This window comes from Corvus hawaiiensis, chromosome Z, assembly GCF_020740725.1.
Source record: "Corvus hawaiiensis isolate bCorHaw1 chromosome Z, bCorHaw1.pri.cur, whole genome shotgun sequence".
Taxonomy (NCBI): Eukaryota; Metazoa; Chordata; class Aves; order Passeriformes; family Corvidae; genus Corvus; species Corvus hawaiiensis.
Window position 1 is genome coordinate 62,684,509 of NC_063255.1, and position 72,089 is coordinate 62,756,597.

Here is a 72,089-nt window from a genome sequence, read left to right on the forward strand (position 1 = left end):
GCAAAGTGGGAACTGCTCCAAAAGGGACGCAGAGGCACTAAACAAATTCAGACAAAAAAGGAAGAATACAAGGCGTGAGAGCAAGGTTGGGTGACCTGGGAGGAATGCAGGAACATTTTTCAAGCAACCAGGAATGAAGTCAGGAAAGCTAATGCCTAAATGAAGTTGTATAGGGCCATGTACACTAAAGACAACAAGAATGGCTTCTGCAAGTATGCAGGCAATAAAAGAAAGATGGAAAAATGTGGACACATTGCTCAGTGATAAAGGGCACCTGGATACACAAGACATGGAAAAGTCTGTTACTTAACATCTTGTTTGTGTCAACGTTTTTCCTCAGAGACTGGAGGAAAGGCTGGAACAAGGATGCACCCTTGGTGGATAAGGTTCAGGTCACGTAATATTTAAGCAAAATGGACATACATAAGTGCATGGGCCATGATGGGATGCACCTATGAGTGCTGAGGGAGTTGCTTGGAATTGAGAGGCCACACTTTATAGTCTTTAATCAATCACTGCAATCATGGCACTGAGATAAGTGCCTGAAAACTGAAGGAAAGCAGATGTCTCTGCTATCTTGAAGAGCAAGAAGGAGGACCCAGGGAGTAACATACCAATCAGCTTTACCTCAGTTTCTGGAAAGGTGATGGAACAACTAGACATGATAAAAATTTCTAGGAAGGTGAATAACAAGAAGATGACTAAGAGTACTTAGCATGGATTGAAGGGGAAGTGACGCTGGACCAACCTGATTAACAACTATGATAAAATGCCTGGCCTGGTGGGTGAGGGGAGAGAGCAGGGAATATTTTATACCTGGGTATCAGTAAGGCCTTTGACACTGTCTCCTATAAGATGCTCATAGACAAACTCCTTATATATGGGCTGGATAATCAGATAGTGAAGTGAGATGAAAACTTGTTAATGACTGGGCCTGGAGTGTTCTTATCAGTGTAACAAAGTCTAGTTGGAGGCTAGAAATTAGTGGTATGTATCAGAGGTCAATACTAGGTCTAATATTATTTAAAAACTTCACTAATGATCTACATGATGGGGCAGACTGTACCCTCGATAAGTTTACTGATGATGGGAAACTGGAAGGAGTGGCTGATAGGGTCATGCTGGCATCCAGAGGGACTACAACAAACTGGACATGTATGCTTTCTGGAACCTCATGATGCTCAACAAGGGGAAGGGCAAAGTCCTGCACCTGAGGATGGAGTCTTGCATATCAGAGGGTTCTCTGGGGCCCACTGATCTGGAAAGAAGCTTGGCAGCAAGGGCTGTCAGGGACCTGGTGGACACCAAGTCAAAAAGAAGGCTAATGATGTCTTGAGTTACACATAAGGTAAAGTATTAACAGCAGGTTAAGGGAGAGGATCCCCTTTATTCACACTTTTTAGGCTATACCAAGAATTATGTGATGAGTTCTGCACTGCCCAGCACAAAAGAAATATGGAGCTTCCAGAGACTGACTGATGAAGGGCCACAAAAGTGATGGACTTGAGCACTCTGAAGGAAGGCTGAGTGAGCTAGAACTGCTTAGCCTGGAGAAGAGAAGCCTTAGGTGGGATCTTGTTAATGTATAAAAATGCCTGAAGTGAGAGTGCAAAGCCAGACTGATTTTAAGAGGTGCCCACTGACAGAATGAGAGGCGATTGGCACAAACTGAAACACAGGGAGTTCCCTCTGAAAATGAGAAATTGCTTTCACAGTGAGGTTTGACTGAGCACTGAGCACAGATTGCCCAGAAAGGCTGTAGTCTCTTACCTTGGAGATAACCAAAAACCATGGGCCTGGGCAACTGGTTCTAGGTAGCCCTGCTTGAACAGAGATACTAGACCAGCTGACTTTCAGAGGCTATTTCCAATCTCAACCATTCTGTAATTCCGTGATAATGCCAGTAGTTCCACAGGGTGTCTCATTGTGATAACTGGGAGAGCCTTCAACTCACATTTTAGGAGACTTGTCTCCTAAAGCATGCTTCTTCATACATAGTGATATCATTTGTTTTATTTTGTTGTTGTTTGCTGGCTCCTTGCAGCCAAACACTCTGCATATGTCTTCCTCTTTTCAGTTTATGAGTACTGTGCCCACACATAGGCTGTCAGTGAGCTCATGAGCTTTGCACAAGAACTGGTCTTTACTGGGATGTGTGATGAGAAATCTCTTTTTGAATCATAGACTCGTTGAGGTTGGAAAAGACCTCCAAGATAATGAAGTCCAACCATTAACCCAGCATAAACCATATGCTAAACCATATTCCAAACTGCCACAACTACACATTTTTTTAACAACTCCAGGCATAGTGATTCTACTTTCCTGGGCAGCCTGTGGCAATGCCTGGCCACCCTTTCAGTGAACAGCATTTTTCTGATAACCAATCTAAACCTTCCCTGGTGAAACCTGAGTCCATTTTCTCTTGACCTATTGCTTGTTACCTGAGAGAAGAGCATACAGGACTCTTCTCAAACATAGAATAATAGGGTTGGAAGGTACCTTAAAGATTGTTTTTACCCAAACCCCCTGCCATGGGCAGGTTGGTCCACTAAGCCAGGTTTTTCACAGGCTCGTCCAGCATGGCCTTCAACAGTGCCATGGTTGGGGTGTCCACAACCTCCCTTGGAAACCTGTTTCTGTACTACCCACCTTCACAATAAAGAATTTCTTTTTAATATCTAGCCTAAATTTTTCCTCTTTCAGTTTGTACCCATTACTCCTTGTCACATTACTATAGTTCCTGATGAAGAGTCCCTCTCCAAGTTCCCTGTAGGTCCCTTTCAGATACTAGAAGGTTGCTATGAGGTCTCCATGCACCTTCTCTTCTCCAGGCAGCCCCAGCTTCCTCAGCCTGTCTGCAAAGGGGAGGTGCTCCAGTCCCTTTATCAAATTCATGGTCCTCCTCTAAACTTGCTCTAACAGTTCCATGTCCTCCTTATGTTGGAGTCACCAGAACTGTACAGAGTCAGTGGGATCTCACAAAACATTTCTTGTTGCTTTTAGTCTTCCTCAATTTGCCTAGTCCTTGTAATCTTTTCTCAGCCTTTAAATCTGTAGGATGGCAACCTTTGGCCCCTCTTGGCATAAATTCAATCCTAATTGAATTTAACACACAATGAAGATGGATTGCAAAGTTGTCGTGTTCTCCTAGAGTTTAAAGGACTGAAATTTTCCAGATTCACCCTTTCTAGGAATGGTGAGGAAACATGTTCATTCAAATGACAGGTGGCAGCATTTTGTAACAGTACTTCTTAATTCATAAGGCTAAAGGTCAGCATATTATTCTCAGTCTGTAACCTGATCACATGCTGGAGTAATCTCAACTGATACTCAGCTGATTTAGTTTTCAGAACTTATTGCTTATCTAGAGTGCTAGAATCTAGTTTTCTATTTGATCTAGTCCTCAGAATTTTAAAAATAGGTCGCTCTGGAGGGGTAAGTAGAAACTATAATCAGGTACAAGAGGACTTTTATCATACGTGCATTCTTTCACACAGTGACTAATTATATTTCAGTGTCCTACTAAATTTTCACAGTAAAATCATGACATTTTTTATTGTTTTAAAAAAACCCAGTAATTAAGTCACACTCTTCTCAACAGTGTGACTTACTCATCTCTCAGCAAATCAGCCACCTGAAGTAAAACTTTCCTGGAGAAGCTTACAAGAAAAAAATGAGAGAAAGGAAATAAGAGACCTTATGTATTCCTTATCTCCTAGTTACTGGTGAGCCGTAAGACTTCCACTGGAGTATGCTTATATTGCATGGCTGCACATGGTGGAACATCCTCCACAGCAAAATTACATGTATTTGAAATGGAAAGCTGTAGTCTAGAAGTGTGAGGAGAGTGGTAGCTGATGAGATATTAAAGCTAGTCATATCCTATTCCTCAATAGATCAATAGAACATATGGTAGCTTTGTACATTTTGCATGCTGTGAGTGCCTGAAGCCATAGCAACATCCACCTCATGCTGGAGATCTATTTCTATCTCCCCCTGCTATTTTACCTTCTCTGAAAACTGTCATCTCAGTGTCCAGAATCTACACCTTAGGGAATGGGGATACTAGCTCTTTGGAGAGCATTAACGTCTTTTCATACTTCTCTCATGGTTACATGTAATTTCACCAAAATAATCCGACAAACTGCAGTGGCCCAGGCACCAAACCAATTCTGTTATATTTGGACAACATAAAGTCAAGAATACTTACAGAGTATTTGCAGAACATAACTAATCTATGATTAGGGACCACAATTCACCAAGAGTGAACTCAGAAATTTTTCCAAGAGTGAACTTTCCAATTTTTCCAAAATTTCACCAAGAGTGAAATGTGATTGCCAGCAATTACAGCTGCTAGTGATTTAGTCACTAGCAGTCAACTGACAATATGGGTTTGGTACTTTAAATTGTTGGTGATTAAATGGAAAACACAGGAAGAGGCTGACTTTCCATATGGAATAAATAAGCACTCTTAAAATCAGAAAAGTATTCTCAAAGATAAAATCTTGCATCCTTTTCATTCCACCTCTCTGATTTAAAGCAAGGATACATCAGTTATCTTTGAAAATCATCAGGTATTTTCTTTATTGAAATGTTCATGAAGTTCATTGATAATGCTCTTCTGATGGTCTACAGAGCTCATGACTGCATTTCCATTTATTTAACTGTGTTTTAGTATATTTCTGTGTTAGAAGATTTGCAAAGTGTATAGAGGGACTTAATCTTTGTTGAGATCAGTATGAGGATCAAATACAAGATCTGAAGAGTTGTGAATTTCCATGCTGTTTTTTGCAATCCATTTTTAGAACAAAGAGCTACTTATCAGTGCAATTGAAAATTACATAGTATTTTAGAAAGCTGCCTGTTGTCACTAGACAACTGATAAATATGTTTTCACCATGGATGGAGTCACTAACATCCTAAATTAAATTGACATTAATTTCTGAGCTTTTCAAAGGCAAAACTGAATGAATTTTCTTCGATATTCATTTTTGGCATCAAAGTGGTAGACTTACCATCAGTTGTCAAAACCCCAATATTACCCTTGCCAACCCTTTCTAGGATGAAACTTGATGTTAAACCAAAAATGAATGCATGAAAGTATTTCAGATACATGCTCATATTAAGTTGTATTTTATCAAAACACCACTTTCCCTTTTGAACTGAAATTATTTGAACTACATTGTGTTGATGGTCTGTATTAGTTGTTGTTTCCTCAAATGAGTTGTTTTGAAATCTTTTTCTAATACATTAGAAATGTATACACATTAGAAATCTATGCACAAATAAAATTTTCACACAGAAACTAGAAGTAATTTAAAGTTCATTTCCTTTAAAATATGTTAATCTATCACAATTGAATCTAACTGTTAAACAATGAGATAAAAAGAAGAAAACAGTTCTAGATTGCTTTTGCCTATTTTTTTTCCAGATGCATTAGCCAAGTGTTGTGGATGAAAAAAAAATGCTTACATGATAAAAATTGCAGTTGATGTGTCTTAAGTTTGCTTTAAAAGACTTCTGAATTAACAAGTACACAGGCTTCAACATATTCAAAGTTTTATTTGTATTAACAGTTTTAGTTAAGGTAATAGCATTGTAACAATGCTATGATTGGAAGGGATCTTAGAGATCATCTAGTTCCAACCACCCGGCCACGGGCAATGACAGCTTCTACTAGACCAGGTTGCTTAAAGACCCATCCAGCCTGACGCTGAACACTTCCAGGGATGGAGCATTCATAGCTTCTCTGGGCAACCCAGCCCTGAGAAGCTAAAATCAGATATTGTTATTTTCCATTGCACTGGAGAATATTGTCAAAGTGCAAAATAAGAAAAACTGGAAATTGGAAAATTAATTTCATTGGGGGATATTCTGTAACAGTTTCAGTGCTTTTAAAAAATAATTTAGATAACTAATTGATTTATGCACTCATTATTTTTATTTGTAAATTTATATAATATTATTTATTTACTGTAAAAACAAAAAAATAGTTTGTCTCATGGAAAATTTACAACCACTGTCTTTTTTCACAGGTCTTTTTCCTTTCCCTTCACTTTCTCTTTTATACATTGAAACAGTAATTTTCATAACCTTACTCATTTCCAAAATATTATCTTTCTCAGCATGATAGAAGCAGATTTTTCTCTGCCCTTTTTTCGGGTGACCTTTACATTTTTAAAGTACCTTGTCTGAAGTTTCTAGCCAAAATAATCTTTATTGTGCTGTGACATCTATGAGACTCCTGGAGTGGTATCTGCTATCTACGGGCACCTAAAGTGTCCTAGAGGACAACTTATTAAGACAGGCCATAGACAGCCCTGACAGATGGCGTGCATTACTGGACTTGGTGGTCATCAACACAAGTGAGCTAATTGGTGACATCAAGATTGAAGGCGGCCTTGGCTGCAGTGATCATGTGCTGGTAGTCCTGAGTTGGCAGTCCTGAGGGATATGGGTAAGGTGAAGAGTAAAGTTAGGACCTGGAACTTTAGGAAAGCAAACTTCCAGCTGTTCAAGGAGTTAGTTAATAGGACTCCCTGGGCAACTGCCATCAGGGACAATGGAGCAGAACAAAACTGACAGATGTTTAAGGGCACTTTCCATGGACTGTAAGAGCTCATGACCCCAAGTGCAAGAAATTGTACAAGGAAAACAAGAGACTGGCATGGCAGAGTTAGGATCTGCTGGTCAAGCTGTAGTCAAGAAGCCAATGCACAGGCAACGGAAGCAGGGACAAGTATCCTTTGAAGAGTATAGGGATGTTGGTCTGGTTGTGTAGGGATGAAGTGAGGAAGGCCAAGGTGCAGCTGGAGCTGAACTTGGCAAGGCAAACAAGGAGTAAGAATAAGCTTTACTGATGTGTCAGCCAGGAAAAAAAAGGTAAAAGAAAGGGTACCAGTCCTGATAAGCAAGACTGACAAGCTAGTAGAAGTGGTTGAGAAGAAGGCTGAGGTTCTCAACTACTTTTTTGCCTCAATCTTAAATGGCAACCTCTCTTCCCACAACTCTCAAGTCGATAGACAATAGAATGGGGGCTGGTGGAGCACAGTCATTTCCAGTGTAAGAGAGGAGCAGTCTCGTGATGACTTGAGAAACCTGGACATACAAAAGTCTGTAGGACCAGATGAGATGCATCCCAGATTCCTAAGAGAATTGGCTGATGTACTTGCCAAGCCATTCTCCATGATATTTGAGAAGTCATGGCAGTCTGGTGAAGTCCCAGGTGTCTGAAACAAGGAAAAGGTTGTACCCATCTTTAAAAGGGATAAACCCTCCTTGGGAAGGAACTACTGACCTGTCAGCCTCACCCCGATCCTCCCTTTGTTGAGACACACTGAGGACAGGGAGATGATTCAAGACAGCCAGCATGACTTCACCAAGGGCAAGTCCTACCTAACGAACCCAGTGGCTTTCTGCAATCAGTGGACAAAGGAAGAGCTATGGATGTTATTTATTGGGATTTCTATAAGATCTTTGATATGGTCCCCTACATCATTCTCTTCTCTAAATTGGAGAGAGATGGATTTGATGGGTTGACTGTTCAGCAGATGAGGAATTGGCTGGATGGTTGCATCCAGAGGATAGTGGTCAATAGCTCAACATACACAGAGAGATTAGTAACCAGTGGTGTCCCTTAGGGGTCCATACTGGGGCCAGTACTCTTTAATTATTTCACTAGTGATGTAGACAGAGGGATTACGTGCATCCGCAGCAAGTTTGCAGACTAAACCAAACTGTAGTACTGCTGACACACCTGAAGGATGAGATGTCATCAAGGGGAACTTGGACAAGCTTGAGAATTGAGCCCATGGGAACATCATAAGGTTCAACAAGGCTAAGTGCAAGATCCTGCCCCTGTATTGGGGAAACACCAGGTATATAGACTAGGGATGAAGGGATTGAAAGCAACTCTACCAAGAAGGACTTGGGGATACTAGTCAGTGAAAAGCTGGACATGATAGCGTGCACTTGCATTCTGGGCTTCATGAAAAGAATGTGATCATCAGGTTGAGGGAAGTGATTCTCCCTCTTTACTCTTCTCTGATGAGATTGCACTTGGACTATTATAACCAGCTCTGGGATTCTCAGCAAAAGACATGGATGTGTTGGAGCAGGTCCAGTAGAGGACTGCAAAACTGATTAGAGGGATGGAACTTCCTTCCTGCAAGGAAAAGTGGAGAGTTGGGGTTGTTCAGCTGCAAGAAGAGAAAATACTGGGGAGATCATATTGTGGCCTTTCAATATTTAAAGGGGGCCTCTTAAGAAAGAAGGGAACAAACTTCTTAGCAGGGCATCTTACTACATGACAAAGGGTAATGGTTTTAAACTAAAAGAGGGTTTATTTAGATTAGATATATGGAAGAAGTTTTTTACAATAAGGGTGGTAAAACACTGGCACTGGTTGCCCAGAGAGGTAAATGGCTCATCCCTGGAAATATTCAAAGTCAAGTTGGCCAGGGCTCTGAGCACCCTGATTTATTTGAAGATGTCCTTGCCCATGGCAGGGGTTTGGATGAGATGACCTTTAAAGGTCCCTTCCAACCCAAAATATTCTTTGATCCTATGAAAAACACATTTTTCAGAGATAACATTCATTTTAATATTTATTTACGACTTTTTTAGGTCATTCTTGCCATATTGTTGTCATAGCATTTTTTGTTTCTAACACTTTTGCATACCTGATATCTTTACCATAATTAGGCAAGAAATCCAGGTAAATAGTTGTGAGAACTGGAAGTAAAAGATGTAAAAGACAATAATTTTGTTAACAATATTAGTTATGTCTTCTTCTTGTCTAGAAAATAAGTAACACCAGTAAGATACTATTCAATATCATAGTACTACTACTAGCAACTAGGTCTTCATCAATGCATCATACTGTGATATTTTTGCCATTAAGTACAGTCTAGGAAATTTTGGTTTTAAAGATAGCCTTTTCAGTTATCTCTTGTATTGTATGAATAACTAATGAATTCCTAATATTTAATTACGACTGTAGTTTACAATAATTTAAAAGCTGCTTCTATTAAAGGAAATCTATCTGTTAATATTTTATTTAGAACAAACGATAATATTTCCTTTGTCATACTGAGATTTTATAGGTCAATTAAGTTGTTGAATCATTCAAAGTAGTAGTATTATTGTATGTATAAAATATGAAGTACAGGAAAAATATTTTGATGAAAGTTTGCAATGATCAATTAGCTTCACAAAACTGTAGTGGAAAGTAAAATATAATGAACCTGTTCAATTGTCCTGTGGCAATATGTCCATTTAGTGGTGAGTGAAACGTATAGTGGCTCAGACACCGGTATTGCTGCCAGTAAAGTCTGGAGAGCTTATGTGGAGTGAAGTTCTAAAGGCATTAGTAATTCTGTAGCTTTATTTGAAATAAGAATTTGTCTTGCTAAGTCCTAATTTTTTAACATGAAATTGAACTACTGTCACCTTACAATACAAAGCAAAGCCACCAGAGTAATCTATCTGATTTTCTCACATATTTATCGAGGGAACAATTACAAGTGGTTTTTTATATTAGCGAAAAAATTAAGTATACATGTATCATACCCATATAGTATTATTGCATTTCTCCAGTACAATGCTTCTTATTTCATGTTATTAAAGGGGGTTTTATTTTTATTTTGTGTGAAGGAGAGTGACATGGTGAAAAGTTAAAGGAGCTAGCTTGCTCAGTTTCTCTGAGTCAGTGATACAGCATTGTCTCTCAGAGGAAGGAATTTAGGGACTCTTAAAATTCAGCAGCTGAAGAAAGGCAAGATATGGTCATGATTGACTGAGGCTGTCTAAGGCAATGATAACTGTTCTCTAAAGTACAGGGGAAACAGCTGAAAGTAGGAATGAACTTCAGAGAGGTGGAAGAGTGGTTAGACCTCATAGTCCGTGTGAATACAAACCAGGAGATAAATGGGGTCTGCTAGGGCAGAGTGTGTTACTGCCACCTTGTGAAGAGGAGAAGGAGGAGAAGAAGAAGCAGGAGGAGGTACATTTGGGAGAGAGGAGTGTTTTTACCCAGAGGGTAGAGGTGCATGTGATGAAAACTGTGGGGTTGTACATGTTGACAGAAAATATTTTACTTCTGTGTGAATTACTGAAAACTTACTCTTTAGGACATCAAACCTACAGAAAAATTTCCCACAAATATTATTCATTGTGCTGTCATAAAACATGTTCTGAGGAACCCAATCACTTCAATCTACTGACGCATACAACTGTTCCTATCAAGACTTAGGATAGGATCCTAAGTACAATACAATACAAAGTACAGTACAATACAATCAAAATCTTAATGAATGTTTGGTTTTAGAAGATATAAATTTACCCCCTTGCTTATTTCTTTGTAGCTGCTCTTACATAGAAAATCTATTAGGCACAGGAATAGCTAAGTCCGTTTAACTGGGAAAAAATATAAAAGGAGAGAAACCCAAAATCTTTAGGGAATTTAACTCCAAATTTCAAAAAGGTTTGATCTATTTTGCTTCACAAATGGAAAGCTATTTAAATAATTTCTCAAGTGAAGTGATTATCCTGCTTCTAACTTACAATTCCTATATCTTATGCTAATGTTCTAATGTTAGAGATGAGAAATCAATTTGTCATTTTTAGCCAAAAAAGCCCAGTGATCCCAGAATCTATGAGAATCTGTTGGTTCTTTTTTTTTTTTTTTTTGACTCTTTAAATGTCATTGAGAGATTTAATAGTGTTGACTAAAATTTCATTCATATCAGGTAGAATGCAGTACTTATAGTCTCTATACCTCTCTCCTAAAGCTTTTGACAGAAGATAGTGTAGATCAAATTCTGCAGTGACTGCAGGGATTAAACAAGCATATGTTTCAGTGGTTTGCATTATATCCTAAGTTTATGGTTCCTGTGAGATGGTTGCTCTTCATTAGTGATTTGAATGCTAACTCTTTTTATCTCCACCCTTGCAATATCTCAATACCGAGTACTGCACTGGTTATATTGGAATACTTAAGAGGTATTGAATGTTCACCCCTGGCAATTTGCCCCAGTTTGAGACAAATTAAGGGAAACGCTTTCTATGAACAGGAAACAGTTAAGTCGTAGTTCGTCAAATACTTTCTCAGGTGCATTTTCTGAGCTTTTATTTAAGAAAGTCCCAAATTTTTAACTGTGATTTGTGAAAAATGCAAAAGATGATTCTAAGTTGGGGAATATGGGGTTATATTTGTTAGAATGGTTATGGCTTATGCTCACCAGAAGGCCCTGTGCGAAAGGCACGGCTGCGGGCTGGATGGTTGGAAGTCAGGTGAGGGGTGAGAGGCAGTTGCGGGTGAAGACAGAGTTGGTTGAGTGACACTTGGCAGTGAGCTTGTGATTGGCTGGAGGAGCGCGTGGACAGCGTATGAGCAGGAAGCTGATTGGGTGATGGGACGTGTGGACAGCAGCAGCGCAGCTGTGCCAGCCAATGGGTGCCCTTCTGCTGTTGAGTTCTGCTAGGCTTCCGTTTGGTTTCAGCTGGCATTAAAGGTATTAAGAGAGGGGCTTTGCGGAAATAAGCGGATCTTCTTGGGACATACAAAGGTTTCTGTCGTCTTTGTTCCCCATTGCTACACTAAGTTATGATTTTATTTGGAAAACTATCCCAGAACAAAAATACTAAATTAAATACAAAATAATAAATTAATTGTAATGCTGAAAAAACACTCAAGAGTTGGGTGATAGAGAAAAAATATGAGCTTGCAGTATCAGCAGCAGGAGACATGTCCCAACTGAAATGAATTATAGATATAGGTTTTCTAAGGAGGGCTGCTGTCCAGTAGGAGCTTAACTCTGACCCTTTTACACATGGATACCAACAGAAGCATTTTATAGAAGTACAGTAAGAACAATTATTAACCATTTTAACCGTAAGCAAAAAGTTTGTGATCAGTACCCATGCTAACAGAATCAAGAGCTTGTCACAAGGTGAATAAGCCTTAATTTCATCCCTGGAATGATTCTTAAAAATACGCTCATAAAAATGCAAACCAGAAATGGTTTATGACTATAAAAGTCTGCAATTTTTTTTTGAAAGCCAGGATTTTATTATTTATTGGTGGATATCTTATGAATTAGCAAAGGGAAAGTTTATAAGATCTCTATCACATGAAGCTCCTGACTATATATTCTCCCTTGCTAGGTAGAAGAATAAGTGAATCTTAACATACACTAAAAAAGAGGAGGATGAGAATGTAATTTGAATGACTGGTTCTAAAAACTGGAGTTGCAATCTATTTTGTTACACTAGAAATTTTCAATAGCAGTTGATGAAGTTTCCCAGTGTATTTCAGCATTTTGGAGTCCCCTTGGAGACTACAATGAATGTAGGTCCAGTATTTTAACATACCATAAACACATAACTAAGAATATAACAAGAGTGTTTCTCCTTAAATTTCTGAGTAGGGTAATATCCAAATTCTATTTGCTTCCTTTACTTCTTTGTTTAAACAGGAGAATATAAGGTTGAGTGTTTTACCACTGGTTTTATGTTGAAATACTGCTGTTAATGCAAACTGTTGTAGAAGGAAGTAGAGAAAGTTTAAGCAGGGATATCGAGTCTGTTTCCTTGCATGGGAAAAGCAGAAAATAATTATTTAAGCAAAATACATAACTAATTGAAGAAATAGTCCTGCTATGTTTTACAAGATTGACACGTAACCGGACTAGGACAAGATATCTGCAGACAGCAGGTTGTCTATGTGGCTTAAGTAATGCCTTTGTGACCAAGAAGGCTGCTGGTGTCCTGGGGTGCATTAGGAAGAGCGTTCCCAGCAGGTCAAGGGAGGTGATCCTGCCCCTCCACTCAGCTCTGGTGAGGCACATCTGGAGTGCTGTGTCCAGTTCTGGGCTCCTCAGGACAAGAGAGACATGGAGCTCCTGGAGTGGGTTCAGCAAAGAGCAACAAAGATGAATGGGGGACTGGAGCATCTCTCCGGTAAGGAAAGGCTGACAGAGTTAGGCCTGTTCAGATTTGAGAAGAGTTGACGGAGAGGATACCTCATCAGTGTCTGTGAGTATCTGTAGTGAGGGTGCCAAGAGGATGGAGCCAGGCTCTGCTCAGTGATGTCAAGCAATAGGACAAAAGGCAAGGGGCAGAAACTGATGCACAGGAAGTTCCACCTGAACACAAGGAGGAACTTCTTACCTTGCAATGACCAAGTACTTGAACAGATTGCTTAGAGAGGCTGTGGAGTCTCCCTCACTCTTGGGGATATTCAAGAACTGTCTGGATGCAATCCTGTGCAATATGCTCTGGTGTTGGGGCCCTCCCTCGCCATGTGGTCCTGGGAGAGGGGCCCTGGGGGGGAGACACAGGGTTTCCCTAGGCCCTGGTCAGCCTCATTCCCCATTGGTTGTTTTGTGTTCCCCTGCACGGGCAAGGACCCTTGGGTCCCGTGATTGCCGCAGTTCCTTGGCAGATCTCCAGCCATGTGGCTGGAGAAATAAATATCTCTCTGAAACATCTATCAAGAATCAGTCCATATATATCTCTTTCCACAGGCCTCGTTGTCTGATACGCGTGTTGCAGTATCTGCACTGTAACAAATGGTAGATAATGTGGGCAGAACAATCCCCGATCCCTACAGTGACTGATTTGTGAGTAAACTCTGGATTCCTCTTCTTGTTTTTGTTTTTCTGTTCCATCTCTAAATTATGGAGGAACTGTGGAAAGACTCTTGCCTCTCAGAGCCGCATATGGACATTTATCTTAAACTTGAAAAGATTCTTGAACAATGATTTGTAAATTTTAGCTTAATTCAAGCTCAAAAGGAACTGAAACATTTCCTTTCATGGTTGTTTAAGAACTTTTTCTACGTTTCTTGGGATTTAATTCTTACCAAAGACTTTTGGAAGACCATTTGGACACAATTAATTTCTGAGTCAAAATATATGCCGATGGAAGAATATTTTTGTGAATATTATTTAATTACTGAGACTGTTGAGCAATGTCAGCTGTGTCTTGGCAAAGGGAAGCCTGGCTCAGGGACCGTGCGGCCCAGGCCACGTGGACCAAGCCATCTGCGAGCAGCAGCGAGGCAGTTCCCGCACGCAGGTGGAGCAACGTGAGCTGCAGTGTCGGTAGCGGAGCAAAGCGCAGCGGGAGTGGGGTGACCCGGCGGTGTCTTCCCGGCCCCGCACAGCGTGTGGTGGAGTGGGCCCCGTGAACGCCTGACCGAGAGGGGTGGTGCATGGGCGGCGGCTGGCGGTGGTGGCAGCGGAGTGGAGCTGCGCCCAGCTGAAACACGCGCTGGAGCAGGGCGCGGGAGGGTCACCGCTCGGGGACCCAGCTGAGATGTGGGCGCGGCCCCAGTCAGTGACAGCACAGCTGAGAGCAGAGGTGGCGGCGAGCAGGCAGCTGAGCCGTGCGGCCCAGCCTGGCCTGCGTGGCCCCGAATGCGACCCCAGGAAGAGCGCGCAGGCACGAGCATCCCCAACAGCCCCGGCAGCACCAGCAACCCTGACAGCTCCAACGCGGGAGCAAACGAAAGCGAAAGAGAAAGCAAAAACGCAGTGAGACAGAAAACAGCAACCACTCAAAAAAAGGAAAAAATCACCGTAGCTACGGTTTTAGGAATAGTAAAATGGTATAATGTTAAACAAAATTATGGTTTTATAACAAGATGTGACAACCAAGAAGACATATTTGTTCATAGTACTGCTATTAAAAAGAATAACCCTGAAAAATGCATCCCAAGCTTGGGAGATAGAGAGGTGGTGGAGTTCAAAATTGTGCAAGGTAGAAAAGGGTTACAAGCAGCAGAGGTCACTGGGCCTGATGGTGTTTCTGTAAAAGGCAGTATATATGCAAAAAATCGTAGTCATGTTAGACAATATCTCCATTATAAGCCCCCCTACAGTCTCCCTCCTAATCCCACCTTTCCTTTTTATCCTATATCCTATTACCCCCAGTGTATTCTCAATCCGTTTTTCACCCCATGGCTTCCCTACAATTCCCTTTCCCTACAACTCCTCTCTGATGCCGAGTAGGGGATGAAGAGAGGGAGGGAAGAAATTAACTATTGTTCTTTAGCGTTCCAACAGGTGCAAATAGAAGAAACCCTCTCCTGCCTCAGTTTCCCCACAAAGCATTCCTGGAGAGTCCTGTCTCCCTTCTGTCAGCCTTAAGATGTTCCAGAAAATCTGTTTGGACATTTAAAGACTCAGGAGGGTAGCTAGTTTTGTTTTGAAACTGTTCTTGTTATCTCATGCTTATCCAGCTGTCTTCAATGTTAAGTTTTAAATCTCTTTTTGTTAAAAATAAACGGGTGAAATGTTGGGGCCCTCCCCCTGCCATGTGGTCCTGGGAGAGGGGCCCTGGGGGGAGGCACGGGGTTTCCCTAGTCCCTGGTCAGCCTCGTTCCCCATTGGTTGTTTTGTGTTCCCCTGCGTGGGCAAGGACCCTCGGGTGCCGTGATTGCCTCAGTTCCTTGGCAGATCTCCAGCCATGTCGCTGGAGAAACATCTATCAAGAATCTTTCCATATATATTTCTTTCCACAGGCCTCGTTGTCTGATACGCGTGTTGCAGCATCTGCACTGTAACACTCTGGGATGACCCTGCTTGAGCAGGGAGGTTGGATCAGATGACCCCATGTGGTCCCTTCCAACCTGACCCATTCTGTGACTCTGGGATTCACAAATTCATTTCATACAGGTGAGCACCCTGATCTGCTGAATGTGTAGAAGAGAGTGGGAATATGATGCCGCAGTTGTGTCATTCTTCCCATGCAGTTGTCAGGCCCTGCAAAATCTTTTGCTTCCAGAAGTGTTTAAAACACAGTCTAATGCTATGTAAAGGTTAAAAAAGTGTTCAACATGAACATGGATTTTTAAATGAAAGTATATGCTTAAGTGATTTTGATATTTCTTTAGATATTTATTAGCAGTTTATTGTTGAATACCTTTTTTAGTTAGTAAAAAGCTTCCAAAAAATGGTTTTATAACCCAAATTTTAAACCTACACATTTAAAAGCCTATGACTCTCTCTATATAACACTTTAATAAACCTCACATGGATCATAAACAAACTCTTCTATGTATTGCAATCTTTTACATAGTGAAAAATGTCATTTAGAGAGAAACAATAATTCTATAATTCTCTATTTTTTAAAATCAAATTACCTGTGGAAAATTGGTTCAGCCCACAAGAATAATAATGCTGAACTAGAAAGAAATATTTGCAGAAATGTTTGCATCTTACCCATCCTTGCAACTCGTGTTTATATAAGTATAAGGATGTTTAAACTTACTTCTTACAGGCATAAAATTAGTGACACATTGTCCTGGGTTGCAGTGTATTCTATTACCCTCCTCATGAGCTGTTGAAACCAGGTGGGGCAGTGTTTCCTTGCCTCCTCCCCCCAGACTATCTTTCTGTTAATGACCCATCAATGCCCTGCTGCCCGACTCAGGGATAACTCCTTCCAGACTGTCTTCTGCTTAATGGGCCCATCAACACTTGGCCTCATGACTCATCATCCCATTGTGAGATGCTCCACCCAGAGGGAAGAACCAAGCATTCCATCCTGGATATAATCTGAGATTCTGAACACCACAGACAACCTTTCCACTGGATTTCCAGAGGACAAGAGCTACATAACCACCACTGGGCCTTCTGAGGAAGAGCAGCCCCTTTTCTACAGAATCACCACTTCAACAGAACCACATCCATCACTTCAGGAGGACTGCAGCCACCATTCTATCAGACTGCTACCACCACCCTGACTAACAGGGTGTCAGGTCATATCCTGACTCTGTCAGTTTGAACCAGTGTTTTCTTTTATTTTTTTTCCTTTTCTTTAATTTCCCTATTAAATTGTTATTCCAAGTTGGTGCCTCCCACTGGTTTGTTTTCAAACTAGTACACACATGCTGATGTAAGTGAACTAAATTTTAATAAAATCTTAAAGGAACTAAACTCAGTACATCACAAAAGTGAAATTTAAACCTAATTTCATTTTTAAAATCGAGTTGTTGAAAAATTGTATTAAATGCAACCTGCACGCACTGCAGGTTGGATATGTCAATTTCTCCTACAGGCACTGTTTTAAATATCAACCTTTTAAGTATTTGTTTTTCAAATAAACAAGGATTCTTCATGAACTGAATTCTTCAGTGAATTAAGCATCCAGCAGCCTCAGTAAATGTTCACATTCATAGGTGCCAATTGTTCTCCATGGTAGCTTCTAAACTGACTTTCTTGAGAGTTTTAGGTTTTGTAGAAGAGTTGAACACATAAAGCCCTGTCTGCCTGAGTTCTTCCTCCATATTTTTATTTTACAAGGTCTTTGCTCTAACAAGACGAGTACATACATAAACAAGATCAGCAAGTACTGGTGAGGTATTATTTGAAGAAATTATTTTGGTCTTCAGGGAGTCTAAACCTCAGTTCACAGCTCTGCTCCATTTACTGATTTGGATGTGCCCTCGTAGCATTCTTTATTTATCCACTTTGTTTGCTAACTCACATCTGAGTCTTTCCTATCTAGAAAGACATACAGTAACTATAGTTTATTACTCATTCAAATTATCCAGAGGGCTCAAAAACAGACTACACTGTGGTCTATTCAAGCAGTAAGGTAGCAGAGATCCAGGTGTCCAAGATGATGGTCATTGAGAATGAAAACTGTCATACAGTATACAATATAAGTCAAATATCCAGTTTAAGACATGTTGCTAGCACAGTTATCAATTAGTCATTCCTGACACTGTGGAACTTGCACAGAGGGAGTTAGTCATCTTGTAGTGTCTTACAAAGTCATAAGAGTGTAAGAACATAAGAAAGATGTAAGACCCTCTGTGAAAATCTTAGTGAATTTATTCATAGCAATGCTCAGTTCAGTGTGTTCTAAAAGTAATTTTCTCAGGGAAAAGAGAGACTTAACTGTCTCTCTGTGGTCTGCAATAAGTCTGGACAACAGAGAAATGTCAATTGACATTTACTTTTTAGAACACTTGTGTAATATTTATGACCAGCAGAAAAATTTGGTTCCATCTTCTTGTACCTGATAAGTTGTAAGTGCTGTAAGTCTTACAGAAATTCTGTTCAAGCATATTTGACAGCACTTCCATTTCCACATTCTATCAACAATCCTCCCCTTCTGACCTTCTCCTGTATGGATTCTAAATGCATTTTTTTTCCCGAGCATGCATGCTGTACATATCTCAAGTTACAGTTAGAAAGAGAAAAAAGCTGAAAAAAAAAGTCAACTACAAAGGAGCTTACAACACAAGATCTGTCCATCAAATCTAATTTAGATTTCTTTCCTTGCAGTAACCAAGTTGTAGCTGATAAACTTATAACCCCTGTTGCTACTGCAACAGCTTAACAAAATGATGGCTGTGAACTGAATTCTTTATTCACACTTGCAAGCATAATGTTGAGTAAACTTCCCCCAGTCAGTATCATTGCATTAGTGCAAATAAGGAGTCTCTTATCATGCAGTCATTTGGGGGGGAGGGATGGGGAGGGAACCCATATTTCAGCATTGTGGAATGAACTTGGATTTAATTAGTTTACTCTAGAGCATTTATAATTTAGAACTTCTATACTCTATAACCTTCCTTGTCACTTCCTATTGTCTGAACCATTCCAGTCCAAGCAACATCTTATTTCAGGCTCTGCAATACATGTCCTGATGGTGGTGCTGTATATGGCAGTTGTGTCTGAATCCTAATAATTTATTTGACTGAGTAAAATTTCAGCAAGTATATTGAAAGTGCTTTATCAAAAGGATTTAATGAGGTGTATGAAAGTGTCCTGCAGTTTCCTTTCTGTCATCTATGAAAAAGTAGACCAGCATTCTGTTGCCAGTGTTTTATCTGATCAGACATCTATTGGGATCTTGTTCAATTAGTCATGTGGTTTTGATATTTGATACAGGGTAGGCAATGGAAACATTTGTGTCTTGAATATTTTATTTTCCTGAGATGGCCAGCTTCCAAATGCCTAGGAGAAAGCTGACAAAACATTTGTGTTGAATGCTTGGCTTTGTTTTAAAATGCATCTTGCCTATTCAACAGGTATTGGAAAATATAATGACAGTGTTTTTAATATTTTCCTTCATGTTTGCTAATCTTTGTTGTCTGGTTTGTTGTCTGATACTTTCTGCCAGTAATATGTCTTTTTTTCTTCTCTCTAGACTTTGCTATTTGCTAATCTGCCTATGTTTGGCATGAAAACTATTTTCCTCCTGCTGATCTTGAACATGTCTTTACCTGGTTCTTTTGAAAGCTTCACTTTCCCTCCTCTGAAAATTTGGTAGCTTATTTCACTCTTAGCTGGTGTTTAGGAAGTGAACAGTTCAGTTTACAGATTCCTGCTAAGTTACAGGAATCTCTTTATACATATTTCTGTTCTGAGTTTAAATAAGCCTTCTCTGCACAGTAGTGCTAAAACACTTATAAAAAGATGAATTTTGGCTCAAATCCATCACTTCAACATATATTACTATTAAACCTCTTATTAACTTTCATGGCAGCACTGTTATCAAATGCACCTGAAAGCCCATCCACAATACCTAAAATTCACTTCAATGATGAATATGTAGTTTCTGACGATTTTGCCCAGTATTTATTTATCTATTTTTCTCTATAATTAGTAATACTTCCCTTACAATTATTCACAACAGAAATTTCTCTCACAGCTGCTCATTGCATTCCTCACTGTCATTTTTTATGACAATGAACATGCATGTTCATCTATTGCATTTCCTTACCACCTACTCATATTACTCTGTAACCTGAAGGACTCACACTGTAGTGCTTTTATAATTTCTTTTCTTTTTAATGGATATTGATTGATAGTTGTTCATTCCTTTCTCTCTCTTTTTTTTTTTTTTTCTTTATTTAACAACAGTTCAGTGCAAACAGTTTTAAATTCACAGAGAAATGATTCAAATGTGACTACTTTGGTTTTCTTGGCTCCTAAGAACAAATGTTAAGGAAACTTCCTTGTCTGACCATTCAGGAGCCACTCTGGCAATCAAGTTCCCACTACCAGACTTTCAGTGCTGGGACTAAGGCCTCCTTGCAGCCAGCAGCCTCTGTGATCCGGCGAGTGCCCTGTTGGACTCCCTACATGCCCCACTCTCACACAGTCAGACCAGGTTTCCTTATCAGTTCAACCACAGGTTTCCCGTAGCAGAATCCCAGATGCCGGGTTCCATAAAGACCTTTATTCACAGTGCAGTAACACAGAAACAGCTGGAGCTGGTGCCTCTGAGGAGGGACCCTGAATGAAGGAACCCCGAGGCTTTTTATACCCTCATAGTCTGTGCACAAAGGTCTCGCTCTTCCAGTTGAGTCCTCAGCTCCTGCTGTCTCTTCGTGTCCTGTCTCCTGGCAGGCCCCAGGTCCCCTTTGTTATGCAAAGGGTCAGCAGGTCACAGCCTCTTGCCTCAGCTCGGGCTCCTGCCTCCCCAGAGCTCAACCTCCAGCTTACTCTGCAGTTTGCACATTGAGCTACTTGCACCAAATGTATTCTTCAACACAAAGAAATAAATGTGGCTGTAAATAAATTCTGATGCAGTATGAGCAGCCTGAAGAACTTTTTTTTAAAGTTTTTTACTTGTTTTGGCTTGCTTATTTGTTTAAATGTAAAATTTTCGCAATAGACAGGGAGATTTGTAATCTGCTCTGCGGCACATGATTCTGTCTCCTTATGGGGAGTAGTTCTACATGAGTATCTTAAGGTCAGTGATAGAAATGAAGAGAACAATAATAGATGAGCACAAATGGTGTTATTAACTGTGCAGTACACAGACATGAGATTCATATTCTTTCTTGTTTTGTATGCAGCTTTTCTAGTCTTCATTTCAATAGAGAAATGTGAGAACTATTTGTGTTCTTTCAGAGAGGCTCCAACAATTAACTTACTTTCAATGTTTTTCATGTTCCACTTACTTAATAGAATCTGGTGTTTGTCATCTAGTGATCCTGTAGCTACAAATTCTTATTTTTTGAAAGAAAGGATATCTCACTTTGACTCTCATAATGCCAAAATTAAGGAAACTTCAGGTTTGATCATTGTAAGAATTATATAGGGAATATATGTATGCAAAAAAGTCTGAAAACTTAAGGGAAGAAACTTTCAGCTGTTTAAGGAAATAATGGGTGAGATCACCTGAAAAACTGCCTTACAGGATAAAGGAGGAGAGGAGACCTTGGAGCTGCTTAACAACATTTTTTGTATAGTACAAGAACTTCTGATTCCCATGTACAAAAAATCAGTCATGGATGGCAGGAAATGAGCATGGCTGCCTCCCTGGCCAAACAGAAACACGAGAGGGAAATGCATAAGCAGTGGAACTACAGACATGTGTCCTTGGAAGAATATAGTAATACTGTTTGAGGGTGTAGTTTGAGGGTTTTTGAGGGATCAGGAAAATCAAGGCACAGAGAGAGATATACTTGGCAAGGGATGTGAACTGTAAGAATAGATTCTACAGGTATGTTACTCAGAAAAGGAACACAAACTACATTGTACCTTCTCTGATAAATGGGATGGGGTATGTGGTGACACTGACGTGAAAAAGGCTGAGATATTCAACAATGTCTTTGACTCAGTTTTCACTATCTGCCAAATGCCTAAATCTCAACTCACTTGCTGAGAAATGAAGAGGTAGGAGATCAGATCTGAGACCACTTCAGGAACCTGGATGTATACAAGTCGATACGAGGGGTCACAGTGAGGTGTATTTCTGAATCCTGAGTGACCTGGCAGATATAGTTGCTAAGGTGCTCCCCATCCTATTTGAAAAATTATAGCAGTCTGGCAAAGTCGCCAATGACCGATATGTCCTTTGAACGGTCCTTTCCAACCCAAACCATTCCAAGATGCATTCTTTGATTCTATAGTTCTGTAAGATGTTGATCCCATACAGACATGCAGAAGCTTAAGTGAATGTGAGTGAAAATTATTTTATTCTTTTCTTCTGTCAAGATTTTTCATCCTTTTCTGTGCTCTCAGTATAATTAACAAGTGAGAATCTGCCCACGCTATACCAGCAGAGAACAGAATAACACAGCTTTAAAAAAATTTCAACACCTGACTCTTCTATAATAAAGAAGCCCAAATGACAAAATTTTGCAATCCATTCTCAAACCTCAGCCAATTAATTTGCATAAATTAAATTAACAAGTCTTAAAAAAGCATATTCTTCCACAGCTCTTGGTAGGTGTCAGTCTCGTAATGTAATATAAAAACAGACTTGGGTCATTAATTTCAAGAAGTGATAAATCATTCTCAGGAGCTATGTCACTAACAAACACCATTTACTAAACTTGAAAAAAATAAAACACTTTTTTTTTTCTTTTTTTTTTTTTCCCACTTACAAGGGGTGGAACATAAATTCCTTCAAATAGCTATGAAGTGCTCTGGATAATGATGAGTTGCCTGAGTTCCAGAGGGAATGTGTGATATTGCAATCTCTATGTTTTCTTTTGTGGGGAAAAAAAAACCCTAAAAAACATGTTCTAATGGAAAAAAAGTGTTTGTTTTCACACACTGCTTTCAGTATTCTTAATAAATGAGGGCAGCTAAGCATATAGTTGGTGAACAGAAAAGGAAAAGAAAGTAGGCCTTTGTAACAGTGAAATACATACACAGAAGTTAACTGATAGAGACTACATTTATCAATTACTATACAACCTGCCAGCTATTATCTTTCTTCTGTCTAAGAAGTTTTGTTGTATTCTGTGAAGGACAAAGAATATGTTAAGGCAACTGGAAGGATGGATGAGATGAATGTGTTGCTGTCTATATTCTACAATTTTGGGTGTCATATGCCTACGTAGAATTTTTTTCTGTCCCCAGGTTAGTCCAGCCGGATACTGTTTGCTGTTTCTGCTCTGAAAGTACTGTACTAGTTTTTAACCTTCCCCTTTTTCTTGTAGTTAGAAGGAGTGGAATGATCCAAAAACTTTATACAACTTTAAGGATGGTAAAGGTAAGATTAAAAACCTTACAGTTACTTAATAAAGTATTTGATTTTCATCTACAGCGAAGTTTTTCATTGTCAGAGATGTATAAGGTATCTTCAGTGTGAGATACAGATTCACAAGTCTCTCTTAATTGACTAATGTGAATTTCAGATAAAACTGTAATTTCTGCTCTGCAAATGACAGAGTCCAAAATAATATTGGTTCCAATTCAGAAAGAATGTGACATTTTGACTTCCCAAAGATTTAGACTTGGATTTAAAAAGTGGAAAAGTTTATTGGAAAATTTTATTTGCATATATCTAACAATAAAAAGCTCTGTAGCACTGTTTCCATCCTATTTTTCTTTGCTCATGTATCAGCACTGATGGTAATCAGTACACAGCTGGTGTCTGTAAGCAAATTTGAGAATCTCCTAGCAAACTTGTATATGAATTTGAGTAGTCCATTCTTAAGTTATTTCATTTAAAAAGCAAAGTTTCTACTATAGAGGGAAAAGAAGTTCTGGTAGTCTACAGGATAATAAAAGTGATAGATAAGATTTTGAGACACCCTTCCACTATAAATGCGACACTGCACTCCTAGCAGAATCCACAGAGGACTACCATGTGTCTGTGCTCTACATGTTATTACAAATGAGGGCCTCCAAAACAAAGTGACAAAGTAGAAAATGCCAGGGCAATTTATTTGCTTTTGAAAAATAATATTACTTTTCACGAGCAAATAAATTTTTCAATGCTGTTTGATATGTAAATTCTAAACCTTGTGTAATTATCAGAAACAAGGTATTTGCCCTTCATGAAAATATGTAACTTGTTGGCACTTACTGCATAGATGCAGTGACCCTCTACTTTCTTGTAAGGACAAACTCAGAAAACCGACAGTTTGGGTTTGCCCACAAAAAACACTGAAGAACCCCACACAAACAATCACTAGTCAGGAATAAATTGCAGCCTAAGCTGCTGCAGAATTTCTTTTAGAAGCAGAAGTGGTGGCTACAGCCTGGTGCGTGGGATGCACACATCAAACATATGGATTTGAATCTGCCAAAGCAGAGGCAGGTTGCAGAGAAATTGGTAAACCTTGCCAAGAGTTGTCTTCTGTTGCCTACTGTTGTCACACTTTTGGCTCTGCTCAGGTCTCCTCTGATCATCAGAATGAAGATGGCATTGAGCTTCCCACCAGGGCCTGGGATTCTCTGGAGTTTTTAGTGCTTCTTGCTAGTGAATGTTCTGGCAGAAGATGAAGGCTGTAAGAGGATGGAAGGGAAATCAGAATGCTCTGGCAGCAGACTGGAGAAAAGTTAAGCCTGAGCTTGGTGTGTAAAGTTAAGGATAAAATGAACTGTATAATCTAATAAATTTGATCTTCTGAATGGGGCAGAAAGTAAACATTCTTTACCCTTACCACTTATCTTCACATTATCATTACTAAAATCTGAGATTTACAGTGTCAGATGCCAAAAATTCTCACCAACCTGATTTGGCAGGCAGAGTTTACCAACAACCCTCTGATGTTCCTGCTTTTATTATATAAATGTGGTACTACTGTTCTGTTGAGCAGCAGTCTAGTGGTGGCTTCTGTAATAATTTATTTTTGTACCCCTTGAAACTATGTCTTTTTATAGCTAACTTCATGTTTTACTGGATGGTCCCATCTTTAAAGGTTTTTGTAAAGATGCAATATTAACTACAGTATATTTTTCTTGTTTAGCAAAATCTAGGGATACTTTATTCTGGCCTGCTTTTTTTCTCTCCCTCCTGCTACTTTGTGGTGGAGCTGATGGCAGCTGTGAAAACTGATTTTCTGTTTATCACTTATGTAGAAAATAAAAAGCTGCATTAGGAAAAGGTGCCCAGATTTTGCATTACCCTACTATGCAGTACAATAAACGAACTAGCTAGCTAGCTAGATAATTCATAGTATTGCACACAGTGCTTGGTGAAAAATTAAAAATATTTGCACTTGCTCTTTACCTGATGTCGTATGTAATGCAAAACAATAAACATTTTCTATTTTATATTTCTTTTCCCCCTCCCCACCCCCCCACTCCCTCTTTGGAAAACCTGCATTGACAACAGTAATTTTTCTATTTCGTTTCCCATGAACATTTTGTGGCATGTTTGTAGTTTTATTTATATATTTTATGTCCAGCTTATACTAGTGGAAGACACATAGTTAAACTTGTTTTTAGTTAAATCTATTAAATCTTATCCATTTGCTTGAGAGAGTTGATTAATTAAAAAAAAATACAAACCACCAAAACCGAACAAAAAACCCAAAAAATACATTTTAAATGAATATAGGAATTATAATGCTAGTTACCCAGAAGGAATGATAGATGTGTCTGTGAGATGAAGCAAAAAAAAATGTATTTAATACAAATCATCCATCAGAACTTTTAATGCAAAACCAGGCTTTCAGAAAATAGATATTTTGTATACTGTGTCTTAATTTCCCGAATAGAATTTTTGTGGATGTCGTAATAGTGCATCTTGAATAAGATCCAATGTCAGTGTTATTTACTTTAGTCGTCTCCTTCAACAAAGTTCATGAACAGTTACACAGCAAACAGTCCCAAGTGATACTGAAACTGATCTGGTTCTTTTTGGCCATTTCTGTTCTCTAATGTAGCCATTCAAAACATAGGGAGCAGAATATGCTGATATATGGGCTAGAAAAGACCTATCAAGTAAAAGACAAACACATTTGAAGGTCTCCATGCTTAGGATTATCTGCCTTATGTTGATGAATATCCAAGTCTTAGTAGCCTTTGGTGAAGATACTAGAAAGTGCAACTAGGCAGGAGCAGTCAGTGTTTTTCCTTGCTTGTGCTGTACTGCATAGGCACATGAAATAATTCTGACCCGCAAAGAAGTGAGTGGGAAAGACTTCCTCCCAGACACCTGTCATCAGGGGAATCTACTGAGTGTGCTGTTTTGTATCTGCCATGGGGGTAAGGGGCTGGTGCTATGGTGCTACAAAAAGCAGTCTTTCTAGTAAAACTTAGACTAGTCCTTTTACTTTGTCTTCCTTCTGCAGCCTGACCATATAAACAACTACTGAGAGTACAGTAGCATAGTCACCTCCACATAATTATAGATCCTTCAAGGAGGAAAAGAAAGAAATCCATACTCCCGAATTGTCTTTTCAATAGCGCTGGAGCAAATGGTCTAAAGAGGAACAAGAAATGATAAAGCAAGGATGGCTGTGAAATCACACCCTGATGAGCCTGGAAAACATAAGTACAAAATTAAATAGCCAATATTAAATAATTAACTCAGTTGCCACTTCCATTTTAAAACAGAATATACCATAGTCACAGCCATGGATATGTCTGCTACTGTTTTCTCTGAGAGCATAGAATAATAAGGAAAATGGTAAGCAATCACAGTATCTACTCTTTTCACAATGCATCTCATCTCTGTTAAGCCTCCTAATAAAATGTGGCCTTTAAAACAATTTCAATAGCAACTGGAAATTCTCTCTGTCTTAGTGCAAGATTTCTGTATGGCTTCATTGTGTCTTTAGTACAGATCAGCATCTCAGGCTTTGGTAAATATTGGAACTGATGAATTTTACCTGTCAAAAATGCACTAAGCACCCAGTAGTAAGAAAAACATAAAACCTAAAGTGTTCTTGGCCTGAGCATTCAATGAAGCTGTATCAGTGTGTTTAAAAGACAGCCTTGTATCTTAACATTTGGAATACACATGAAACTGATCCATCTCAAGATCTGGGCCAATAGCTAAATACAGCTTAGCTGAAATTATAAATTATTTTTCTGCTAGGAATACAATGCCAAAGTTTCAAGGTTTGGGTGGGTCAAAGCCTGTCCAGCTAGTGAAACATTCGTTCAAATCTCTCCATGTCTCAATTGTTTTGCTTCCATTTTCCCAAACTGTACCCATCCAGATTCTGCATGTATCTTTTAGTCATAACTGGTGACAACACAGAACCTCTTTTCAGGCATATTCAACCTGGGTATGAGTACATACTTTATAATGAGCCCCCTTCTTTCACATGACACCGGCAATAGCAGCCAAACATCTTTCCTCTTTTTCTCTATGATTCTTTTTTTTTATGATGAAAAAATAAACAAGATAAGGAGAATGTGGAGAATGGAAGCATATGCTGACAAAAATTGATTTTTACCTCCATGAATTTCTCCCCAATGAGAATGTTTATTTTCTTCCCCTCATTATCTAAGGATACCAGCAGTGACCCAGTTATACTTCCTTTTATATCTGAATTTTGAATAGTTTTCCCTCTCAGTCCCCCCTCCATATTTAAGTTTTTGTTTTACTGACCTGGAACCATTACTTAGTTAATCTCTAAGCAGTCCAAACTGAGGTGAAATGTAGGGAAGGAAATGTTCTTCCAGTGTCTTTCCATCCCTAGGCTTGTATTTTGTAGTGAGAAGAGGAAGAGAAAGTAGAGCCCATGGAAAAATGACAGCAGGAAATTTGAACTAAGAAAAATTGGAGTACAACCAAAATTTGAAGAACTGTAAGAGAAAACAAGCCATTATTATGAAAAGAACTTCATAAAACAGAGAAAGGAAAGTGATATTAAGCTTAGGACAGAAAACACATAAATTCTTCTGCTGTTTACACGTACTCCACTATAAATTTTTTTTTGCTGCAATTGTTTCCATCTATGGAAGACTTTCTTAGAACCAGTGAAAATAGGATAGTTAGTTGCAGGTTTTGAATATATTATTGCTGGCTTGGGGTACAAATTAAATTATATCCTTTGAAGTTTTTTAGAAAAAGGACAGATCAAATCTTCTGTTCATGTAGACTATCATGACTCCATTGACTATGCTGATACCTACCTGTGAAAACATCATATAAAATTTTTATTATGTCATGTTTGGAAGTTTTATGAGTAATTACTTTTATTTATCTTTTTCTGTGGGTCATCTTTTGTCTCAGATAAGACTACATGCAGTTATCTACTAAATAACTTTCCAAATTTAAAACTAGATCTTAGACATCTACACACATACAAAGGAAGTATTTTAATTTATCTCCAGACTGGTTAATTTTACAGGGAAAAATAATGTGTTTCATGAGGTAGGAGATTTTACAAATGTATTCTGCAAATACACTCTCTTGTATGTGTAAAATAGGCAAGAAAACCTTTTGTTTATGCAACAGGCTGACTGTTGTTACAGTAAAAACACAACCCACAATTGTTCGTACACTTTTATACAAGTTTTAAAAAAATTCCTATTTATTTGGACCATGATTTTGTGCAGCTACTATCAGTCTAATTGAATCACAGGAGTCTGTTATAATTTGCCTTGAGCATATTTGGCACAGGAGCTCCTGAAAATTAGTCACTTTGCACTTCTTTTGGCACAAAACCAGAAATTATTTTCTGTGCCAGTGGCACAATGTGACTAATTTCTGAAGGACAGGTAAAGGAAAGTTTTCCAAATGTTTCAGATCCTTTGGAAGGTTCAATCTGGGTTTGATTTTCAGAGATGTGCAAAGCCTCAGAGAAAAGCCTTCTGCTTTTCCAATCAATTCACGTTCCGTAGAAAGAATTATCAAATTTTATGAGCATAATCTCAAAATACACCACATCTCTTTGGTAGTTCTAAAGACAAGCACTGATTAATGGTAAAGTCTTGACAGAACAAAAAAATTCACTCTATAATTCCTCATCTAGAGAGTTGTTCACTGTTCCATACAGAAGAGAAACAGATATTTTCCTGGTAAAGAGATCTCTTTATTTTCAAGGAGCAGGAATGACATTGCCAACCACTATTTCTTACTGTTTGTTCAGAAAATGCAAGCAACTAATTTCTGTCTTTTCCTTAATCAGACGGGTAGTCCAATGTTACTTTATTTATGCTACATCTGAAAAACAAATAAAATGTTTTGTAAGTATGTGATGTAAATACAAGATAAAATTTTTAATATTGTGGAACCCACAAAGCTATCACGGTTAGTATTAGGGTTTCAAGTTTCTGTACTATAGAATTCAGATTTGTAGTTTTAGGTATTGGTTTAGGAAAGCTGGAATGTAATGAAGGGCTCTTACAGAGCCAGACACTAACAATGGATTTATTTTTCCTTTAAATGCAATCTAGTGCAGGGCTGTCTTGTGCTTCCAATGTCTGTGCTTACAGAAACCAATTGAAGAGAGAGAGACTACATTGTGTCGTGAGATTGCACTTCACTCTGCTTTGGGCCATTTTAGACTCACTTATAAATGTGGAAAAAAAAAAAAGTGTGATACATATCCTATAAATTATACTAGTAAGCAAAATAGAGGCCAAGCCAGAAATATTAGGTGAGTAGGCTTCTTTCTGAATAATTTTTGTCTCCTAATAATAGATAAATTTATTTGCAGTAATTTATTCCCTGCTAAATAGATTTGTATTATAGTTCCCTGGTCCAGAGAAATTTAAAAAAGCTCTGTTTTAAAATGGTCCAGATTTTAAATTAATCTACATTTTAAAAATAGTATGCTTAAAGGTGGCTTGACTTGAATTCTGTCAAAGCTTTGGATCACTCATCATTCTTAACCATGTTATTTTGGTCATAATATATTCTCATTGCCCAAATTGAGTGAGATGAGAAACATGCTTCAGTGGAAAAAATATGATACTTGCCATATTATCCAGAGTATTACTGCTTACTACACTACACCAGTGTCTTCCTTTAAACATAAGGCAAAATGCATTTCTATGGGAGCTTGGGAGTTGTCCTGAAGAGTTAAGTGTCATACTTTTATGATAAATATCTAAAAAGCATTTAATGTAGAGAGACAATAATTATTGTTCTACCTACAACCACAATCAGAAAAAGACTACTTAAAATGCCTAAAGTACGTTTACCTGTGAGATCAGAGCAATTTAAAATCTCTCATGTAATAATGTCTGCTTTATTGTCTATGGAACATTTTAATAAAATGTGAAATGAAATTAAATAGAATCATCTCCCATAATAGCTTCCTATCATATGGTAACAACCTGCCTGCTTACTACAGTCTAATCAGTTACTGAACCTTGTGCTGCACTTTTATGGTGCTTCCCTGCTGGGTCTATTGCCCACTTAGGAATATAAAATCATGTTATGTTTTTTTATTGCTCTCAGCCAGCCTACCTCCCTTTCCTCCAGTAGACTGTTTTGCACAGTATCACAGCAATAGCACATCAGGTCTCTGTAGAACAAGCTCTTTTTCTCTCTTTTAGCATCTCTTCATTTGATCTAAGATACTTTGTACAATTTCTTGCTCTTCTTTGTAGTGTTTTTCTGTATAGTGCTCAAATGCTTTGGCTACTCAAACAGTTTGAAAGAAGCCATTGAATTTGAAAAGGAACAGGATAAATTCTGTGCTTCAGGGGTAGTACTCTGTATCAATCCTACCAAGGCAAGTCCACGGCCTTGGGGATGACTTTGTCCAAGACTTCTACATTCCTGGCTGCAAAGAAGAAAGAGAAAACAACTTCCAACTAAGCTGAATGTGTACAAAACTACTTCCTAAGTTTCCACAAGAATAGTCTTGCTTTCAGTCACTGTACATATGCTCCCGCATTTAACACAGGGAAGCATTAACAATATTTCATTTTTTAAAAACTACCATTTTTCATTGAATTTTATCAGCATGGAAGAATATTCTGGAACTGTTTGATTTAGTAAAATCTTACAATATTGTGATTCAACAGTTAATTTTTAAGTTAATGAAAACAGTTCAATAGTTTAATTTCTGTTCAGTGTTGTGTGGGTACTGTTTATATATTATTTCGTATTTCTGTGGCTCAGTTGCAATCTGTAAAATATTCCTTTCCTTGTTGATTATAAGTTCTGCAAGAACAAAATTGCCTTACTAGTTTTTTGTAACCAAAAGACAAGGGGATATAAAAAAAGGTGATTTCAGGTGGGAAACTCATGATAGCTGAAGCTGCAGAACACTTTGAATCACTATAGTTATGGCCTCATATTTTCTTTTTTGGTGCCTTTGGGGATTTTCCTTCTAAGTTGGACTTTTTCATAGTTGTAACCTCGCACAATTTTCTTCTATTTGTCAGAAGACAAGTAACTGAATAAGAATAACACAGGAAATACAATTTCTCCTTGTTTTTAGAGAAACTATAGGAGATTGCACATATAGGCTGTATTCCATTACCTAAAAGCTGAGCAAAACTTATCCGTCTGACACTGTGAAATCTAACTTCTCTGAGAGTAGAATTTAAGGTATTCTAAAACTTGAGGTCTTAACTCATGTTTCAGTCTATTACTGTAAGCCTAGAACAGGGAACAAGGTTTTGATCTGTCATTTTTTTTCTATCAGAAGAGTAATCCTGATCAATATCAAAGAAAATGTCTCAGCAAAATTAATAATAAAAATTGAAAATGGATTTTTTGAGGGTTATTTTCATTCTTTATTGAGTAATTCCTATTATTTTGAAAGTATAACTCTTGCAAATGTGAAATATTTGTGTTTAATATCAGCAAAACAAGAAAAAACAAACCCTGTTAGTTGATGTTGCAAGAAAGAATATTTTGTCTTAAACAAAATTTGACAAAGACGCCAGGCAGAAATAATATTTGTTAGCAAACTGATCATGTAAATTTTTTCATCTGTTGACAGCAGAATGTAAGAATGTGAAAAATCATCTGTATATGACAACAGACCACATATAGGCAGAAATTTTGGTTTAAGCAAGAGTAAATTTTCTCCACATAAACCTACTGTACCTACTCCCACTTCAGTGAATGTTAAAACTATTTATTGTCATATTAGCAGGGTGTGGCACTGGATCCTCATGTCTTAGTTGCAGATATACTAGTTAGTTATTTCCTAAGGCATTAGGAGAAATAGTAGGAAGAGTTCTGTTGACAGAAAGATGTTGCTTGACTGATAACTTCCCTTGACACAGAACAGATTTTGTGGAGTAGAAAGCGACTTCCCATTTTCAGCACAGTAAGCTGAAATTCAAGCATTCACAAGAAAGGCAAAAGAGGAAGAAAAGGGGAATCTTCTGTCTGTTTAGCATGAAATGTATGGGCTGGGTTAAAATGTTCAATTTAGGAAAGAACTGCAGAGCGCTGCTCTTGTTGAAGGTAAGAATGATTTGATCAAATTACCTGTGATTTGATTACAGCTGATGGGGGTTTTTTTGCAGGTTCTCGTCTTATCTTTCAGTTTACAAATATACAGTAGAAGAAAATGAAGGTATCCAAAAAAATTTCCATTTAGATTAATATAAAAAGATATCTATACTTTCTCTTGTGCGGCCTTTTATCATTATAAAGCAGTTGTCTCAGTGTTAAAGATAAATGTCCAGAGGGAACAGCCTCAACAAAAGTTGCCTTGATTCTAGAGAAAAGGGGGTTTGAAAAGCAACAATGGGGACTTGCTTAAAGACCTTTTGTTCTTTAATCTGCCTTTCTGAGTTTTTTATTTAAGGAGTTATCCTGAATAAGACCATACATACATTTCCAAGCGCATACATGCTGTACCTATACATGTATATATATGTATACTTACATGTGTTCAGTTGAATCATCATGTCTCTTGATAGTACTGACTCTGAAGAATAGATCCCATAAACATTGACCAATTGAAGTTCCTGTCATAAACAGCTTATATAAGAAATTATCAAAGACTCATAAAACCCCATGCAAAAGATGTCAAAATTATGTGAAATAAAACTATATGAAATAAAATGCTGATTCTACTTAATTCTTCGTTGACAAGCATTTTACTTCATCACTCTCTGCAGCTTCCCGAGGAGGAGAAATAAAGAGGAAATTGCTGATCTCCTCTCCCTCAAATTAAGTGATAAGATACAAGGGAATGGTTCAAAGACACATCAATGCAGGTTTGGTACAGGCACCCAGGATTAATTAGGAAATCTTTAATAGGCATGGAAAAAGATTTTTAAATGTAGGATCTTGCTTGAGTCTGTTGCAACTACTCAATGTGTAAAATCTATCAGGAAAAATCCTTTTCTGGAGCACATCCGCCTATAAATGGAACCGTTTATTGCCTAGACGTACATGTGACACATTATCAGGTGGAGGGAAGATCCCTTTGGGATTGCCAAAGGTCTATTATGACATATGTAGGTACAGGAGCAGAGGTGGAAAAGTGGAGGGATGAGGGTGTTTTTGTGATGAAAAAGCACAGGAAAATAGAGAGCAAGAGAATGCGTGTTTGAAAGTGTGTGAAAAAAAGCTGGGCAGTGTGTTTGTGGGACCATGCTCTGAACTGGTCAGCATGGTCTATCATGCTTTCTCAGACTTGATCTGTCCTTTTTTTGAGTATATATATACATGTCTATACCTGTGTGTGTGTGTGTATAAACATGGTTCCATTCAGCATACAGTTTTAGACATTTGAATATTTCCTGGTTGAAGTGGTTCTGCCTGTGAGTGTGCTTGTGTCAGTACCAGCCATGGGTGTGGAACTGCGGGTCATGGTGGTGTGCTCAAGGGCACCAGAAACTGGGGAGACTGCAGTGTCTGCAGGTCATCTGGGTGCATATGTCCGTGTGGGAAATTGCCCCTAAGGGGCCTATATCTATCCACTGCAGCCCTCCAGTCATGCCAGTTATCCCATTACACCCCTGTGATCCCAGCAACATCCCCACAGGTTGCAGCAAGTAACCCTGTAACTCCACACAGATACCTAATTTCTGCTGTTTATTCCCCATGCTATGCATATTGGCATGTGGGCACTTCAGAGACCAGCATGCAAATACCTGGGGAAGGATCTGGGTGTTTTTCCCATAAAGGTGCCTGGTAGGTTTGTCCTTGCTTACAGGCAAATTCTTGAGGTGACTCTGTTTAAGACCTCTTTCCTTGATTGTATGATACCTTTTGGTCATGTCAGTCCATATCCTCTGCTCACCAGCTCTGCCCATCATTGCCTCACAAGAGTGATGGTAACTCTCTCCCTCCCCTCTCACACATACACTCCATATCCATACATACCCATGTGTACATATATATATATATATGGATATGTACCTATGCACATATATATATAGACACACACTATACATGTGTATAAATGTATACCTACAGATAGATATACACAGCTATGTCCAAATATATATATTTTCTATTAATGAGCTTTCATCCTGATCAGCCAAAGAGAGAATCAGCTTGTTAGTCCTGTTCATGTTTGTGAGCCTTTTTTGTTTCTGTGTTGATTACAATCACTGGGCATATATGTATATAATACATATGTAGATCGATGTAGGTAATACATGTGTAATGTATGATTGTGCTTGTTTGGGCTACCTGTTCATCGTTGCTCCTGGTTGGACTTGCAAACATGCAGACCTGAAGGATATCAGACTACTAAATTTGGCAACACATAATAAACAAAGAGACACTTAAGGAAAATTGTAGATTTTAGACTTCTGTTATCATCTGAGAGTGAATGTAAGTCTGTTTCAGCACACTGGGGCTTGTGCTCTTGAAAACTCATTTGTTCACAGATTAGGACTGTGCCTGGTCAGCAATATTTAGAACTTCCCAGCTCTGGTTGACAATTGTGCTTCCAGGCTCAACAATTTTTCAGTCATGTACTAGTCTGGAATTCACTGAATTTTTCTTTAAAGGATCTGGAACTCTGACTCATTCAAGTCTCAGTGCATAAGATAGTGACATTTTCAATTATTTTACAAACATAATGGTTTGTGTACCCAGGTGTAGGTTACGGGGTTCAGGGGTTCTGTCGGGACGGCCGGACGTAGACGGTGACGGATGGAGACGAGAGATCTCTATAGGCAGGTCTCGGGACACAGTCAGTTTATTGTAAAAGGCTTGGGTATTGGGGCACTGCTCAGAGCTGGTAGACTCAGCTCTGAGCAGGCTCAAGAGAGCAAGAGAGTAAACGGGTGAGAGAGAGAGAGAGAGAGTGTAAGAGCAAGAGTAAGAGCAAGAATAGAAGTGGAAGTGAGGAATGGAATGAATAGAAGTGGAAGTGAGGAAATGTCTGAAGTCCTGGTTACAATACAATAAATCATCTTCTGTACTGAATATTCTAATTGTCACTAACCAATCTAATACAAGATACAAATCCTATAGCATTTACCTACAGCCTATAAGAGTTCTTATATTACCATAGAGTGTTACATCTTAACTTCTAAAAACTACTCTTTGGACCCCTTCTGCTGAGCTAGTAGGGTCTGCTCTGACCCTTGGACCTGCCTGCAAGCAGAGGGTATTGTTCAATCAAGAGGGGATTACCTTCAGTTGGCCATACCATTGTTTTCCAGTTGTTCAGTAACTAAGACTTGGTATTTCAAAAGTGGCTTTCATTTCGATGTTGCCTGTAGTTTTCATATTCCCAAAATCTTTTGTCAGGCAGTCATATTTACAAGGCTTTCCTGTTTCATCTTCCCCAACACCCAGGACAGGAAATAGAAGCATGAGTTTTATTGAATTTCAATTCCAGAATGTGAGCTTTTCTCTCTTCAGTCTGTATAACACTGTGTGAGCTTAATGCTGAAATCTCCTTCCTGACAACGACTTGGCTTCCCTGATCAGCTGTTCCCTAGTGTGTTATTTCAAAGTCACTCAGACTGTTTTCATTGACTTATTGGTATAAGGAGGGATTAAAGAATGGAAAACATCAGACCCTTCACTTAAAGAAACAAAACAATGCAAAACTTGTGGTAAGCAGGAGAGAGAAAACAGCTCAGAAGTCATTATACAAAGTTCCCCAACTGAGGTAGCAATAAGTCCAGAGAGTCTAGATTTAATTTCAAATGTAAAATAACTATATCTTCATAGAAGAGGGCTACCATCATCACAGAGTAAGTAGTGAATTCTAGAATACGTAGCTTGTCTGTAGAGAAATTTCAAAGTTTATTTATTTTATAGGATTTTCTGTCTCACTATTCGAAGAGAGCCATCTTCACCAGAAAGTACATAGTGGCTCAGGAGAGAAGAAAACTATAGAAAAAAGAGTTTTCTAAAATGTTTTTAAAAATTTAAACCAACTAGTTTTTAAATCAATGTAAAATATCTTTACCTCATTTTCCTGCACACTGGGATTTTAAAAATGTTATCCATCTAATATCGGGACATCCCATTACCCAATTAGCAGAGAGAAGGAGGATTTACCATTTCTTCACCACATGAAAAATGGAAACAGTTGACAGCAGAATTAGCTGTTGACAAGCAATGTTAGTCTTGGGATATTTGGGCCTACTGTGAAGCTTCTTCCATTGTATTTACTTGCACCTGCTCAAAGATAAAATGTTAATAGCCTGTGAAAGAAAAAAAAAATTTTTCATCACTGAGATGGGGAGGTCCATTTTTTTTTCTGCATTCATCAGAAGATAATGTCATCACTCTCCTACTATCACATCCATCTACTGCCCAAATGAAGGATATGCTCAATGAGAGAACTTCAAATAACATGCATGATGTATGTTTCTACAGTTTATTCTTTCATAAAGTCTCAAAGTACTTCACATATTTCCAACTTGGATCATTTGCTCATTAAATCACTTTTTTTTTGCTTTTTCATTGAAATCAAAAGTGTCTGAGAAATGGAGAATGACATCAAAATTACAGAAGAATCTTAAGAAGGAAACAGGGAATGCCATATTCATTCCCTTAGTAAGTAAAAATTTCTATTTGTGTCCCCCCAAGCAGTCCAATAGGAAATGTAAGAGACATTATCCATACCTTACTAATATCCTTGGAGTAGATTTTGTATTTTCTGGGTACACTAAGCATTAAACTCAAGCTATTTTTTACATTAAAAACAGCTGCAGACAAAGCAGTAAGTCTCAAATCTTCCAGAACTATATGATCTGGAAGGTAGCATGGAGCCAGAAAAGCTTTTGTGTTTGAAATTCACAGTGTACGCACTGCAAGCGAATCAGATAGTGTGTGAAGAAGTTTTAGAGCATCTCTGTATCCTGGAGAGAAGCAGAAGTAATAGCTCTTATTTTTAAGGCTGCAAGTGTTAGTATGAAGATTTTTTGCGTATGGTCTTATTCTTGTGCGTATCATACCTTTGTAAAAAAGAGAAAAAGAAAAGCAGTAAGGAAGAAAGGCAGGAAGAGAGGGAGGAAGAGAGGCAAAGAGAAGGGAGGAAGGGAGATGAAAGGATAGGAGCAAAAAATCCAGTGTTTCATCACATCACTAATATTCTGTCTCTTAGAATTTTCACATTTAAGCTACTAATCAGTTTTTCTGGTTAACACCAGATTTTAAACAACCAAGCCTGCCTTCTTAAAATTCCATGTCTTCTTTTTTGAGAAAGAGAGGTTTATACACATTGGAAGTGAAGTCTGAAGCACGAGGTGGTCAAGAATCTGAATCTATAGAAAAGCCAAGTTCTTCTTCTGGGGTATTTTCTATCTCCTCACCATGTCTGTTGTAGGGGAGAGGTTTAATCCAATTGTGATTACTCCCAGGCAAACCCAACTCTAAAAAAATGGCCTTACATTTGCAATGAGTGTTGATCCATTCCTTATTTATGGGAAAAATATTTTATCATAATAAAATATTATGATATTCATATTATGATTATCAATAATCTTCAGATTGATTTACCTACATTGCTCATAGATCTGCCATTTCATCTCTCAATATGGAGAAATAATATCTGCACAAAATGCACATTACCCATGGGAAATCAGGTAATCCACCCTGAGCCCCTTACTTGCTCATTTCTGTGGATTATATTGACACCTTGAGTGAAATGAGAATTTTATGCATAATTTCATGGCATTGGTCATGAAATATTCCAGTGACTTGAAAAAACCATATTTTGCTGATGTTCAGTCTATGCAGATGTTCCACGCTGAGTGTTCTGTGAGCCCTCAGACTCTTCTTGATATGGAATCAGAGCATCAAAAAGTCTTTGAAGAATTGTCTTTATAAAAAGTGTTTTCCTAAAAAGTGCCAAAATCATGCCAGCAATCACAATATGGTAAATTAATTAATTAATTAATTAAAAATAAACATACAGGTAAGAAACAAAATACTACCATCACTCTATATCCATTTCTGTGACTCTAAATTTAAGAATTTACTGTGGCTTTTTAGCCTGATAATTGTGGTTCCAACTTCCTTTTCAGTTCAATTAGCTCTGTACACTCAGTCATCAGGCATTTCTATGCAATGAGATATACTTGTCAGACCATACCTGCAGTCACTTTAGTAAAATCTCTCTCTGCTTGTTATCTCAGTCATTGTTTTTCCACATCCAGAACTCAATGAGGGGTCTGCAGCAATAGTTTATCTTTACTATAACTTATGATTCAGCATATAGCATACAGCAAAATAAAAAAAATAAGTGTCTCAAAGTGTCTCAGCACTTTCCATTTCCATCACCCTTACCTTTTATAACCTGACTCATCTAGTAAACTAGACAAAATAAACACTTTTTTTTCCCAGGAAATTATTTAAAGTGATGACAACTCTGTTGCCTATCACTGTTCCACAAATCCTAATAGTTAAAAAATATGTAGCTTTTTACCTGAAGTGTTTGTGCAAAATGATGATTTACATGTGTAACAGAAAATGGTACATAAACATCTTCACAGACATGTGAGGTCTCAGTCAGAACCAAAAAATGTGTGTTTTTCTTGATCTTCAGTCTGGTACTTTTCACCCAAAAAACCCCAGCTGAACAAAAACAAACAAAAAACGAAACCCACCTCAACAGCTTCTCTTGCTCTTCTATCTTCAGAATGACTCATAAGCAGAAAAGAAAACAAGGTCAGCTTGCTAAGGGGACACACATAATAGCCCTGGGTGTAAGAGAAGAATGGAATTGCAAAGACTGAATTTTGTTTCACATCTTGTGTCAGACTGTTTGTTGGCCTGCGCTTGTATAGCAGTTGCTATGTGCACACCACGTGTGATGCTGCCCACCAAGTGAAGTGGATCTCAAGAAAGATGTTTTGTTTAAAAATACCTCACTAAATTCACATGGAATAAGCTCAGGGGAAGAGGATGGGGAAATACAGGGGGCATAGATCAAGCGAGTGTATAGAGCCTGTAGCATCAACAGATACTGGGAGCATGTAGAAAACAGACACAAAAGGGAAATGGAATGGGCAGAATGTGTGAAGTTTTCTGCAAGCCAAGGAAATATCATTATTTTTAGAATTGCTAGAAGCAAGATCAGAGGGAAAATCAAATTGCAAGCATTAATTGACAGAGGGGAGTCTTGTTTTCAGATTTGTTCTTCCAGTCTGTCTCACTCACTAGATCTGAATTTTATCCTGTATGAAATGTTACTGTCCCCTTATTTGCTTTCTATGATGTGTGGCTTTAGAAATCTGAATTTTTCAACTCTGCTTGCTTATGGAAAAAACAAACAACAAAAACAAACAAACAAACAAAACCCCAAAACCCCACAAAAAACCAAAACCCTAAACCCATACAAACAAACAAACAAGAAAACCCTAAACCCATACAAACAAACAAAAAAAAGGAAGTGCTTTATCTGAAATTTCTGGAGAACTTGAGATCCCATTCAACATCAAATAGTTGGAGAGTCATTACTTGTGGTTCACCTGTGAAGTTGAGCCACAAGTCTATTTTTCACTTTTAACAGATATGCTCTAAAAACAGACATGCTATTAGAAAACCTGAATGTAGTGCAGTTTGATTCATCTCTAAGAATGGCAGCATATTTCCTTCACTGCAAATGTTCTTTAATGATCTGTTGGCATTTTCCACGGTAGAATTTGGTTTAAGGTCACAATGACCATGTCAGGCCAGTGCAAAGGTCAATTTCTCCATTGTTGTACCTCCAGCAACATCCAGGAAGAAAGCTGGAGTCAAATCTGCCCTGTGTTTGTTATTTGGTAGGCATGTTCTGCTGGACAAGTTTTACTGTCCACAGAGGCAGAAATTTCTGGAGTTGTTTCTTGAGAAAATGCCATTACCCAATTTTCTCTAGCAGAACTTACATAATTAAGAAATCAGTGCAGCAGCTTATAATATTTTACTATCTTTTATTAATTAATATTGAAATTTAAATGTATAATTATTTATTTTTCCTCCACAAACAAGACATAGTAGGATAATACAATATTCCCCTACAAAAATACATGCCCTAAAGTACAATTTACTTAAACCATATTCTTGGCCTCATACTAGCATAGCAATTGATATTTTATTGTTCTTGTTATGTCATGCATTATTCTTTTTTAATATCTTTTAATATATGAAACAGACTTGTATGCTGTGAAACTGGAGTTTTACCTGAAGTTATTATCTGGGTGTTTTTTTGTTCACAGTCCTAACATCGAAGCTGGCTGATGATACAGTTTAAAAAAATAAGATAGGTGAGGCAAGAAAGCATCATATGGAGGGAAAAAAAAATGAAAATGTAGAAAAAACGATCAGTCAGGACTATGCCCACAATAAAGTTTAATTAAAATATACTACTGTTCTTCATCCATTTCACCCTTTTCCTTTCCTTCATAGTTAGAACCTTAAATATAGAGAAAATAGAAGAATATTAGAAAACACATCAGCAAGAATGCCCATCAATAGTCAGATATTAAGTGCAAGGCAATCATGTTTTGTGTCGGTTACAGAGAAGCTGATGAAAAAAATAGAATATGTAACATGATGTCTCTTTCATCTATAAAAATATCAGCTCAGAGGTTACGCTTCATTAACTTCAAATGTAGCATGAATAATAAAGGGAGAAGGCACAGCATTCCTTTGATACATTGTGTGAAAGCTTATCATTCCCTCTTTCAAGTGACAGTTTATTAAATAAGGTGAATAATAGAAAATATTCAGGCTAGATCCAAATCATAGTCTGACACTCTCTGCCTGATTACAGAGTAAATATAACAGCTCTGCACCTCCATTTTGTGAGATTAGGAAATAAATGGGATAAGATGTATGGAGTTCTCTGCAGTGAGCTCACGCAAACATTTTCTCCTTAAAAGCATTAATTGAATTTAAAAAAAAAGTTTTAAAAAATTACCTTGGCAAAGGAGGCTTCACTTCCTTCTTGTTGGACACAAGGAAACATATGGAGAGTAAAGAGTAAACATCTATAGTAATGCATCAGTTTTTACAAACACTTAGCAATGCCATAACATATATGCCACTCCAGGGAGGTCGTAGCAAGCCATTTTGACAACCTCTATAAATTGCAGTGGGTTTTCCTAAATTTCAGTTGGTTGATTGTGCCAAATACTGTAAAAAAGAACTGCTAATTAAGATCACTTTTGAACCACATCCACTCTTAGACATAGCTGAAGCTTCATTGGGGATTTCTCTATGTAAGTAGAAATAGGAGTGCTTCACCAGTTTTTGTTTAGAATCTGTGCCATGATTCTCTTTAGTAGGAAACAGTCATGAACATATCCAAAATAAATTGTAGACAATTTCAAATATCTGTTTGGATCACTGTTTAATCACTATTTCTTCAAGGTGGGAGGTTAGTATTTCCCAAGTTATTTGAATTGTCAATACTGCCATGAGAACAAAAAGAAAAAAAAAAGAAAATAAACTCTCCCACAACCCTCCTCAAAAACACAAGAAGTTCTCACCCTTTTTTGTATAAAATTTGCCATTCCTATCATTGTGGAAAAATGCAAATTGAGTTTAAAATTGCAGGCAGTTATCAAGGGAAGTGTTGAGAAAAGGAATTGAATAACACAATATTTCGAGTATTTATTGGATAAGAAACACTATACAGAAAGCTGTGTATCCTAGCAAGTCAAGCTTTTTCAATTAATTAAGAAGAATTGGTGCTTAGATCTGTAAAAAGAAATTTAAAAAAAAGATATCTTAGATTTTTTTTCTTAAAATATTAGGAAAATAAATGATCAGAGAAATGAAAAATTGAACTCTACCTTTTTAGAAAATATTTGAAATGTTTAAACACGATACATGAAGTTTAACTGGTAATTTACTTACTTGTTTCAAAATATTTCTGTACATGAACTTGAAATGCAATAAAGAGGAAAAAGGAAGAGAAAAAAACCCATTAAAATAAAAGCTGCGGACAGTGGTGATTTTTATTTATTAAAAAAAACATGAAATGAAATGAAATGACAAATTTTCAAATATGGAGAAAATAGCGTTTTTGGAACAAAGATAAACAAAACATATTCCCTAATATGAAAATATATTGCTTTTTCCAAACCTGTGAATTAAAACAACTTCATATTTCATGTTGCAACCAGCTCATCTATGCAGGTGTTTAAATAATTGCAAGATAAGAGAAATATGGTCCTTGAAAGTCAATATGAACAAAATTTGGCAGCTTTATTAATGAAAACAGATTTTCTGTTTGTTTGTTTTTGGTATGTGTCACAGAGAACACTAAGCCCATTTTGTTTCTGAAGACTGCAACAGGCAAATGATTCATGTGTGAGTTAATGAGTAAACATAGATTATGATGTTAATGCTGCTACAACCACAACAGGAGCAGATCACCTTTAGAGATCTATGTAGGTGCCAGCATCACCATGTGACATCACATGAAGGGCTTATTTCGGAATCAGGACTGAGGAAGATTTTTTTCTTTGGCTGCTAAAGGACAGTAGCAAGTGCTCACTGCAATTGCATGTGATTTGGATGGGTTTTTCCTTTTCCACTGAGGCTAATGCACAAGTTTCATGTAAAATCACATTTAAACTCACCTATATTAAAATACTGATTTAACATTTGAAATGTACTCCTAAAATTGTGAAAGTTGTCCACTAAGGAATAGATAAACTGTAGTAAGACTGACCTGATCAGTCATTATCAATCTGCCTAAATATTACTGGTTGAATAAGAAATGCATATGAGTAATATTACAGATAATGGTACCTATTGCAGAGGTCATTGGTATTAGAACATACAAACAAAAGAGTTAATTTATAAACAAACCAGAGACAAACAGTAATACACCAAGAGGGAAAACTGTATGGATCTCATGAGCAGAATAAAGGCTAAGTGTGTTAATATTCCTTTTAGAAAGCAGACTTGACTCTAATTTGTAGTGCTAAGTACTCAATGCCTTAGACATTTCTAACTGTGAATACAAATGTCTAAAGAAAGGAAAACTACTCAAAACCTGAAAATAATTACTTTTTATTACAGATTTTGTTTCATGTTTCATTATCTGAGAACTATATCACTCTTCCATTTACCAATGAGCAGCAGTTAGGCCCAGTTTTCCTAAATCTTTAGTCTTTAGGATAGGTTTTGATACATGATCATTAGGTTTGGTCTCACTATATGATGTTACGAAAATTCAGCTTTTTAGGCTTGAACCTACATTTGATTTTCTTGTATATGATAAATAGTTTTATAAACCCTAGAAAACTCTGCTACTATTTGTTACAGTGGGGATACTGTAACACGCATATATCAAACCAGGAGTCCTGTGGAAAAGAAATATATATGGACCGATTCTTGGTAGATGTTTCAGAGATGTTTATTTCTCCAGCTGCATGGCCGGGATCTGCCCAGGAACTGTTCCAGTCACAGGACCAAGGGTCCTTCTGCCCGCGCAGGGAACACAAACCAACCAATGGGAACGAGGCTGAGCAGGAGCAGGGAAACCCCGTGTCTGTGCCCTCAGGGCCCCTCTCCCAGGGCTACACGGCGGGGGGGAGGGACCCCAACAACTATTCTTCCATACAACCTCAGAGAAAACAATTTGCTCTAAGCAGTCACTGAAGCATCTGAGCAACCTGAGAACAGTATAATAAAATATATGCGAAGCAATTTTACCGGTTTTCCTCTCATTCTAAGGTTGAATTAACAATAAATATCAAATAAGAGAATACCAGCTACAATTGCAAAATCTCACAACTTGAAAATATACTGCATGTGCCCTGGATTTTATTTTAGGTGAATAATGGATCCTATTGAATATGTAGGCCTCGATTTTCATTTGTGTAAAGTTGAAATAGGATGATAAGAGCTTTCAGAATGATGCAAATGGCCTGCTATCTGAAGACCAATTGAACTTCCTAAGTTATATTAGCATAGCAGGGAGGCATGGCAGAACTCCAGTTTGTGTCTGCACCAAGTTCTGTGTAGTGATTTATATGCATGCTGAGGAAGCACAAAAGTGCCATCACTTGCCTCACTTACATTACAACACATGTAAAATTTTATCTCCTTCTTTTGTTCAGGTTTAAAACATTTCTATTTTTGATATGTCTGCAGCAATTAATGTGATTTGCTAGTGCTCTACCTTGTTTTTGAAAAACACGTTCAAACAGTAGAAGGTAGTAGGTAATTCGGCTCACTGTTTATATTTTTGTGTTTGATGTTGCCGCATATCCATTAACATTGATTCAAATTTACAAAAGAAGTTGTTACATAACAGTTTAAAAATTGATTTTGTGCCCAATAAGAATCCATTGTTTATAGACATGCAAAGTCCTTAACATGAAAATGATAATTTCTTTTTTTGTCATGCTATTGAGAATAAAGGGCACCAGAAAGCAGACACAAACTGATGTTTTGTTTCCCAAATGAGACCTTTCAGGATGTGTTCTGGTTTTCGCTCCTCAGAAATCTCTGGTTATTACTGAAATAAATTAATGGGTTTATTTTTTCCTTTTGAGTTAATATGAAAGAAGCTCGGTTCCTTGAGAGAATATGCATCTTTTCTGGTGACCACCAACAGTCATAAGAATTTGAATTATTGTGTTTTCATATTGCTTTTCACACATCCTATGAAAAACACACCAGAACTTTGAGACTGTGAAATTTAGGTATATGCATAACAATTGTTACTTGTATTATTTGTAATCAGCGGTCAGGACTGGGGAGATGAAAAGTATACCATATGATTTAAATTTCCTAAGGAGGAGAAAGGTTTTGTTGGAGTGCAGCAAGTGAAGTGTAGTCTCTGCACTTCTTGTCCCATCAGGTTTGAAATCTAGTTGGAATTTAAAGCACAACATTCTCCTTCTTCTGGACCCACTTGGCTGATAAACATGTGAATTTTATCCTTCTCTTCCTTCAGATGTGGAGACTAGCTGTGCTCCAATTTCTATAATGCTGCCTTTTGTTTTGATATTCCTGATTACTTGCAGTGGCCAAATAATTTTAAAAATATCTAAATTGTCATCTAGACTCCTTGATATCAACCAGAAGTGCTAAGTCAAGGCTTGGAGAGAAATGCAGTGTTGCATAGCTGAGTTCACTATGCTAAGGAGCTATATCCTGCAGGAGGAAGGAACTTTGTACAAACATACGCATGAGTACACAGTCAGCTGAAGACTCATTTTCCAAAGTCTAGGTCTTCCTTTTTCAGATAGTGAGACTGAATGGTCAATGATCCTCTGTTTATGACCTCATAAAGTTTATGACCAGTTAATTTCTAACAGTTGATGCAAGCCACATTTTAGTTCTATCTTTTCATGTCTTCTTAAGTTAGCTCGGCAACCGTACTCTTTAATGAGTACTAATACAATACTAGCGAGTACTCTTTTATTTAAGGGTCCTCAAATACCTGCCCACTTTTGCAGTTCCCTTAAGCAACAAATTCAGTACATTTTTTTTATATGCTGAAGAACAGTCTCTTGAGCATAAATCAATGTGTTTCATCATGGGTGAAACACATTCTTTATTTTAGTCTGTAGAAGCCTTCCCTTAATTTCAAAGGTTCTAGAATGCCTTTTGATTAACTCATCTCTGTTCATTTGAGGATGATAGCTATTTAACAAGTACACAGAATAGTTTCAATGATATATTTCCTCTAAAGGGTTCTGTTTCAAAATAGGTAACATGATAATTGGCTGCTGAAAAAATGTTCTTTTTATACTGTATGATAACGATTCTATTCTTGGCTGCAAACTTAATTAATGTATGGGACTTGGACTTCAAACAAAAACAGTGCTAACAAATAACTTCTCATTTTTAGCAAAATTATTTTTTAATTTAAGCAAGTAAAGAAAAGTCAGCTTAGCTGACAGCTTGGTGCAGTCTCAGCTGGGGTGTAGTAGTTTTAAAGTGATGGGAGTATCTAAATGGGGATATCATATAGGCTTTCAAATAATAGATGCTAATTAAACATTTTTTAAATGTTGCCTTCTGTCTGGTGTGTTTTGGTGTCTTTTATCTTTAATGTACTCAACACATACTGCAAAGACCCGATTAACATAGGAAGAAATTATAAGTGTGGAAATAGGGTTTCCCTGAGGATTTTCCCCTCATTTCAGGAAAGGCTTTTTAATCAAACAGTAATGCCCAGTCTTCAGGATGGCTAATTAAAGCCAGGAAGATTGAACAGTGAATACATTAATGTTGTAAATGTTTCTGTTACTTAGCTAAGTGATAAATGAGTAAGCCATTGAAGAGGCTGCTAGGATTTTATTCTCAGAGAGTAGGATAGGCTGACAATGATATTTTCACAGAAAAGCGGCATGTTTAATGCATCAGCTGATGAAACAGCTGAATTAGAATGCAGAATGGTCCAGACTGAATCCTGATCAAGGTAATTTCTTTTATGTTTTTCACTTTACACAATGCACACAAACATTGACATATATACACACACTGACACACACACAAATGAGTTAGCAATTGCTTTTGTAAATTGCTGAAAGATTTTCCAGGATGCATTTGGTCTTATTTTCTCCTACACTTTCTTTTTCTAAGCACTATCATACTGTTCTGAATTTTTCCACAAAAAGTAGAAAGGAAAGACCCCTCCCAACCATCTGAACTGAAGGTATATATTTACTGCAAATTCTTCTACCTTTTTTTGTTCATCCATAATTTTGTGTAGTATTAAATTGCCTGTTCAAGGAGTTGTGCTGACTTTGAGTTTCCTTCAATAATAAGGTCTTTTCATAGTTTCTAAATCTGCTGAAAAGAAAAAAAGAAAAAGAACAGTGCATATTTTCATGATCTTTTGTCTGGGGCATTGAGTTTTCTTTGATCCACAGGCGTTTCACAGTGAAGAAGAATACTAGAGAATTTAAAACACTGTGACAATCTCAGGCTACTTCAAATTGTCTATCACAATCTATTAGGAAGATTATTAAAGTGAGTCTCTTTTATTTCTGTGTGATTGCTCACAAATACATTTATACTTAAAGGCAATTACTCAGAATATCTAAGTCCAAAAATGTTTTTACATGGAATGATGGAAATGTTTGAGTGTAAGACTGCTATTAACCCCTTATTTACCTTAAAAATGGTATTGAAATGCCTGATATTTTTGAAGTAACTTTCCTCTTCATGATTTTCTGTCTCTGTGCAAGGAAACAAACACTGAGTAAATGAGTGAAGTCTTCATGAACCTTTCTTTAATACCAACCAGGTTAAAGATTGTGTACACATGGAAATGGTATCATGACAGATGATCCTCAATCTAAATTACAGATGCAAATGTTAGCTCTGTTTTAAATTAGTAGCATTTGGGTTTTTTTCCCTAATGGGGCAAAAAATTTTGTGAAACATATTCGCTGTAATCAATGTTGTCTAAAGTGATTTTTCATTAAAAAAGGATACAAAATAAAACACAAAACTTAAATTAGAAACAAAACCAAAAAGCGTGATTGTCTGCGATATATCACAAGTGATATTTTAATTCCAAAAAAGAGCTGCTGGAGGTTCCTTGGTAACATTTGTGTTTGGAAATTTTCTATGATCTCAGGACTTTAACATGGAAAAACCAAAAGAGAAAAGGGTAAAAAGAAATCTGTCTTCAGATACCCAGCTATCTCCCATTCAAGGTTATCAATAAACTACAGGGCTATTATCAGCCTTACAGGACCCATTTTTCACCATCTTACACTAACATCCTATGTTTGCAGGAAATGAGGTATGTCAGATGCCACCATTTACAATGGAAATTACTGCCCTTGAAAATGTTGGACAAAATGAGAAGTGATATTTTTAACTTGCTGTACCTGTTAGCCTTATGACAACTGTCATCTTCCAGTAAGGTAGCAGAAGGGCATGTTGCAAAGATTTTTAAACATAGTGAAAGTCTTCATCACCTCGGGATTTCAACACCTATTTAATTATTATCATAACCATATAGTATTAATATTAAATGAACAATTTTTAATAATGATGCATCTATATTGTTACTGCCATTTATTATCATCATCATCATCATCACCATCATCACCATCATCATGATTTCCAGTTATTAATCTGTTCTTATCCCAACCCATGAGTTTTTCCTTTTCTCTTTCTCCTCTTTGCCCCACTGGAAGTGGGGAATGACTGACCAGCTTAACTAGTATTGCCCTAGTTTCACTGTTCTCACTCAATATTCCATGCCTCTAATGAAACTTAAATTGATATCACGAAAAAAAACCCCAAAAAACAAAAAACCAAACAAACCAACATGGAGAAAAGACATCAATAACCCAGTTTTGTATTAGTTTAAATACCATCTCCAGCTGTGAGGTCTCACATAGACACCACCAAGGTGTTGAGCTTCCTCTCTGCTAGGACATCTCTCCAGTGGCGCAGAGTGTGATGTACTGGCCGTGCTGGGACCTTGGCCCAGGTCCTCCATGCTTGGCCTCAAGAAGCTGTACTTGAGCACATGCATGGCCTGGGCTGTGCTGTTGACATGCTTGGCCTTTCCAGCCCAAACCTCATCTGTCTGGATGGAATACTGAGCTGGACCTCTCACTTTCCCAGATTCATAGGACTATTGGCTGGCCCTGGCCACTATCAAGGACCTTGACAGTTTGACACATCAGGAGCCATACTTGACCTACCCTGCGACCATACTGGGGTCCTACTCAGCTCTGCTACCCTTGGGAAACAGCTCTGCCAACTCCTTCCTGATGAATCCTTGCTAAGCTGGGCACTTAAATCAGGAACATCAAGCTCTTCATGTTGATGGGATTATAATATATTAAGCTTGGTAACAACCATCAGTCCAGCAAGGTACATAGCTTCGGTGGTCTGGAAACAAGACAGCTCCTAAAAACAAAAGCTGCAGGAATTAGGAAGAACCTCCCTCAAGACATGCTGTATTTCCACATGAAATAACCCATAACAACCCACATGTGAAAACTGGAAATAAAGAAAAATGAATGTGGTCATTAGAGTTCTCAATGGATAAAAATGGGGAAAAAATAACCCACAAAGAGGCTACCAACAAAAAGTACAGACTGGTCAATCAAACATTCTTCAAGTTCGACACCAATTGTTTCATATACATTCTACAACCATAGGAAATCACTATCTTATGCCATCATGTCCTCACCATCATTTCATTCTCTATTTCTTTTCCTTCCACCCGTTTTTTTTTTAAGGTACTAGATGGGCAAGAGACAGCATGTATTACAGTTGATTTGGAACTACATATGTGCTGTTTGGATGGCTAGTAAGTGAGCTAAGTGGCCAGCTGGCAGGCCAGTCTCTTGAATTCATATTGTGGCCTTTTATGTTCTTGAGGATATTCGTATGTATGCCCTGACTTTTTAGCAACCACTACTCTTTTTCATTGGCATAGAGTATTGCTACTTTTTAGATTGTGCATCTCCATTTTTATACAATTGAAATTGGCCAAGATTCAAAATTATTATGGTGAAGAAATAACAGTCTGGTAGAATGACTAAATAAGCCTTATTTTTGTAAGAAATCTGGTTGAAAAATTAAAAGTGAATGTGAGACACTTTTTCATGACTGATTTATGTGAGTACTAAGAGAAGACTATAAAGAAAGGTTTGAATAAAAAAAAAAAAAAATTAAAAAATCCACAGAAAAGTCTCAATAAAGCCCAGGTACTAACACATAATGGGAAGAAAAAAAAGTGACCTGAAGCAGGGGAAAAAAAAAAGAAAAGCATTAAAGCATTTTCCAATGAAGGTTTGGACTTTTCAGGTATTCCAGCTCACCCTGAGAAACGCCAAATCAAAGAATAAGAAAGAAGCCAGCTGATTTATAGGCTAGCTAACAGTCTTTTTGAACTATTGTGGCATTGTAACAGTCAGAGATCTAAGATCAAGCATTTGAAAGAGTGAGAGGAATTGCAAGTACAGCATTGTATCTAAAGTCTCTCAACCTTTGCAGCAGCTCAAGCTGCAGCAGTGCCTCAGGAAAATGGCCAGTACAGGTGAAAGACAGCAACCCATATTTATATTACGAATCAAGGCAGCACAGAGAGAGGGATATTTTCACCCTGAAAAAGAGCTGCTGGCTGTGCTACTTGCAATGATGCAATTCCTTCTGCCGTGCGGAGCAGAGGGGATTGGGAAGCCTGATTCAAGCCATTCAAAGAAACATAAAGAAATCTTTCCTCAGTACATGCTGAAGTACCCAAGCATACCCTGTTGGGAAAAATACACCTCTCCCAAAAAGGATATCAGCCCACTGAGTGACAGGCTTGTAGGGGAGGCAGCCTCTGCTTATGAGACCAAGTGATTGTTACAGTTTTTGCAGCAGGGCACATAAAGATTGAAGAGGAATCTACACAGTGCCAATAATTCGTTGCAACAGGAGAAGTAAAGATGGGTAGAAGTTTCATTCTACTGGCTTCTGCTATGAAATAGGCATACAAAACAAATCTAAAAATCCACCAACTTGAATACTGTGATCAGTGAAGAGAGATAGAAAGTCACACTTGTAGTTGGGACAAAGCAAATACAACCTAATGAGATTAAGTAAACAAATGACATTTGTGGTGTTTAAAGGGTGTAAAAAGTTCTTTTCATATGTCAACATGCCATCCTCTCCTGTCCAGCACTACTCAAACATTTTTGAAAATGTTGGTGCTGTCCTTTTTGTAATAACATAGCTATACAAAATTGCACTAGCTTTCTACATTGTCCAAAATATATAGTGACTTTGGTTCTAATAATGCTGAAACTACTCAAAGAAGTTTCCTTCAAGAACCCCTGGGAAAAAAAAATAAATCGGATTTTCTTTATGTATGTATGCATTTAATTACAAGAAAGATACTGTCCAATTTAACCTCATGATCTAGTTATCTCATATTTTCACTGAAATTGAAGGGTTTCCTTGGTTTCCTTTTTTCCCTTAGTCAAAACTAAAAGGAATAAAAGTACTCATAAGAGTAGGAAAAGACTAAAGGAAGTCAGCAGAGAAGACTGAAGTTTTCCAAATACTTTGAAACCAGAGAGTGTGTTTACATTGCAGTATTAGCTGTGAAGCTGGTGTAACTGAATACATGGAGCAGTGTGTTACATTTGTATGGTGAAAATGATATGGGCAGGATGGAATATTTTGGCCACAAATAAATAAACCCAATTTTGTCACAGTGTCTTTTGTGTGTGCTGATATATCATGCCACTTATTTTTCAGGTCTGTAAATGCAAAATTAATGTGCAGAAATGGTGAATAGGCAGAGCTGCCACGGAGGCCATATTGTTGTCCTGATTTACCCCAGCTGAAGAGGTTTGTCCTCTCATTTTCCTCTGGTGAACTTATGAGACCTTCAGAATATTTAATTTTGTTGGAGTTTCAGGTTTTTTTGCAGCCAATTGGGTTGACACATTTTCATCTCAGTGTTAAATATTCTGCTACCACCATCATGCTTTTCATCTCTTTCGGCCATGGTACAGAAGATTGTTGGGTTTGGTTTTCCTTTTTCTTTCAGAAAGATCTTCCTCAAAAGATCCACTCATGCTCATTGATATGTTCTATTAACTTTGTGTCACTCCACTGATGAGAAACCAACATATGCATGGATGAAAGGAATAGTTACCCTGGGACTACATTGGTTGTATGCAAATGAGCAGCAGAAAACAGGCAAAGTGAATTTAATGTTTAGCTAGTTCTTATCATATACTGTTTCTTTTCGTTGCAATCCACTCTTCAAAAATCTGTAACCATGTTCAATTGCTACCTGCTTTCCCAGTTTTTGAAACTGTGGCTTATACCATACCCAAAGTATTCTTTATTTTGTTTTCAGTTTTCACAGCAGCATCCTTTAATACATCAACTGCTTTTTCTAGTGCTTATTATAGGTTCCTTGTGCTGTCTTTTTTTGGGTCTCATGTATTTTGCAGAAACTTTGTAAGTTTACATTAACAAAATGTTTAGCCTGTCTGTGATTAACATGGTTCTAATTCTCTGCAAAACTGACTCTGTTTCTTTGTGCTAATTTCCTCACTGTATACGTCTTCAAATTATGGATTTATTTAAAATTTACCCATGCTATTTTTATTGATGGTTATTGCTGCTTACTGGCACTTTCACTATGAAGGCAGAGTTTTAGTGGAACATGCTGTTTTATAATGATATCCTAATTTCTGTCTACTAACAAGACTGTGAAAAGTATTATTAGCTGTGCAATTACTCTCCTCCAAGAAGTAACAGTGAAGAATATATTTTTATATGTTTTGGTGATTTAAATATATATTTAATGTATTTAATACATTTAAGTGGTTTTTTTTCATTATTCCCATAATTAAATTATTATGAGGTAAGTAATAAACCATCCAAAGGCTAATAATTTTCTAAACTTGCAAGAAATGTATTTTGGAGAACTCCACAGCAGTATTTATTTTTTTAATTTTATTTTCTTTCTTTTCTTAAAAAAAGAATAACAAAAACTGGAGTAAGGCCACATGTGCATCTGACTGAGAAAGCCATACAGAAGAACTGCAAATTCTTACAATGAAACTTGTCTTAGCTCTTATCCGTGCTCTGGAATAGAAAAAATAGACGCTGTTCCAGGTTTGCAAGTTGAAGACTCATTACCTCGTTCCAAAATGGTCAGTTCCTATCTATGTTCCAGTTGCGCTGTGAGCAATGACTCTAAAGATTTCTAGGAGAATAATGTGCCTCTTAGATGCTGCCAAAGATCCTGACTTGTACTGATTCTTCTCTGATCGGCAAAGAGCCATTGGGTTATTCACTGCTCACCTGGTATTTATAGTTGTATATAAATGTATTATTCCAAAAAGAGATTTCCATTTTGCTATAAATCCTTCTAAGACTATTTTGTCATTGCTGTGAAAAACTTTTTCATGTCTTTATAAGTCTTTGGTCAGATCAGTATGGGGGTTTACATCTTTGCCCTTCTGTTCCTGCTTCTTTACAAAGCAACAGTGCAGTTGAGAAATACTGTTCAGGGTAATATAACTAACTAAATTTCAGTGACCTCTATCTCTTTTCTATTTACTCTTCACATGTTTTAAAATTTTTTCCTTGGTTTTCAGTATACTTTTTCGATGATTTCTACAAAATGATACGTATGTTAGAAGGGGAAAAAAATTCTGGACTTCAGAACATTTTTGACTGTTCATAACACTAAGGCATGAATTTTCTTTTAGTACCTTTTATACTGACCAATCAAATAAATATTTCCACCTTGTGTTATGGAAGTGGAAGAGGAGGAGGAAATCATTGCTTTTGCTATAAATCTTTAGTCAGTTTAGGCAAAATAAATTCTTAGGTCAGTTGCTATTACAAAAATTTGTTTTAAATATTCTTTGGAAGCTCTTGCATTTTGCAGGTTTTATTTTTCAAAGATAAATTGTGTATTATTCCTGTAACAAACTTGCTGTACTTATGACTATACACATAGATGTTTCACTAACACAGAAGCTTGTATTTCAGAATGTTTCTAATTTTTTTTATATATGTTATTTTTTGTTTAGCTTAACCTCAGTTATATTCAGTTAGTTCCCTGCAAAAGATGTAAAATAAAGTGGATCAATTTGTTAGGCAATCTTCCTCTATAAAGAAAACAACCAACATGCAAACATATTAAAAACTTCATTTAGAAAAGGAAAAAAACCATAAGGTTAGTTAAGAATCTGAACTGAGGCCTAAGGATCCCCTTTTCAGTCAGACGAGTCACTTCAAGAGCACATCACACTGAGCCAGCAGGGTATATGCTTCTCATCACAGGGTGTTCATAAAGGCAGAAGTTTACATGAAAATGAGTTCTATGCTCACATGAAAATGAAACGTGCAGTTACAGACTTGCAGCTTCTTTCCTCAAGGGATCCCAAGGACACAGCAAGTGTCCCTTCATGGCAGAGGGGTTCCTAAGGCTTCCCTTGGGGGTGAGACAGTTCCATGATGACACTGACGCAGAAGGTGTTACTTGCTGCCAAAGCAAACACCATCTTCTTGGAGCACAAGGGTGAAAAATATTCTTGTTTGGTGGCGTGATGAAATTGTCTGACAATTAGTCTATTTTGAACCTGTGCTGAATCTAAGTAAAAGGCTTGTACCAAGCCCTGGCAGGATGAGTACTCAAAAGCCATAACTAGAAGGACACCTTGTATGTTTTGTCAATTGTCCACATGCAGTGGTGTGAGTAGGGGAACAAAGAAAATTTTCCTGTAATCTAGGGGGGTTGCTTTTTTTCCTCTTTCTGTTTCTTACTACTGAATGTCGACATCCTGATGTGTTTTTGAGGGACAAATCACATGCAGAATTCCACTGCAACTTGGCAAAACCTGTCAGAATGGACTGATTGAATGATTGGTGTCATCTGCGTGAGCAAGTGGCTCCCCCATCTCACAGGTCACATCAAGTTGAAAGCTTATCAGGAAGGAGGTCAGTGTGAAAGTGAGGTCTTTTCATATCCCTTGCTTTCCATCTCATATCATATTTTTTTCTGGTTCAATTAACCAATTTCAGATACTTACATAAGACTCTGAGTGACCATGAATAGTAATTTCCAGTTCTTTACTGTTATGAATCTAAGTTTGTAAAAGGCCTTATACTGTAAAGTGCATGTATTTTCCATTACAGCTGAAAATCTATGTACTTTAAATACCAAGTTCTGATAACAAGTGTGTGTGATTATGGAACATGTTGGTTTTATAAAGGCAAATGTCTGTTAAATATTTAGAGTTGGTCCGAAATATAGGGTTATTTTACTCTCAGTAGCAATTTTCCCCTTGAAACGTGTCTATGTATACTCATAATAAATTGAGTATTCAGGAAATACTGGACTGTTGGTGCAGCTTTTGTTTTCTCTAGGCAGAATCATATCAAGCAGAACACTATATCTTTCTGAAAAGAAGTCCACAGATAACTCACACAGATTTGGAGTCTACCATGAGGAATAAGAAACAAAAGAGATGAAGGGCATGAAGACTTTTCCAGGTGAACTTTGTTCGTACTACTCACATGTATGGAAATATTAATGTTGTCGAATTGTAAAGCTGCTTTGTTGATGATTTATAGATTACACTAAACTGAAACACAATGTTTTTTCAGGAACTGTTTTATGTTAGGCCTTTATCATATTAGATCACTTTCAGTAAAGGATGAATGTAAATAAAATAGAATGCTGCAATTCCTGTGTGACTCGCAGTCAAAACACAGTAGGAAGGCCACAGAAAGCAATCAGGATCATTTAAACACAATGTACCAACTACAACAACTGTTTGGAACTCTGCTCCTTATTCAGCATTCTCCTCTATCATCTGATGACTCTATGAGCTTCTCATAGATGAGCCTTCATATACGTCACCATTAAACAGCAGGATATAAATGTGAGTGATTATGTGCTGCTGCAGCATTAGAATACTCACTTGTTAGCCAGGATTGGTATCTGCCCCATTCACGGCAGTTTTTAGCATTGCTTCAAATACATCTGTCATGTAGGCAGGCAAATTGAACAAGTGGAGTACTGTGCTTCCACAAGCTGATTAGGTAGGAGTTTCAGAATAGTCTGCATGGAGTGAGTCGGACACTTGAATGACACGTGCACAGCTGGAATACATTGACTAGAGCGTGAGGAGTAAACAGCATTGCCAATTTATATCTGATGAGGCCTATTCTGTTTTCTTTGGCAATTATTGTTTCATTCTTTCTAAGTTTTTACATCCTTGACAGAATAACTAAAGCGGTCACAGATTTGCTGTCACTCTTGCAAATTCTTGGCAAAAGAAGGCAAATCTCCTGCATGAAGCACAATTCTGTATAGCAGAGGATATGAATGTCTCCAGTACTTTTTTCAACACTATTATCGGCATTTTCTTTAATGTGTTTCCTCTTCTAGCATTTTCTTGCTGTATTGAGGAATTTAGTAGATAAAGGGTACTACTTCATTGCATTATTTTAGATGATGGGGCACAGACACTGCAGAGCATAGGCAGTGCTCTCTCCACAATCCCTGCCCAAATCTAACTGCATAGGAACAAACAGAAGTTAATTAAAAGCAGAAGTAATTAAATAACATTTAGTTTAATTTTCAACACTGGAAAAGAAACTGTATTTTAAAAGCCTGACAGAAAGTAATTGTGCAGCCAAGAAGCACTGACTTTAAAATGCCAGGTTAAAAGGCCCAGATCTTTTACTTGTACAAGTCTTGTGCTGAAATTTATGAACTAAAGCAAGAGCCATGAATTTCAGACACCACACAAATTTCTCCTTATAGAAGCTCAATTTTAAATTTACCCAGAAGCCACAGTAAATTAGGGGAAATCATTAGGGTAAGATAATTCAATGAAATAAAATGTTAACCAACCAATTCATTAAAAATGGCATACTGAGACACATTTTGTCTAAACAACATGTCTAACTACCGATTTTGTAGAAGCTGCAGATGATTTGTTTAATTACTGAAAGTTATGGTACATAATTGTATCATCCTACCTGGAGGTCACAACTATTATTAATGTGTGTTTCTATAGAACATATTTGCCTTAATATAATTTTATCTTAGCTAGCCTTTTATACAGCACTTCATTTGAAGAGGACTCTAGAACAAAATGACAGATCTCCAAATAATCGTAATTATGTCAGATTTACCCTAGATATTATTAAATGTTGCTTCAATAATAAATGATTTTTTGTCTAATACTGAATATATTTAGATGTTTTATCATACCACTGCAATTCTTTGGAGCTGAACGAGCAGAAGGCTGACAGTCCATTATATATTTGCAGATGTTTTTATGGTGTAGAAAATACAACAAAGATCAGCATCCTTTTGCACTGGCCATCTGGAAAAAAAATAGAAGCAAAACCAGTCCCACAAAAAGGCTATTATCTGAAAATGAAAAGTGAGACAAAGGATGTTGCTCTGAATTGAATCAAACAAAGCATATTTCATCTTGAAAAATAATCTTGAGGAAATATTACGTATTGTTTAGTATGAACAAAACAATCATTTGGTAGAAACATTAAAAAAAAACAATAAACAAGTCAATATGTAGGCAAGACAATCTGGAAGACATTCTCAGCTGTCATGTCAGGCCATTATAATAGAGTGTCCCAGATCTGACATAATGCTTGTGGTCCATGCTAGAGATAAAGGGCTTAAGAATTAGTAGCCTTCATCTTTCCAACAGAAAGGGCAATTTACTTAAACTCGTGAAGACAGACTAGCAGAGGTCAGCAAATTGTAGCATCAAATGAGTAAGCAGTCGATATTCTGATTTAGGTGACAGAATGCTATATCAAATGAAGAGTTGGGTACAGAACCAACAAATAGCCTTGTGAAGCAGTTGCAAAACAAAACAAAACCAAAATACAAAACAAAACAAACAAAACAACAATACAAAGCAAGCAAAACATTTAGAGGTTCAGTAGTTGTGAATTACACATTAGGACAGTGAAAGAGATGGCTTTATAATAATACCGTCTTTACAATAGGACTGACATTGTAAGATTAAAAATATGAAAGATCATTGGCTACTACCTAATATGACAATGTCAGACTCATAAAATCTTTCATGAAGTATCTAAGTATAGGTATACACTTAGATAAATAGGACAGATAAATATACATAGAGTAATAAGACTCTCGAAAGCAAGGCCTATTAGAAAAAGATTATCCTTTCCTTTTATACTAAATTCCATATTGGATGTAAACTATATTATTGCTGAAACTGGTGTTTGTATTTCTGTGAAAAACCTCATTTTGTGTGAACCACCAACTTAAAATAAATTAATGTGTTGCTGGTTGCCTGTGGCTTAGCTTGTGCCCCAAGTGCCTTTTTGGACAGTCACCTGTCTTGTGTGCTCACTGCAATCCAGCTACTGAACTGTTGCTCTGGTATCCACATAGAGGGTTTTCCCTAAGGTTATAGTTTAAATTTTAAGACATCTCCATTTTCCATATTTAAGTAAGTTGTTTTGTAATCAATAAAATTTATTTTTAAAAAAGGAAACAAACAAACAAAAAAAAAAAAAACAGAAAGAAAAAAATGCTAGACAGCATTAAACATGATTTAAAGCAGGTGGAAGCTTTTATACTGTCACCATGAATAATAGAAATCCAGAGTGCTTGCACATTGCACAAATGTTCTTCCAGTAGATTTTCCAAACTGCAACCATATGCTTGCTATGCAAAAATATCACAGGGAGTACTGTCCTATTTATTACAGCAAAAACAGTGGGGTTTAGCTCTTCTTAGTTAGGCAGCAATGTAAAGTAGTTAAAAAAGCAAAGTATTCCCTAGAATGTAACATCCGTGTAAAATTAAATAGTTGCATTGTTCTCTGACACCTCTGATGTATGTTCTGCCTAGTAACAGGGACCCAGAGAGGTTCCCATGGAGAATAAGGGGTTACAGAGAAAGTATGAAGTAAGAGAAAAATGTGAAAATAAGCTTTCTCTTTGCTGACCTTAGAGTGATGAGAAGAGAAAAATAATAAGTAAGGATTGATTGCATGATTTTAAATACATAAAATTATGAAAGCCTTGTGTGCAGAGCAAGTCAGGAGATTATCAGAGAATGGTACAGTGACAGCTGTTTCAGCTTTATTATACAGCAGAAGTAAACCTGTTGGCTTGTGAAATGCCCCTTTTGTGTTTCTAGCACTAACTATCAGCAATTACAGTATGATACTAGAACATATGGCAGTGTAATTGAAGGTGTGGCAAGAAATCAGAGTTAGGCACTTAGGGCCATATGTTCCCCTCCACTAAGCAGAATGGAGGGAAGCAGATGGGCACAAGCTAAAGTGAGGCACAAAGGGCTGGCATAGTCCACCCAGAAGGCAAAGGCAGCTAAGTCACACTTTGGTGTGAGTCAAAGTGGTGAGCCTTTAGGAATGAGCTGGAATCAATCTAACAAAAGAGAGCTAGCTGAGTGAAAATGGGTAGCTGCTGCACCACAGTGTATTTCTAAAGACTATTCTCATAGACCAGCAATGGGTAAATAAGCCAGGGAAAATGTTGACAAGACAGCAAGCGGTCAGGAAAACTGTGTGACAGTTACAGGCCACGAGTCCCTCTCTCCCTACCCTGACAACAGGCTGCCATGAAGTGTATTTTCAATCAATTGTTCAGATTTGTGGTTTCTGTTCATTTACTTGTCTTCCTTCTTCTTGGTCTCAGGAGATATTACATCATTGTTTAAATCCAGACATTCTCTGGATGGTTTTGGAAGCAATTTCTCAGTTTGGAAATGGAGATAAACCAGTGCTTGTTCCACTTAATGATTATCTTCCTTCTTCACTTGTTTCTAAAATGGATATTAAGCCTACTTTCAAGTCAGAATGGTAAAAACTTGCACCAAACTTGCATTAAACTTTTGACTCCACACATAGGTGAGAGGTGTGGGAAACTTAATTCATAATTATTTTTGTTTTTTATTTCAGAGTATTATTAAAACAGAAATTAAAGAAAGAAAAATAAAAATGAAAGCTGTTAGTGTTTTCTTACTCTAGAACCTCTTTCCTCCAAGAGTAGTCTTTGGGAGTACTCAATATGTGAGCAGTAAGTCAGTTTTTAGTCAGCAATTGATTTTAGATCATTATCTCTATCCAGTATTACTTTTTATCTGTGCCTTCAGAAAATCAATAGCACAATAACTATCTCCAGTATATTACTCACTATCATATACACTATATATAGAATCCTATACTTAGTATTCATTATCATGATTAACAATGGAAAGAGTATGCTGGGGTTTTTTTTTTCTGTAGTAAGAGCTAACTGTTTTCTGTGGTGAAAACAAAAGGGATATTTTACTAGCATCACTGAAGAAAAGACAAAATACAATAAGAACATGATTTCAGTGCTAAAATCTGAATGTCCGTATTACCCTGCATCATGCAGCTACAAAAACTAGGCTATACTTTACCATGAACCAACCTTGCAATTAAGTAGTTAAGTGCTGTAAGACATGTAAGAATGCATAAGCCAAAGAAAAAAAATACAATTTTTAAATTCATACATACCACTTTTGAGTGGTCTGTTTTTGTTTTTTTCACATATCAGCGCTATCTTGTTTCACTTAGTGTTAAAGAACAGTAAGCTCGTTAGCTTCAGCAGGGGGCAGCATGGTATGCAGTTTGCCACTCCATGGTCAGCCTTGAGGTATTAACAACGTGATTTACTAATTAGCATGGAGCTTTGCTGGTTACAGACTGTTGTATAAACTCTATTCCTCTCAAAACAGGCACAGAAGTGCTAGTTCCGTGAACAATCTGCAGGACTTGGCATAGATAGAAGACATCAATAAAGTATCAAAGAGGAAAAAATTAATCATTATTTTAAAAGATTGTGGAATGCAGTGTAGGTTAGGACCTCATTTTTTAATCAGTCCTCAGTCATCAGTACATAAGTGCTTCAGATAATAAACTTCAGATTACTACTAGTCTCCGTGATGTGCTGCAGACATGAGGCTGACACGGTGATAAAATGACACCATTCTCTGCTTGCAAAGCTGTTTCAGGGCCTTTATACTGTACGGGTTCCAGACAAAATGCTCACACTGAAATCAGTTTTGCTAAAGAATGATGCATCACAAAGCATTGAGTCTGAATACATGGTTTTTGTGCTATACATTGGTACAATTGGGAAGATTTATATTTAGAATTGTTCCTCTGAAGGTCAAAAATGTACATAATTAACCCAAAACCCTTTTTTTCATAGATGTGCTGGTAGGATGGATACATTTGTTATGAAGGTGTGCTGGGCACTTGCAGTATCCTGCATAATTGATTATACAGTTGGTTTAAAGCGCTCTGATCCTACTTTTTTTTTTTTAACTCAGTACCATGAATGAGCTGATTCAAGTTTGTGCTTAAGAATTTGTTTTACCATGTAATTTCTCTGCCATTCTAAATAGACTGTTTTGTCCTTATTACAGTATTAATTAAGGCCAGCAGAAGGAAAATTGATTATTAATTTCCCTTAAAGCAGAAGACCAGAATTAATGATATCACAGCTTTCTGATGAGGATGGGTAGTTTCTTAAACCAAATAGAAAAATAGCTCTAACTGTTCATCAATTAATCCTGGATTAGGAGATATTACTAGCAAGTAATGGTCATGTAGCATCAGAATCAAGGAGGCTTGGCAAAGAAATAATGGGGCTCATAGCACTTCCACTGTGCAGCTACTGTAATCTCAAATTATTAAATCAAAAAAGAAAGTCCCTTACAGAAAGTGAGGAAGCCTAACTGTATGCTGAAAAATATTAGGCTAGGATATCCTGAAGAGAGAATGGCCGAAACATTCTTGAGCTCTACAGATTAATTAAGAATGTGCTTCTGCATAATTTTCATATTGCAAAGGGAAAGAAACACCCTTTTTTTTTTGGTTAATTAATTGTATTCAAAGCAGGTCATGTTAACGATTTTGCATGATATGAAATATGCAGATTTTTAAGATTTCAACATTAAACCAAGTGATACTCAGCAATTTTGCCTTGAGAATCTGAGTTTTTTCTAACTTGAAACTCAAAGCAAAAGATGAGGGGAGTGGGGAGAGCGTGTTACAAATCTAAATGGATAAAACTGAATAAAATATTTGTTCAGAACCTACAGAAGCCAAACATTAAATTTTGCAGTTATGTTCTTGCTAACACATCTCAAAATCAACATAAGTGGAGCATTTACGGATAGTTATTTTAGTGTTCTCCAACTTTGAAAAAAGTCTTCTTGTACAGTAATCATCTTCCTAAATATTGGTTTTCTCCATGGCTGCTGTACTTAGTTTTGTGAATGTTGTCTGTTTCATGTTCTGAAAATGAGAGCTATCAGGGAAGATTTCACTCACAATAGTAGCACATGTCAAAAAAAAATGGCAAACAAAGCATTTGGTGAAGGCATATGTATTTGCATACAGGGTCTGCATGCACATGCTTTATTCACCTCTACCTGCAATTCCCTGGTCATATGGCAAGGGTGCCATATGGCTAGAGGTTTAAGTAAAAAGATACTAGGAGAAAATTGCAGAGAAAAGGTCAAGTAAATAACTCACGGAGAATTATAAATGCTCTGGATGAAAACCACAGCAAACCCAGGTAGGAATCTGCAGGACTAGGATATGAAATACTACACGAAATGAAGGAGTCCATTGGCCTAGTACTTAGCTATTCTCCAAAGGATGGCATCCATTTCAGGGTCTGGATACAAAAACCAGCAGTGGGTAAAAATAAATGCACTGGCATACAAATAGATAAAGAAATGGTACTATGATAAACTAACACTTCTTGGTGTGATTAAATCTTACTGGGAAAATATTCAAACACTTAATGTTTTATGGCTATAATGTCTAACACTTAAAATACTTTTCATTGTTTATCTTTACACTCATAGAACATGAAATCCAAGATTTCTTTAAAATTAATTGCTTTTTAAAACCAATTTTCAAGGAGAACATATGTTATGGTGTTACATTTTATTGCATACTAGGGAAAAATTAAAATTGGTTTATTAGTTCTCTGAGCTGCATTTTCTTTGGTCTTGCAGAACCACTGATATGTTATACTGGTTTTATTTTGTTCAAAAGTTAAGAGAAAGAAAATAATGTACAAATCTCAGAAAATGCAAGAGTTAAATCTGGCCTTTGTATAGTTACCCCACCAGGGAAACCACGTATGTGTGAACAGGACTGAACAGGAACTGAAATGTCCCATATGTATCAACACTAAGAATATTTTTTCAAATTTTTTTTGAAATCAAAGAAACTGTGAAACACACAGTTCCTTAATCCATTCTTAGCTCACTTAGTTGCAACTCCTCTCTCTTTACTAACAAAAAGTAATTGGTTCTCAATACACTTTAAGTAAGCTTTCTTCAACTTGAAATAATTGTTTGAGGGGCAAAAAATGTGGGTGAGGAAGTATGTGTACATTTGCTACCAAACAAATTTTGTCTTCTGTAGCTGTTGCATTTTATTCACCTTCCTAATTCAGCGCATACAAATGGATACACAGGTCATATCTGGAAATGTATAGTTCTGAAAGCAGAATGTAACTCACTATAGTATAGATACCCTGGCAATCTCTACTTGGACAATGGTAGGGAAAAGGAGAAGAAAAGAATGGCCTTTGCAAAGTCAGTCATTTATGGTTACTTTATTTTGGGCCTGAGTTTTCTCTTGTTCAGAAACCCCAATTACCTAAACTTCACATTAATAAGTCTCAGGATTAACACATGACTCCTTGAAAGGTCAGCAAAAAAATTCAAACATAAGAACACTGTGAAGTGGGCTTTTAGCTCCACTTTCTTTCCTTATGTGTTACTGTGTCTTAATGCAAAAAAATAACATTTGTTTGTCATTAAGTGTAAATTTTCCTTTGATTGTCCCATAGCATAGAAACCAGGTGACTTTTTCTTATACTTTTGCCTTCTAGAATAATATGTTCTTTTGAGGGGACAATATCAATGCTTCTGCCCCACTATACTGTCCATGCTCATCTTCTCTACTGGCCAATATTCTTTAAATACTTGCTAAATGATATCAGACCTGTCAAAGTGACTTAAAACATACAAATTAAGAGATTACCTATCAGAAGAAACACTAGAGCAGATCTTATAGTAAGTGAAAATTTTTGTTCTTTCACCACTGCAGGACTACATTCAAAATTTCCCTTACAAAATACACTGGCAATATATCTATGAGATAAAAAAAATGTTCTCCAAGATTTTAATTTGGCAAGACAAAAGAGATGCAGCCTAATATGTTGTCTTCCCTGCCCCTTCTCGTTATCCTTTTCCATCCTGTCACATCTGTGTGGAATTTTTCAGAGGTTTTCTAAGGCAGCCTGCAGGGTCTCCATCTAATGTTACATACAGAATTCTAAAGGCTTATTCTTAATTTTTTTTAACTTTCTTTCATTTTCTCTATGGCTTCAAATAAAGACACCTATCTACTGCCTAATATCAAGACTTTGTCAAAGCTAAATTCATTATTTGTATTTAAAATTCTTGAAGGAAGTCAGGATAACCAGGGAAACACTTCACAGACAGGGGTTTGAAGTATCCAGCACTTTGTAATATACCTAGTACGTGGCACTGCACAGTACAAGAATGCGTAAAAAAAAAAAAACAACCAAAACAAACCAGCAGGCCCTGGCTGCAAAATATTTGTATTTACATCTTATAATAGACATACATATGCCATCTCATTAGGTTTCCAATCTTCTTTTCAATTCTACTGTTCTTCAGAGTAGCTTATGAATAGAAAGGTTTTTTTTTATCCAAAGTTTGGTCTTCTGCTTAGTTTGGTAGGAGTCCCTTGTCTTCATCTGTGCTTTTTCCCCCCCACTTTTCTTTAAAAAAAAAAAACAGGGTAGCTTAAAATGTCTTTGATTTCATAACATCTATATTTCTTTTTTTTTGCCTCCTTTATTTTTCTTTCAATATTACATAGTTGATTCTGAGTGTCTTTATGTCCGTTAGGGGACTTGTGGTACACTTATCAATATTTTGAGCACAAATCAAATGGTGGCAAAGGCTCTCTTATTCACACCCATCAGTTCAGAACTTGACATATGAGACCGTGACCCATTCAGTATGACTTTGTTATACAGCTCTGAGATCATTTCAGTGTGCTTTGGTTTATTAAAGAACTGTTCAGTTTTCCAGTCATTTTGACAACTGTGTTCTTCCACACATGTAGGGAAAAGGGTGTACACAATGGTCAAATCCTTATGTACAGACTGAGGCACCTATCTTAAATTCCCAGTATGCTGTTATCCAAAACAGTTATTGACAAAATGCTTTAATTGCCTCTCCACTGACTGTAAGCTGGGTGTGCAGTAGACAAAATACATCTCACTCAAAACAATCTGAGGAAAACAATGTTGAATAAGGCACCCATGACAAATAATACACTACTCTGCCACTGCCAATAAAAGTAAATGTAAAAGCATCTTTTTTCTCGTCTGATGAGTATCATGTCACAACTTTTCACAATCCTAGCTGATTCTTTCTTTGAAGGACAAGTTAGGACTGAATCCATTGACCCAAGCAAACCCACTTTCTCTTTGTTGCTGAGGACATTAGCAAGTTATGGTTTGAAGGAATTAATAAAATTCATCAATTATTGGTGTTATGTACACCAATGTGTACAATCAAAACATTACAAATATTAAAGGGTGAGAAAAATCATTACATTAGAAACTACAATATGTTTCCATTCTCTGGCACTGAGAACACACAGAGTGTATTCTTTGCAAAACACTTTAGTGGTAGATTTCAATTCTTCAAAATTTTTGAATCTCACCTGTTAAATTTGTCTTCTTTTTGTTTGTTTATTTTTATTTTGCTACGATACATAGGTAACAATGATGTCCTGAGATTTCTTCTGAAATGGTTTATTTTTTAACCTCCTTTCTTCCTCTCTAGAACCGTAACACTTTCAAGTTTTCCAAACATCACTTTTCAGAGGCTAGGAAGTTTGAAAGTTTCTGGAATGAAGAAATAGCAATTGAAAAACTCTGACAGGATTAACGGCAGTGAAACGTATGCATCAATGTAGGTTTCATTCTGCCAGACTGGCTGTAAAATCAAAATAGTAGAAAAAGGCAAAAAATGAATCAAAAGTGGCATTTTCAAAAGTAGGTGTTTTCATAAATTCAGGAAGGAAGGAAGGAAGGAAGGAAGAAACAAAGGAAGACAAGAAAGAAAGAAAAAGAAAGAAAGAAACCCCACATCAAACTAAAGGAAAAAAGTCGACATTTACAGTGATTGTTTTTAACAGAATAGAAATCTTGTGACTTGTTGACTAGAACTTCCAGCTGGTAAGTCAGCTTCACTATCTGCCATGAAGCAGCTAAATACTACATTTGCCTCTCTAGCTCCTCTTGAAGCATGTAGGCATGGATAAGATAAATTTAACTCATCTTGCTTCCATCATACTCCAGTACTAGAGAAAAATTACATTTATTTTCAATTATCAATAAGGCTAAAGAGTATGTTAATTTAGTCTCACAGTTTGCATAAAATCCCAAGTACTACCTGCATTGAGTCTAACAATTTTTGTTTGAATAAGATCTCCTTCAGAGAAACACCCTTTCAAAGAGTTCGAGCTGTGGTGCTCCTACCTTTTATGGTGAGCTATTCTAACAGCTAATCATTCCCACTGTTAAAGTTTGCACTTTTTTCCACTTTTCTTTGCTCAAGATGCTGCTTGTTCAAGTTGTTATGCCTTTGTTTGCTAGATTAAAGATGTCTTGGGTTCTTTGTTGTTTGTGTACTTGATGTGGGCTCCTGAAGGTGACATTCACAACTTCTCTGAAATTTCCCCACCTTGTGATCTACACCTACCTACTAAGCAAAGTCAAAGTGATATTAAAATAAAGGGGAAAAATGAAGAAAAGCAGGTATTCTCAGCTAAATGAGACTTGTTGATTTTATAGGCTGGTATTATTTTTCTCTCTTGAGTGGTGTCTCCCAGAAAGTCCATTAATAATCTTATGTTCTACAGCCTTCCCATATTTCAAAAATAGCTTATTTTATCATTATTTTAATTTTAAAAATCTAAAGACATAGAAATTTGTTGCCTGTCAGTGTGTTGTAAGTGTAACTGTAAGTGATGATGTGTTCTAGTCACAAGTAAATGAAGTTAGAGGCAAAACATATCTGAATAACAGAATAACAAAATGGCAGACTTGTGTGATGTTTTTCAAGCTTTTTCGGCTTCTCTCTCTAAGAAATGCATGCTAGCTTTCTCTGTGTCAGTGACTGTCAGAAATATTGATGAATGAAAGAAAGTCAGAAACCAGGAAAGTAAAACAGATAACCTTCATTATCTTGTTTTCTGAGGACACTGTTTAATAGCAGTAGAGCATTGTAGTGGTTTACCATTATTTTTTCACCATCCGTGATGCAAGTGTTACAAAAATCCAGAAATACATGCTGCTGCTAGGATTTCATATGGCCACTTCAAAAGTGGATTTGTTTTTGCTTGGTTGTATATGGTGACAAGTGGGAGATAACTGTAGAAGCAAATATATTCAGTTGAAAACTTTTGGGTAGATAAATGAAATTTGGCTATTTAAATGACTAGTTAAATTGTTTATCAACAGTCCATTGTGATGGGTATGTCATCTTGGCACAGCTCAAGTTGCACAGAGGTGATATAGCTCAGAGGACAAAACTGGCATAACTACTGAAGTGCATTGCTCTATGTGCTAAGAAAACCTGCTTCTTGCTTCTGAACAGTGCACATGCACTCAGTGCTCTCAAAGTCTCAGGCTATATGATGCTTTACTGCATTTTTAAAGAGAAAACCACACTTCTTATCTCACAAATTGCTAACAAGGGCCATTCCACTGAGACAATGAAACTGGGTTAACACTGTGTAACATGTATCCCCATATAAAATAACTGATTTTTTAGACATAACTCCCCCTCTAATTTGAAATAATGTGTTAAAGTTTGTTGCATTGTTGTGGATTTTTTCATTCTAGCATAATAAGCAAGTATTTCAAGGTTCTTATACCAGGTTAAATCTGAGAAACTGATTTATAAGCAATCAATAGATAAGCAATAATACCTGTGAGCAGTATAAATATTTTCCTCAGTCCAAAAAACCCAGAAACACTCTTTCTATGTAAAGTGTTTGACAGCAATGCACAGTAATGCAAAGGTAGAAGTGAAATTACTTGAAAGTTCTTTTTTACCTTACATTAGAAAAACTAAAATCACCTAGCACTTCAAAGTTTTTTGTTGGGAATGCTTTCTTATTCCAAGGGACTCCAAATTTGCCTCATTAGAATCACCTGGGTTTGTTTAATCAAGGCAGCTACACACACAACCTCTATCCACCTCCTGAGCATGGTGAAGAGTGTTTCCTTCATGTTTCTAAGGAGACTGTAAAACATATGGGATCCTCTGAGGCTTTTTAATAATTTCCCTTACTTTTTCTTAGAAACTAACATTTCTTCGGAGAGACCATTTCCCCCTACGAAACTTTGTCCTACTTCTCGGCATAATATAATGTACTGAAGGTTTTCATAAAAGAGCTATCCTTTCAGAAGAAAAATGTATGACACTAAGGCTTTTTTTGTGTACTGCAGCTCACTTCTTTATGCTAGACTGCAATTTAAATTAAAGGAAGACCACTATAATCATCTTCCAATCATAATTTTGTAAAGCCCATCAGTTGTACAACCTGTGTAGCAAATGATTCACTTTGCAGTGATCAAGACAATGACATTATCTAAAATTTTAATAAATGTTGGACCCCCACAAAAATGTGTTAACTGATAAACATCGTTGTGTGAATCTCATAATCCTAAAATAGGTCATTAGATAAAATATGTCTTCACCTCAGATGAAAAACTGCACTGTATTGTTGTAGAAAGTTTGCCAGAAAATTTGGTTTTGAAACCTGGAAAAATTGAACCTCTATGTGATTTTTAAAAGTAAAATAAAGAGCAAAAAAAGTAATCTGGTGTACCAAAAAACTAAGGTATACAATAGTCTGGAGGGATGCATGGAGCACAGAATGAGCATACTTCTGAGAACAATATGTTGTCAGCAACATAAAGCACACTTCTAAGAGGCAGGCATTCTCAATCATCTACCTTTAGGACTGGCTGTCAGTTTTTTCCAAGTTTTCCAAGAGCATTTATCACTGCATTAGTAGCACTGCAGGGAAACACTTTTTCCAAATAATTTGATTAATTTTCTGAGCCTTACCACATCATCAAGCTGAAATGCATTTTTTTGTGTTAAAACCAAATTCAGATAATGAAAGCTGACAGAAAGTCCTTTGTTTTGACAAATACAATATTTTAATTATTATGCCTACTAAACACCTCATTAGTGATTACCAATTTGAGCACAGAAGTCTAATATAAAAGTCCTTTGTCTCAGTTCTCTAATGATGTAGAAACAGATGTAAAAGTCTGTTTTCCAGTTTCTGAAAGTTTGTTGTTTTTTTTTTTCCTTCAGGCACTGCTTGTTAGTCATTTTAGGTCTGACTTTTGAACCCTGTAAAAAGGCACATAGACAGGACATGCTTCCTTGCTGGTTTTGTAAATAATTTACTAGGTTTTAGATCAAATAAATGAAAAACGAACTTCGTAAATCGTCTAAATAAGGTGTGTCCTAAGTAAAGCCTTCCATGAAGACCAACTGGATTGCAGTGCAGGCACTACTGAATGTTCATACAATATTCATACTCATTGCTTTAGGGTTGTTATAGGTATTTTCTGATATAATTCCACAAAACATACTGTTCGCTGAGGACTATCAATGCATTATTAACTCTGTTTATTTCAGAAGGCTAGTTTAGACATAATAAAATAATTAGTCTTTTCTGAATATCTTTAAGTGCAGTTACAGATATGCTTTTCCATCACTGTGATTTGTTAGCATGTGCTGATAACACCGCAACCTAAGAAGTCTGCATGAAAATTAATTAGGCTGTTTTTTATGGGAGAGTATGTGAGGAGATAAATGGTTCATGATAAATGAACTCTCCGGCCACAAACTGGAACATTTATTGATTCACTGACCATTTATCCTGGAATTTACTCCCTACCAAAAAGAATATTGCTATATACTTAAATAAAGGTTTTGAGTATTATGCTAACCTTTCACCAGGCAGTAATAAGTGCCCTAACCAAACCCATTCTGCTTTGCTTCCCATTCATTTTGCTGTTATCATCAGCATTATTATCCGCTACAGAAGCTCAGCAAATTATAATGGGTTTATCTGGAATATAAAGTTGTAAGATCCCACCTTCACACATTCTTTATATTCTGATGGTGTCTAACAAAAAATATACAATCTTATATTAATTCAGATATCTGTATCCAAATACACTTTAAATGGGTATCCCATTCCAGTCAGAAAAGCTACTATCTGTTGGGCTTTTTGGAGTATTGGTAGAGCTTATTATGTGATATCAGATCCAGTTTTAGTATTTGATGCATAGGCTGATTAAATATTAGTTCCTCGTATAGCTTCTAACACATACATGCACAGTTAATACCCAGCATTTATGCTTATAAAATAGTTGAGACATAAGGGATTGTTTAACTGTATGGGGGTTTTTTTGCCTTTGGCTAGTCTAGATGTACTTAATTATAAGGTTTAAATTCACTTGGGTTTTGTAAACCATTTAGGCACAAAAAGCAGAATAGTCACAGCAAGGATTTCACTTAGTGTATGTCTTAATTGAGGATAATACTCATTTTTTCTTTCTTGTTTTTTTAAATTCCTCCCCTCCAGTCCTTTTTAGAGTTACGAACTTAATTGCCTGAGAGAAAAACTATTTTAAAAAAGAAAGTAAGCCATGGAAATATTTATCATTGGAGAGTATCTAATTTTTAAGGAGTGCATTCTTTAACATGGATTCGCATGAGACATGTGCATGAAAGTCAAATATGTTTCAGACACTTGGGAAAAAAATAGTGGGCTCCCAGAGAATGCTGAAATAGAGGGGAAAAGATGGCATCAGAGATATGGTTTCTGAAACGGTGCTCAGTAGCCAGGCCTTTTCTGTGGCACAGGTCCTGCTGAGGACTCTTTTTTATATTGTTAACTGATAGTCATCTTTGACACAAGTTTTAGTCGCCAAGTGAAAGATTTTCAAGAATACTGTATCTGGTCCTGCATGGTGTAGCAGAAGGTAATGGACTGAGACAGAAAAGAAAACTGACTTGGCTGATTTGGAAATTCGAGGGATAGAAAGAAAAGGAGGAGGAGGATGGATCTCTAATAAATCATCTGAAATAGAAAAATATTCACTGCTCTTACTGGCCCCAGAAAATCTGTCATTAATAGCACAGGATGACAAAGATATCTGACAGATATAAAAAGCCCAAAGCTTCCTTGAAAAATTTTACGCAGGTGAAAATCTTGGTCTTAGAGGGCAATATTTTTTCTAGAATAATTCTCTCATACTCTCTGTTCTAGTAAAGCACAATTGCTTTGACCTGAAACAAGCCCTCCTTCCCTGAAAGGCTTGCCTAGGGTCCCCTTCCAGAGCAAAAAAGAATTTCAAAATCAGCTCAACTCCAGTATTGCTTGTGCTGTATAGAACAGAGAACACACTACATATAAAAAGTAAAGTGGTCCAGTAATATGACACATACTTTTTATTGACTATTCTTGTCCTTAGGCATTAGGTTTTGATGCCTATTATAACCAAGGTCTAACCATTATGCTTGGTATTATTTCATTATAATAACCTGTGTCATTCTGGGATCATCTGCAAATTCTGTGCTCAATTTAACACAAAGGCTTGAACTTACTGATCTAGCCAGCAATGTCTGGTTGGACTAAGAAGTCTAAGGTGGATAGATTTTAAATTTTCTTTAGTGCTGTTTTTTAGGAGAGTAATGTGCCTTAACAATATTGCTCTGAAAGACTTTGTTCTGCTACTTTCTTTTAGAATTTATTTTGCTACTATTGCTTCAAGTTGCAGAGAATTATTTTGAACTGAGAGATAAAGTCCACTATATTTAGGATGAATTTAAGAAAAATCATGATTTGAAAAAGTGATGACATTTATTTATTCTAAAAATGACGAAAGTCTCTCCTCTGTGTTCTACTCATAATGACTTTAAATCACCCCTCCAGAAGTTCAATTCACTCCAATAAAAAAACCAAAAAAAACAAGGATTCATTCAATTAGGAAATAATCCCCTGGTCTCTATGCCCATTATTTCCACAGAATGTTTAATGGCAGAACCTTGGTCTTACTGGTTAAGTCTATATATCATTCATTGAAAAGACAACAGTTTCATTGAACATGCTGATGAATATCTGTGTCACAGTGGTGTAAAAATGGTGATTAGAGCATGCTGGTGGGAAATGGAGAGATTTATATCCTAGCAGTAGAACTCGCTCTGAAGGTTAAAGGATTTGTTGCTGCTTTCTCAGCTGTGCTTTCAAGGAGATCAAGTGTGATCCAGATTCTACGCAGATGAGGATCTGAATCATGTAAGAGAGGGAAATAGTTTATATAGAATTCTGAGGTTGGAGATAATCAAAGCAGAACAGATCTAGAAATTCCCTGAAATTTTTTTTTGCAATTGTCAGAATTTTAATATAAAATTTATTATCATACAGGTT